Here is a 67,309-nt window from a genome sequence, read left to right as displayed (position 1 = left end):
TCCCTAGGGGGACTAGTACTCGGTAGGGGTTCAGAAGCGTCAGTATCACTTGAAGCAGACGACTCGGCTTCGTTGCTGCATTCCCTGACCTGTGCTTCTTCAGCCCTCTTGTTTGATATGGATGAAACCTCGCTACTCCCCTCGGTTCCATTCATAATGTCTACTTCAACAGTATTCAGTCCCGAGACATCAGACAAAGAATCCTCCACTCAATAGGTTTGGTCATGAAAGAAAAAGAAGTAAGAAATTAAAACGCACCTTACGAGTAGTCGGTATGGAAGAAAAGCTGAAGATCTTTGAACACTCTTCGGTTTGGAGCAATAATGTGCAGGTTTCAGTACAGAGCAAAAGAGCATAAAATAGATGCAGGGACCACCACATATTTATAGGGGATCTGCTGTCAGACAAACGAAAAGATGCCCCTCCTTTTTAACCGTCAGATCCCTTTTAGATCAACTGATAAGGTTGGGCACCCTTTCATTTCGTACACCCGCTGACGAAACTCTAAAAGCCAACATTCTAGAATATTCTTTTACAAATTATGTATTTTTATATTATGATTTTTTATCTACTATCTCGATTTGTATCATTATGTTACTAAACCAAATACCCTTTGGTGTACACTTGATACACATTCAAGTTTAAATACTACCATCACTCGTCCACTAAAAACCGAATACCCCCTCGGTATACTCAAAATCACTCTAACCGAATACCCCCTCGGTATAGTCAAAGACATCTTAACTGACTACCTATTGTAGCCTTAGCACTGATATTTGAAGCCCTCGCTTCATACCTCTTCGGGCTTGGGGAGTTAGTGTACTGGATAAAGATCAACTCGGTCCTACTTGTAGGAAAAAGAAACCAAGTACCTATTCGGCATAATAGGCCGGATACCCCTTGTCAGGATTAAAAGGTAATTAACCCAATTAAGGGTAATAATCAAGATATTATTTACTTTAAATAAAGGGCTAAAATAAAGACTGGCTCGACAGGCCCATTGGCCCATTACAATGCCTATATAAGAAAGGTAAAAGTACAGGTAAATGGTTAACTTTTCATTATTAAATAGCATTTATTGCTCATAACCGAATCCTGACTTTAGCATCAGAGTGTCTTTTACAGGTATCCTCCCACGTCAGCAACGGTTAGAGAAACGTCAGCACATCAGAGCAGAGACTTGAAGACCTGTGTTACCTTAACAGGAACAATATATATTTAGTAAAATATCTGAGAATTAATTTAATTAAAAATATGTAGTTATAATTATTTATAATTATACATTCGATTATCTTAGTATTTAAAAATTAATATAATTTAATATTATATTTTGATTTTATATTAATTAGCTTTCAATAAATATAACATTTTATATTAAAGACCGTCCACCTTTCATATATAATAATATATCTTAATATAAACACAATTAATTTTTAAATTTCATTTCTATTCACCTTCAAAATGATCACTTTTTATTTTATTATAAAGATATTAGATTAAATTAAAATTATACGCTTCTTAAATTTATTATGAACATCTTATTTGTCACCTTAAAAATATAAATAACATTACAAGAACTGAGATATCTAATATTCCTTTATTGTTAATAAATATAAGGGATTTAATGTCCATTAACTATTAGCAAATAAAAGAATTTTAACATTAGTTTGAAATAACTGTTTACAAATATACAAAATTTAATGTTGATTTTATATAATCGCCAACAAAGAAACAAATTTTAATGATAATTTGAGATAACTCAACAAAAATAAGAAATTTAAAGTTAATTTGAGATAATCGCCAATAAAAATAAAGAATGTAGCATTAGTTTGAGATAACCATAGTAAAAATAAAAAATAACCTTTTTACAACATATTTTTCCAAAATAGTATTTCTTTGTATCCCTTCAGCAGTTGTTGAGAAAGGAAGCGATTATTGTAAAAATTATTACTGAACATCATACAACATGTAACATTTATTGTACATCATATGAATCTTAGAATTTATCATTCTCACCAACATTATAATAGCAAGAGAGACTTACTTTTATTCATTAAATCCAATGAGAATAAATCTTCAATTCCCTATGCTCAATTTATCTCTTTGCCCTTTTGTTTCTTTCTTTCTTACACGCTCGATGGTTAATAGTGAGAGACTTTTTTGGCAGAGACAGAACCCCTTATATTTTTTTGTTCAACCTCCATCAAGTTGATTACCATAAGTTTTTAAAAGTAACTTCCCATAATAATCAATAGGTCCTTTTATTTTATTAAATCACATTTAGGCCCATAATAATATTTCACATGAGTCACATTATTTAATTAATTTATTTATTTTCTCAACATTCTCCCACTTGACTCATGTGATGCCATAATATTTCATGATTTAATAATTACATAAATCATAATGTGCATTAAAAGACCTTAAATAAATTGGTTCTGTCATTAATCATAATTAAAGATACAAAAATAATAAGAGTCATGGTGGTTACATGTCATTCAATCAACATATTCCCTTCCATGTACTACTATATTATCCTTCTCTTTAATATGACTTTAAAATGAGAAGTCCATAATGGATTCAAACATAAGGTCATTTTCATTAACAATAACATGATTTGTTTTCCACATCATAATTTTCATGCATATACATAAAGGTAGAAAACAAAAATTTTAGAAACTTGTACATTAATAAGCTTAGAGTGTCAAATAGGCATTAATAATAACACTAACATTCAAAACATAATGCCCATATTCTTTACATGTCCAGCAAATATCTTAGGCGGTAACCCTTTTTTTAAAGGGTCAGCTATCATAAGATCAATACTAACATGTTCTATTAACACTCTATGTTTCTGAACTTCTTCTTTAACGACAAAGTATTTCAATTCCATATGCTTAGCACCTTTGGAATACTTGTCATTTTTAGAAAAGAAGATAGCTGCAGATTTATCATAATAAATTTTCAGCGGCTTGGCAATATTATCACCTACTCCAAGTCCTGAAATAAAATTTCGCAACCAATTAGCCTAAACTGTGGCCTCAAAGCGTGCCACAAATTCAACCTCCATAGTGAATGCAGCAATGACTCACTGCTTCTCACTTTTTCATGAAATTGCTCCTCTGGCTAAAAGATACACATAACCAAATGTAGACTTTTTTGTATCCATACAACCAGGAAGGTCTGAATTTGTATATCCAATCACCTCAAGATGATCAGATCTCCTATAAGTAAGCATGTGATTTTTTGTCCCTTGCAAGTATCTTAAGACTTTCTTTGCAGCTTTCCAATAATCCAATCCTAGATTACTTTGATATCTACCAAGCATACCAACGACAAAGCTAATATCTGGCCTCGTACAAGTTTGAGCATACATCAAACTCCCAACAACAGATGCATAAGGGATATTTTCCATCTGTTTCTATTCCAGATCATTCTTTGGACGTTGTATGGAACTAAATTTATCTCCTTTTTGTATTGGAAAGGAAGATGCTGAACATTTATCCATTCTGAATCTCTCTAAAACTGTCCATATACTTTCTGAGACAAGCCTAACATTCCTTGTGATCTATCTTTCTAGTCCTATCACATAGCCTGCCTCACCCATATCTTTCATTTCAAAGTTGTTAGAGAGAAACTTCTTAGTCTCACTTAATAGACCAAGATCATTAGTTGCAACCAAGATATCATCAACATATAGAATCAGAAATATAAACTTGCTTCCACTGACCTTCAGATATTTACACCGATCAATAGTGTTTTCTTTAAATCCAAAAGACATAATAGTATCCTTGAACTTAAGATACCATTGCCGGGAAGTCTGTTTAAGTCCGTATATTGATTTCTTAAGTTTACACACCATGTGTTCCTTTCCTTCTTCAATGAACTCCACCGATTGGTCCATATAAACATCCTCTTCTAAATTCCCATTCAGAAAGGTAGTTTTAACATTTATTTGATGCAACTCCAAATCATAATGAGCTACTAGTGCCATGATAATTTTGAATCTTTCCTAAAAACTGGAGAAACAGTTTCCTTGTAGTCAATGCCATCCTTTTGAGTAAAACCTTTGGCAATAAGTCGAGCCTTGTAACGTTCGATATTGCCATGAGAGTCACGTTTAGTCTTAAAGACCCATTTACACCAAACTCTCTTGCTTCCTTTTGGCAATTCCACAAGGTCCCAAACACCATTTTGTGCCATTGATTTAAGCTCATCTTTCATGGCATCTAACCACTTATCAGAATTATCACCATTAATGGCATCTGAAAATGAAACTGGATCATTATCAATGCCTAAGTCATTTTCTGACTCTTGTAGATAAACCGCATAATCATTTAAAATAGCATATTTTCTTTCTCTTTGCGATCTTCTCAATGCTATTTCTTGTGATTGTTCTGTTGCAAGTTCATTATTGACCTTGAGATCATTAATTTGTTGTTCTTCTTGATTGTTGTGTGGTTCAACAACATGAGGAACAACAGTTCTTCAAGTAAAAACACTAGTTAAGGGAACTTGTACTCTAACTTCTTTAATCTTCACATTTCATGAAGCTTCACTCCCACTGGTTTCACCATTCTCAATGAACTGGACATTTCCTGTTTCAACAATTCTTGTACTATGGATAGGACAGTAAAATATACACCTTTTTGATTTTTCTAGATAACTAATAAAATATCCACTGATTGTTCTTGCATCCAGTTTCTTTTTTTGCGGATTGTATATTCTAACTTCTATCTGACAACTCCAAACAGACAAGTGTCTCAAACTGGGTTTTCTACTTGTCCACAGCTCAAAAGGTGTCTTTTGAACTGCCTTACTAGGAACCCTGTTCAACAAATACATGGTAGTTTTTAAGGCATACATCCACAACGATACAGGTAAAGATGAATTACTTAACATGCTCCTAACCATATCCATTAAAGTCCAATTACGCCTTTCTGGCACACAATTTTGTTATGGTGTACCTGACATTGTGTATTGAGCACAAATACCACGTTTCTTAAGGAACTTAGCAAATGGACCAGGATGTTTGTCCACTTTCATCATCTCTTCCATAATACTCACCACTTGTATCTGACCTAACAATTTTCACCTTTCTATCTAATTGCCTTTCCACTTCATTTATATAAATTTCTAAGGCATTCACTGCTTGAGACTTCTCATGTAGTAAGTAGACATATCCATAACGTGAAAAATCGTCAATAAAAGTGATAAAGTATTTTTCTTTATTGAAAGAATTTACATCAAAAGGTCCACATATATTAGTATGTATAATTTCAAGAAGCTGAGTGCTTCTTGTGGCTCCTTTCTTTATTTGCTTTGTTTGTTTGCCTTTAATACAATCCACACATATATTTAGATCAGTAAAATCTAAATCCATAAGGATTTCATTCTTCACTAATCTTTGCATCCTTTCTTTGGAAATGTGTCCCAAACGCTTATGCCACAAGTAAGCAGAACATTCATTCACTAAACTACGTTTAGTACTAATATTATGATGCAAGTCATAAGAGTTTTAGCATATAAATTGTCAAGATTCAATTTATATAAACCATCATAAAGTGTACCAGATTTAATCATACAAGTACGCTTAAACAAACTGAAACAACTATTCCCAAACCTAAAGGAGTATCTAGCAACATCAAATTTAGACAAAGAAACTAAATTCCTAGAAATACTAGGTACATAAAAAGTATCAAATAAGTCTAAATGAAATTCAGTGCAAAGGATTAAACGGTAAGTCCCGACAGCTTCCACTAGAACCTTCACTCTATTCTCCATGAAGACAAACTTCTCATTTTGGGCAATTCTTCTGGAAATGTCTAGACTTCCCACAAAAATGACATTTGTCATCTTTCTTTTGGATTTTAGTAGAGGACTCGCCAATCTTTAATGGTCCTTTTCCTTTTCCATGTTTCTTATCAGCTTTCTTTCCAGCTCCCTGATTATTCACATAATGAAGGGAGTGATTTCCTTGATTCTTAAGTCTGGTTTCCTCTTGAACTAACATATTGTGCAAGTCATGCACATTTCATGTGTCTTTCATGGTATTATAGTTCATTTGGAAAGGACCATACTCAGATGGTAATGAGTTCAAAATGAACTGCATAAGGAAACTCTCATCCACTGCCATTCTAAGAGATTTAAGTCTTGTTGTAATATTTGTCATTTCAATGACATGTTCATCCATAGTACGAGAACCATAAAACTTCATAGTGGTTAAAGTACTCATTAATGTCCCAGCAAGAGACCTATCAGCAGTTTGGGAGGCTCTTTCACATTTTTCATAAATTGTTTTGCATTATCAGTTTTAGGAAGAGCTGATTTGATGTTACTTGCTACCCTCATTCGCATAAACATCAGGCTAAGTTTGTTCAACCTTTTCCAAGCCTTAAAATAGGCTTTCTCTTCATTACTACTAGTAGCCATAATAGCAGTAGGTTTTTCAACTTGAAGAGCCAAATCAAGATCCAAAACACCTAAGTGAAATTGGACTTGTTTGCTCCAATAAGAGAAATTCAACCCATTAAAGACCGAAACAAACGTATCAAGCGAATGTAAAGATACAGGAACAGATATTGCAATTAACACATGCCTAACATTAACACTTTGAGTCATAAATTAAACATATAATACAAATTCAAACAACAAACAATTATTCTATGCATATCAATGATCTCCTTTGGGTGATACATTAATACACAAAAACATAATGATGCTAGTAATATTAACATTATTTGGTAAGATTTGTGCATTAATTAGAAAACACTTATTATCTTTGGATATATAAATAAAGCTAATAATGCATACTGACTGCCAACGCTTATACCCATTAATTATAAGAACAACTAATCAACCGTTGGGTGATTCATAAATATCTTATAATAATGGATTTCAATTAACCCATAAACAAATTATTTATAATTTAGCATCCATCCTTTAGGTAATTGAAATAAAGTTCATCACTAATTTGGAATTAAATAAAATTTCAGACTTGATCACTTTGGTAATTAACAAATCTATCACATATTTAATCCCAAAATTATAAGCATTCGTAAAACAATTCACATTTCTATACACAATTTGCATTACTTTCAGAACAATTCTATAAAAACATATAATGATGGAAATTGAAAATCGTGCCCAAAAGTTACACATTACGTAAGCAATTCTCTTTATCCATGTTCAGAAGAGAGTATATACATATATATAAAAAATAGGCATCTAAATCCAATTGGCCAATATATATATATATATATATATATGAAACAAGCATACAATTACACAATGTCAGACATGAACAATAATACTTCTATTCAACATGAAACAACAATGCGAGAGTCAATCATGTCGCAGCGAAAATTGTAATTCACAATGCCGAACACCAAATTGAAATTGACATTCATGAGCATAGCAAAAAATAGCGTATTATGGTTCTCACCAATTTCAATTTGAAATTGACATGATAGGAAGACATCCAACCACAGGGAAAGTATTTGGCATGCGATTTTATATGAATTTAATATTTCTAATTGAAACACATAACATGAATTCACTCAGCATGGGCAGATAGGGTTCATAAATTTGAGAAAATTCATTCATGGAGAATCACAAATTCAATAACCTGGCTCTGATACCACATGTAAAAATTATTACTGAACATCATACAACATGTAACATTTGTTGTACATCATACGGATCTTAGAATTTATCATTCCCACAAACATTATAATAGCAAGAGAGACTTACCTTTATCTATTAAAGCCAATGAGAATAAATCTTCAATTCCGTGTGCTCAATCTGCCTCTTTGTCCTTCTATTTCTTTCTTTTTCACACCTTGATAGTTAACAGTGAGAGACTTTTTTGGCAGAGACAGAATTCCTTATATTTTTTTTGTTCAACCTCCATCAAGTTGATTACCATAAGTTTTTAAAAGTAACTTTCCATAATAACTTATGCCCTTTTATTTTATTAAATCATATTTAGGCCCATAATAATATTTCATATGAATCATATTATTTAATTAATTAATTTATTTTCCCAACAATTATACCTTGTAAAAAGTTTAGTTCTGCACTTCCAAAAGATGTTATTGATAGAGTAATGGCTAGAGCCATTAGTAAGGCCAAAATAACATTATACGACTATTGTCTTAACATGAAGATCCTCATCTTAGATTTTGAAAATGTCACTTGTTGTAGAAGACAAGTCTCATGTTGACATTGAATTCGCCACTTCCATTGAGCTTGGATAGTAAGAAACAGATGATTTAACTGCTACCCACAAACATTATATTGAGGGAGTCTTCTGACCTCATATTTCCTGAACAGGCAATGCTCTCTTGCATGTTCAGTTTCTGACATTTTAATTTCAAAATCTAGTAGCGATTTAAAACCATCATTAAATAATTGCCGCAAGATTTAGTTAATATTTTTGACATTTGCATACAACTACTCCTAGTTAGTTTAGTATTGTCAATTTTAGTGTTAGATTCTTTTCTTTAACTACCAGAAAAAATTTAGAGGTAGAAATTAATATTTAATTTTTTATTGTGTATACTCATTATTCTACAAAACAGAAATTAATATTTAATTTAACATCGAGACTTATTCCCCGACAAACCACTTTCCTCTTCTGCAAGCAAACGAACCCATCTACATTCACCTTAAATCTGTTGCTCAATGGAAGGCTCCATGATATCGTAATATGAGCAAAATAGATCTAAATAGTGAATTATCAAAGGAGGAAAAATTAAAAATAATGTAGTTCACATGATTATCAACATTAGCAGCTAAAGGTATTGTTCTTTTCAGCTATTCTATTAAAAGTTCACGAATTTATATTATTTCAAAGCATTCAAATGACAACTCCAAACAAAATATTACAACAATTAATGCCATTCATCCAACTCTTATACATATTTGATTCAAGCCATTTACTAAGTCACACACTAAAGAGAGAACTCCACCAATCATGATGAATCAATAAAGACCAAAACTCTTTAGCCAAGTTACAATTTCTTACAACACAAGTTATAAATTCAATAGTTAAACTACATTTATCATAGAAATAAGAATTTGAAAAACATATTTTATGCCTTTCCTCTCCATACATAAGACATATACATGGGAGATAAGGGATTCCCTGTCGAACGCCCCTAAAAGGTAAAAAACGATCAAGATATTATTCATTATAATTAATACACACAACGCAAGTAGATAAGTATTGCTAGACTTAATTAGCATATTACTGCCTAAATCTAGCATTTTTAAATGTATCTTTTGCAAAATTTTAATTAATCCTATCATAACCTTTTTCAAGGTCTACTTGTATATTCATACAACTTTTACAATCTTCATTTTTTTAAAGAAATGTACAATTTCTTAGAGATAATAATATTATCAATATTTTGTTTACTCAAATTAAAATTATATTAATTTTTAAAAAATTGTTTAGTCTATTGACCAAAATCATCTTGTACATAACATTATAAAGAGATATTATTCTAAATTTACCAATATTTGTAAGAGTTTCAAGTTTAAAAATTAAGGTTAAAACAATTTGATTTACACTCCTAATCCTAGCAAGGTCAACAAACACATCTTTACTAATTTAAAGAGTTACTTAAATAAGTTTGAATTAATTTAGAATTATTCCTTCATTTCATTTCTTTTTATATTAAAAATATTGTAAAAAAATATTAAAATAAGTGTATTATAAAATATTAAATGAAAATGTGCTCATATTTATTGTCTTAAAAATATTTAAAAAATTAATAATTTGTTTATTTAATAATTAGGAGTAATTATTAAATAGTTTTCTTATTTTTAAAACAATAAATACATACACATTTTCATTAATACTTATTATATACTTTCTCTAGTTATTCTTTTACAAATAATATTTAACTAAATTATATAAATTAATAAAAATAGCCAAAATCAATTGATTTTCTTTATTTCTTATTTTTCTAATGAGTGCTTAAAGTCATACAATAAAAATATATATAAATTTTTTTATAAAAATTATAAATTATCATAAAATTTAATGTATTATTACATTTTTATAAAAAATTATTATATTTACTTTTTTTATTTTGGGCTTAAAAGTACAAGTTAAAAAATTATTTTAAAAATTATCATAACAGGATAATTTTATCCTATTATTGGCTCTATTTATTAAAGGAAAATAAAAAAAAATATAGAACATCTTATAAAAAAGTTACTAAAACTTTTTAGAAGGTCATTTATAGAAAGAAATAGAAGAAGTAAAATAATATAAAGATGATATATAAAAGGATAAGGCAAAACTTTTCTTTAATATATGTTTTGTAGAGTTTATAAAAATGCTTATAATTTTTATAAATTATTTTAATAAAATTTTTACTATATATTGTCAAAGTAATTTATAAACATTATAATGAAATTTGTAAAATAATTCTTTAGATAGAAAAATGATTAAATAAATGTGATTGAATAATGAAGAATAAATAGGAGCCGTTCAGCGTAGCGTGTAAGTTGCGTGCATTATTGGAACACAGACACTACACAACGCCAAATTTAAAGCAGTCAAAATGGGACCCACATCCACACTGGCACGCCCAACCGACGTAACATAAAAAAATGTTTAATTTATTAAATAATATATAAAAATATTTTAAAATTTTAAAAAAGTTAATTAAACCTTAAATAATTAAATATTATTTTAATATAAAATTATTAAATGTAACTATTTTAATGTAAAACATCAATTATTTAAATTTTATACAAATTAAAATAACTATTATTTACTAATATTTAATATTATCATTTTTTTAGACTACAGTTATATTATCATTTAATTATTTTAAATTTTTTATTTATGTAAAAATTTAAAATAATTTATTTATTAATATCTTTATTCATATATTATTTAGATAGTATTTAAGTAATTTAAGAGTAAAAAAGAGACCTATTAATAAAAGATAAATTAATTCATTTAAAATTAATTGAATAAATTTTTTTCTCTATAAAGGAATAGAAGTAATTCTTTAGAATCGTTACTTATAATTTTAAAAATAATTTGTTATTTTTTGTCGGCGAGCGAAATTAATTAGTTGTATTATGTTAAATCATTTACAAACATTAATTTTACTTTTATTTTTCCTTTTCGAAAATTATGCAAACAAACACGAAAAAGCATAGGATGTTCTTAATTATTAAATAATGATCACAACGATTGCAAACAAACCAATACTGTAACAATTTACTGTTCTCAGTCACCAACTCACTCGCTAGAAATCTCAGATGAAACAACAATTTGCTTTCTAAAACCTCACTTTCATGCTAGTTGTCACTGTTTTGTTTCTACACCCAACACAAACACAAACACAATATCCTCCATTCATCAAACTCGTTAACGTTTCACGGTGAGATCCAAGGTTTTCTCTTCCACACTTTCTCCCTCAATCAAACTCATTCCTCAAAATGCAATCCATAGACATTCTCAAAACGTCTTCATTTGTTAAAATCACCGCCCTCGCACTCTTCTCCCTCACCCTCTTCCTCTTCCTCTTCACCCGTTTCTCTCCCACCACTTACTCTTCCCTCACCTTCTTCTCCTCTAACGCCGCCGCACCCTCGCCGGAGCAACCACCACCTCCTCCTCCGGCGCCGAGAGTAAAAGTTTTCCGTCTACCTCCGTTACCGCCGGTTGAGCGGATGGGCGTGTTGGACGGAAACGGCGGGATGACGGAGGATTTCAGAATCGGGGATTTGGATCCCAATTTCGTCGAGGGTTCGTTGAATGGGAGCAGCGATGATTGGCGAGGGGAGAAGGAGGAGGGTGGTGTGAGGGTGAAGATGAAGAAGTTTAAGGTGTGTGATGTGAGAATGGTGGATTATGTACCGTGTTTGGATAATGTGGAAGCAATTGAGAAGTTGAATGGGAGTGACAGAGGGGAGAAGTACGAGAGGCATTGTCCAGAAGAAGGGAAGGGTTTGAATTGTTTGGTGCCTCCACCGCAAGGGTATCGGAGGCCCATTCTTTGGCCCAAGAGCAGAGACGAGGTACTTTTCGGATTCGGACTCTGTAAGTTTTGTCGTTTCATTGTTTCTGCTCTGCACGTGTTGTAAGAATGTTTCATTGTGGAAGGTTTTATTTATTTATTTGTATAGATGATGAAATGGACACTATACTCGTAGTGTTGGTGACTGCCTGACTGGTAATTGGACAAAACTTAAGGTGCAGTTTGTTTGTCGATTAAAATTTGAGTTCTATCTGATGTAACATTAAATATAAATATTTTATTAAAATCAAACTCAAATTTTGATTGGTAAACAGTAATGAGAAAACAGCACATAAGTTTTGTCCCTGGTAATTTTGGGGTGCTCTGCGGTGAAAAGTGAAACGGTTTTGTCATTGGCAAGCTTGACATGAATGGCCATCATTGGCCAAGCAGAACTCGTCAACACATTCTAGACGTGTTTTATTCGAGGAAAATGATAATAGTTAAGGGCACGGGTTAAGGAGAAGTGTTATCGATGCACCCCTACTGTGATTTTTAATAAAAGCGGTCAATTATTGATTGATTCCTTGACTAGTGCCTTTAGGAACTTGTTAGAAGGCCCTTCATTTAATGGAAAAATGCACGACTTGTTGAAATGTTTACTTAATAGCAATTACTTTATGTTCTATGAGAGGCTAAATGATCTGAGGATGACCAGCAACTCTGAGAAACTGGTGACAGGTGATAGAATTTAACAGTTGACAGATGCTGGATTTTTGTTTTGTTTTTTTTTCTTTTTTTATAATTTGAACTTTCTTGTTAAGATAATCTAGGAAAAAGAAAATTTCATCTGGATTCTTAAGCATTGAGTCATATCTTAATTAGATGGTGGATGTGGAATCTGATTTCGTGGTCAGTTTGCTGAATTTTGGTTCTAACAAACTCATGATGGAAATTTAAATTTTGTGTCATTTGACACTCATCAATTGGTTCAGATTCGGAAGAGAGGGTTTGCTAACTTACGCAATTACAGGTTTGGTTCAGTAATGTACCCCATACACGTCTGGTTGAGGATAAAGGTGGCCAAAATTGGATTTCAATAAAGAAGGATAAATTTGTTTTTCCCGGTGGTGGAACACAATTTATACACGGTGCAGATAAATATCTGGATCAGATTTTAGAGGTTAGTCTCTTATTTAATTTCATTCTGATCTCTGTTGCAAGATTCTAAGACAAGCTTTGAAATTGAATGCGCAGATGGTTCCTGACATTGCATTTGGTTACAACACCAGAGTTGCATTAGACATTGGCTGTGGAGTGGCAAGTTTTGGTGCATTTTTGATGCAACGTAATGTGACCACTCTTTCAATAGCACCAAAAGATGTTCATGAAAATCAGATTCAGTTTGCTCTTGAGCGTGGTGTGCCTGCCATGGTAGCAGTATTTGCTACACATCGTTTGTTGTTCCCAAGCCAGGCATTTGACCTGATCCACTGTTCAAGATGCAGAATTAATTGGACTCGTGATGGTACTTCCTTCCTCTCTGTTTAAACCTTTCATCCCCCATTTCAAGCATCTTAGAGGTAATTATTATTGAATTGTTTAGAGAGATGGATCTATGGGATGAGGATAGCCTTTGTCCCCTAGCTTTTCTGTAGTTTTTAAAACTTTATGTTAAAACATGTAGTACATTGTGACTAAGACAACTTTCTTTTTTATTTTTTAATCGGCAATTGATTATAGCAATTTACATAAGTAATTGAGCTACCTATGGGATGGACTGGTCATAGTGTAAAAAATATACTGGGTTAAATATATAAAGTAAAGAAACAAAAATTGAAAGGTGCTACAGCAGCAATGAAAGGTAAAAGTCATGCTCTGGTTGTGCTCTCCTTTCTCTGAAGGAAAACTAATTTAGAGTATTTGATGGTTGTCTAGCACTATGAATTTTTGTAATATATGAGATGAAAATATTGTTCTTTCAAGTTTCAAACTTTCTCTAGATTTCTTCATATTTTAACTCAAATGAATTTAAGAAACGGTAGATAAAAGTACAATCACAACTATGCTCAAAGGCTTTACTTCTTTGTACTGATATTGTGATTTCATGTCTTTAATGAAGATGGAATTTTGCTTCTTGAGGCCAACAGGCTTCTGAGGGCAGGTGGCTACTTTGTCTGGGCAGCGCAGCCTGTTTACAAACATGAAGAGAGCCTTCAAGAACAATGGAAAGGTAGGCCAATATTTGTATTTTCCAAAACAGTTATACATCTTTCAATGGTTTGATTGATACTATGTTAGGGGTGTACTATTTCCTCCTTTCATTCTTTTTCTCTGATAATACTCAACAGTCAACACCATATGTGGTATCAAATGGCCTAGATCTTCAAATATTGATATATTTAACTCTAAACACCTTGACCTCTATACTTGTTACTTAACAGAAATGGAGAACCTGACAGCTCGCCTTTGTTGGGAACTTGTACGGAAGGAGGGTTATATTGCTATATGGAAGAAACCTAAGAACAATAGCTGCTACCTGAGTCGTGAGTCTCGTGACATTGCTGTACATCCTCCATTATGCGACTCCAATGATGATCCAGATGATGTTTGGTATGACCCACTATATATTGTTTAATTCAGCTGTTATGTATCTTTCATTTCTGGTCTTCACGATTGCTTGAACTAGAATGCAATGGCTAATTAGAGTCAAAGATGTTAAAGATTGATTGTCATCCCAAGAAAATTTGCTGAAAGTTTTAGTGAGGAAATTGTTGCAGTTTTGGCCTTGTATATGGATTCATGATATTATAATTTGGCTTGTTAATTGGAATTTTATGTATTGCTGATGGATGCCTGGATTTTATCACCAATGCATTCTTTTTACTCCTTCCTAATTTGTCTTTCATTTTTATACCAGGCTAACATTCTTGCCTTAAAAAGAAAAGGAAAAAAAGCCTGCTTAATTTAATATTTAACAAAATTGCATAGAGATGACACTGGCTAGAAAGAATTATACACTGGAAGAGCAAGAACCAACTTGAAGAATCAATAATCAACTTGTAGACATACTGCACAAAATTTGACGCTTTGGAACATCTTGAGTGATTAACTTGATAAAGCTTTATGATTAGAATTATGTTAAGTAAACAAATATCAGAACTTGTGATAACAAGAAAACATTTTGCAGGTATGTTGGTCTCAAGGCATGCATTACTCAATTACCTAGTAATGGATATGGAGCAAAAGTTACTAAGTGGCCTTCACGCCTTCATCAACCACCAGACAGGCTCCAAAGCATCAAATTGGATGCCATTATATCCAGAGATGAAATCTACAAAGCCGAATCAAAATATTGGTATGAAATAATAGAAAGTTATGCTCGGGCTTTCCGTTGGCAGGAGTACAACCTGAGAAATGTAATGGACATGAGAGCAGGATTTGGAGGGTATGAGAGTATGTTATTTCGTGCTTTTTTTTTTTTCTGTTTTCAATTACATTTGTCAGTTATTAGATTTCTATAGAATGATTGTTTGACCATCCAGTGTATTAGGGTGTAACTTTCACTTCCATAACTGCAGGTTTGCTGCAGCATTGAATGATCTCCAGATTGACTGTTGGGTAATAAGTGTTGTTCCTGTCAGTGGATTCAATACCTTGCCTGTTATATATGACCGCGGGCTGATAGGAGTTATGCATGATTGGTAAGAGAAATTTGCCTGTATACTTCTCCAGCTGTTTCTAATCTGATTTGATGTGAATGGTATTTTCCTTCAGAATTCAGTTGTCATTGTAACAGCATAAATATTTAAGCTGATTGGGATGTAAAATTCAGAGAGCATTATTGATTTCTGGTGTAGGAAAATGATAGATATCCATTAGCTAGTTACAATCTGTAGTTAGTCAATTTGTTACAATTAGTAGAGGGTATTAATGTGGAGCAGCACTTTGAAGCCTGCAATCCTTGAGGAAGAGAAGACAAAAGTTGGACAGGTCTGTAAGGATGTGCTTTAGTTTGTTGGTTTGTGTGGAAAGAGGATCGTCCAAGTGCTTCATAGTGAGACTTTGTGAAGGCTTTGCTCAAGGAGTTTCAGCCAGAGTTTGATCTAGTCTGAATCTACCAATTTGGGTCTAAGATGAGGAGCAAGAAGATGAAGGGTTAAAGATCAAGAATCATAATTGCAATGAGGAAATAGAATCTTGGGAGCTAGAAAATAGAAAAAAAGTTGAAGGTTTGGAGAGAATAGACTTAGCAGCTCAAGAGCAAGAAACAGATAAAAAAAGCTACAAAATTGGGAGAAGCCCAAGAAAACCAACTCACAACATTCTGGATGAAGAATCAGAAAATAGAAGTGAAAATGAAGTTCTTGGGATCAAGAATCACAGTGATAGAGAGGCACAGGGACAGGTCTGTCTTTGGGTTGTAACGGGGTGAGGAAAATCGAGGGAAGACCCATGTTTAGCATGAAGGGAGAACCAAGGATTGATCTAGTGGTCATAATGGAGGTTTAGGGTATTGGTAGTACAATCTCAAGTTCTCAACCCACCACAGAAGCAAAATAAGGTGGAGGATCATGATAATCATTAGCTACAACCATGTGCAGTAATGCAGTTCACCGGAGAGCTATGGAGATCAGTATAATTAGAGTCTTTGATGTTCTGTTTAATGGCCATAAATATCATAGAATACAGACAGAACACTAAAGGAGGATGGGGTCCGTATGTTTGACCCAAGAGTGGCTGAGGCTATTTTCAGGTGACAAAGGAGTGGGATTTCAGACATGCTTTAAACAATGGGACCCCAGTGTGCTTCTTTTTTTTTTTTTATCTATCCCATTCACCTTGAGGACAAGGTGAAACTTCAAGAATGGAGTATTGATAGATATCCACTAGTTAGTAGTTAGTTACAATCTGTAGTTAGTTTGTTGCAAAAAGTGAAAGCATTACATGTATAAATAGAATAGAAGAAAGGAAAGGAGATATTAGAGATAATAGGGATAAATCCCAATTATAAAGCTAGATTGTTGCTGAGCTTCGAAGGTTTGCACCTCCCAATGCCAAGGCCACCATTCTCTGTCAATTCACAAGATATCCTTCTCCCTTAGTTCTCTCTTATTTATAGGCAACATACCTTATCTCTTCCATTATTCCCATTCAACTAACTAACCAAGGGATACCGCCTACCTATAATACTCCTCCCCTAAACATTCACCTTGTCCTCTGGATGAATATCATGTAGCTACTAAATACCAAGTTCCCCCAAGTGGTAATTGCTAAACTGTTGAGCAAATTCTTGGAGCTGCCTAAATAAATTCCACCATGGTCAATTATAAATCCCTTTAGACCCTCCTGCTGCCAACTCCTCCCAAAAGCTTCAACAAGACCAGGTTCTAGTCTCTGCAAAATTATCTTGCAGAGAATCCACATGACCTGCAACACACTGTCAGCGACAATATGAAATTTGTGAACCAGCTCATCATGAGTCCCAAGACATTTATTTTTCCTTCGATACACCACCTCCTCAAAGAGTTGGGTTTGGCCCATTGTGCCAAAGAGGCATGCCTTTCTATCTTGATCTTCCCCTTTTCCATTGCTTCTTGATGCAGTGGCCCTATTTGCTTGTGTCACCCTTTGTCTTCTGCACATAGGACTGGCGGCCTGGGGTTGGGTCTGATAGTTTTGGCCATAGATAATTGACCTTCCCGGTTGATGTTTTCGTACTCTTAGCTCTTGTCCCCTCGCTGACAACATTCCTATTCTGCTGTAGAACAACATTCCCATTCTGCTGTAGAACAACCTATTTAGCTGGAGTTATTTTGACCCCCACACGAGTAACCCTGTCTGACTGTTCCAGTGGGGGGCATTTATTCAAGATGTCTGAGTTCTTCAATTCCACTGCTGTTAATTTGTAGATTTATTTATTCTCCTTCTGAAATTGGATGCCAAATATTTCATCTATTTCTTTTTATTTTCTTACTTTTGAAAATAAGAAGGGAATTTATCCTTATGCTTGAAATTCTGACAGGTGCGAGCCATTTGATACATACCCAAGAACATATGATCTGCTGCATGCAGCGGGTCTCTTCTCTGTTGAAAAAAAGAGGTGTGTCATCACTCTATATTTCTTTATCGATTCCTACCACTATTAGTTTTTTTATAAATTATTTATGTCTCAGGCAAAAGTGTAATATCTCAGCAATTATGCTTGAGATGGATCGGATGCTAAGACCAGGTGGGCGAGTGTATATACGTGACACCGTTAATGTTGTTAGTGAACTAGAAGAAATTGCAACTGCAATGGGATGGACGAATTCCCTAAATGATGTAGGTGAGGGTCCCTATTCGAGTTGGAAGATATTAAGAAGTGAGAAGCGACTCTGAATTTGCTAAATTGTGTCAGTAACTAACACCATATATTGGCACATGCAACTGGCAAGTATACCTGAAATCTCATTGAGCGCCAGAAATGTGGCTAAAACTAACCCCATGCATTTTGTTCAAAATCCGGTTCTATACTTCATTACAATGTTAAATCGCTACTAACAGGTTTCCTCGTAAACACATTATTTTTTAGTTTTCTTTGTCTTATAATCAATCTCTAAAGCATTTACTAAAGGTGTTTAGTGAGATGATAATTTCATCTACTTGATTCTCGTGTTATGTAAATTTAAGTTATAGTGTACACTGGACCGAAATCCGGAAATTTGTTTATATGTAAGAAAGATTCGTCTGTTGTAATAATATTATCGATTCTAAATTCAGGTGAACTCTCAAGTATTACCGAGTTTTGGCACAACGGACTAAGGTATGACAGCAATATTTTAGTTAAGTAGTTTGGGATTTCACATCTAAATGTCATTATGGTAATTAAAAATGAACTAAAGAAGAACAGAATGAAGTCATATTAAATTTCGTTGAATCGATTAAAATTGAATATAATAAAGTTGAATTTGATGGAATTTATTCTATACCATTTTCTTTAATATCTCTTTTTATTTCCTTCTAATTCACTTTCCATCGGATTTCACTCATCGTAAAATTGACCCATAACCTAAAGAAAGGATATTAGCATACAGTTGGCAGGGAATAAGTAGGTTTCCTACATACCTTGAGATACTAGAAACTACTTTCAAATGCTAAAATTTGTTTCCAATTAAGAGTGTTGGAGCCTTGTGGTAACGCTCTATTGGTAATTCCAAGACATGTATCTATCTCAAAGTACTAGATTGGGGTATGCCAAAGTGGCTTACAAAAAGGTTTAGAAAGGACAGACTGATACCTAAAAGTGGTTTTTTGAAAGGGTTTAGCATCAGGATTAATTTTCTAAGTAGGTTTACAAAAGTGTAATCAATACTCCAAATGGACTCCCATCTTATTTAGAAATTATAAACAGGTTTTCTAGACATTTGCTTTAAGTTACCCATATCCGTTGCTAGGATCGAAGATGAATGCTCGTAGTATAGATATTTCTAATTTAACAATTTGTGTTAACATTTTACTAATCAGTGCTTATTGAAACTCGAAAGTTTTTATTATAAGGAGTTTTCTAACTTGTGCAAAGTTGTACAGGATAAATTTTAATAAATTTATAATTTAACTAATCTGTATTAATTATTTTATTATGATTTTCTTAAAAAATTATTTTTTATTCTCATTTTATTAGTTAAGTAGTGTATTTATTGAGGTTTATCTTGTGGAAGGTTGCACATGTTAAAAAATCCGTTGTTATAAATAGGATACATTAAAAATAGTAAGAAGAGATGCATTAATAATATTTAATTAAAAAAATTAATTTTTTTGTTAATCTTGTCAGTATCATAAGGGCAAATATTTGCTTTCTTGTTAATCTAATTCTTTAATTTTTAAATAATTTTTTTTCTTATCAATGTTTTTTTCCTAAGAAATTTGTTTTTCTTATTACTGTTTTTTTTTCTAAGACATTGAATGTCACCTATTCTTTTGAACATAACACTTTTCTAAATAACATATAAAACACTATATATTTTATGAATAAAATAATATAGAAAATATTATAATAAATCTGTTTGTATTTTTTATATAACTTAATGTAATAATATTTCTAAAATAAAAAACATAAAAAATATATTAAATTGTGTTTTTATTTTTTAAAGAATATATTATGATTAAATAAATAAATATGGGTTTTAAATAAACAAAATAATAATAAATAAATAAATAATGCCTCTTATGATGCAAAGGTAAATACGTTTTTTCATTTAATTTTTTTTTGCATTTAAATAAGAAGAGAAAATTAATCATTTCTATTTTTTATTTTTATCAATCAAAATAATATATTTTTATTATTTTACTATTTATTTCTTTTTACGTCTTTTGGTTTACCAGTCAAATAAAGTTTTTCACGGATGTATTTCGACTCTTATTTTTATGAAAAAAAGAAGAAATTAATGCTTTTTTTAGTAAAATTATAAAAAAAATTAAAATTATTAATGATGATTTTTGGTTTTTTTAAATATTTTATTATTATTTTAAAAATTACTATAGATGAATTTTGATTTTTAAATTTTTTTAATAATTTTAAAAAAATTACCATTTATGATTTTTATATTTTGTATATTGTTATTGATAATTTTTAAACTTTATTTTCATAATTTTTTAAAAATACCGTATTTCAATGTACATTATTTATAAATACTATACATAAAAATAATAATATGCCTATTTGAGCACAAACCCAAACCCGTACTCAACATTAAAAAAAAGAAAAAACGAAAAAAAGAAGAAAACAAATGACGCGAAAGAGGGTCAGTTGTATTTCAAAACGTTTCATTTCCAAAAATAAAAATAAAAAAATAAAATAAAACTCCAAGAGTCAAGAGAGAGAAGATAGATTGAAGCTTCTTCTGCTACTGCTGCAAGTTGCCAACAACTTCATCACAATCCCAGATTCTTTTCAATTCCCATTACTTATGCCACTTCCTCGAATCTCAGCAACTGTAAGCCGTTCTTCTTCTTCTTCCATTTACTTTCGCTATTTCTATTTCGTTTTCTCAGTAACTAACATCTTCTATTGTCAGAAAAAGAAAAATCAATGATAATAAGGCTTTACGATGCTTAGTTTTTAAGTGTATGTAGCACATTTTTTTGGCACTAAAGCGTCTTGTTGCTTTGTTCATGTTGGTTCATTTGAGTTTTATTTATTTATGTATTTATTTGTGCCTAAACTGAATGCAGCTTAGTGGTTGAAATTGTAGTCGTTTTATTGGTTTGTTTGGTTCTTGTGGGCACTGTGTGGAGTATTTTTAACATTTAGTATATTAATAACTTTGGTGTTTTCGGTTTTCAGCGTTTTTGCTTTGTGAAGTTGGTGAACGACAAGTCTCAGAAATTTTGGATCTGTTTGCAGCGAAACCCTAATTTTGTGTCTTTGGAAAGTGAGGTTTTCTTTTGATGGGAACTGAGGATGGGACTAGCAATGCTGGTCAGGACAGACCAGATCGGAGTTTGGACTTTGAAGCTGTGAATAATGGGGTGGCAATTGAAAGTGGAAGTGGTGGTGTTGAAGGTGAAGAAGTTTGGGTCTTGAAGAATGAAGTTATAAACAAAGGGGTGGTGATTGCTGATGGGAATGGTGTTGCTGTTTGGGTCTCAAAGAACAAAGTTATAAATGATGGTGTGACAATTGCTGATGGGAATGATATTGCTAAAGATGAAGGAATTCAAGGCTTGAAGAATGAAGCTGTAAATATTGGGGTGGCAGTTGCTAATCCAAATGGTATTGCTGAAGGTGGAGAACTTCAGGCCTTAAAAAATGAAGCTGTAAATAATGAGGTGATAATTGCAGATGGGAATGGTGTTGCTAACTGTGGAGAAGTTTGGAGCTCAAAAAATGAAGCTGTAAATAATGAGATGGTAATTACTGATGGGAATGGTGTTGCTAAAGGTGCAGAGGGACGGTGCTTGAAGAATAAAGCAGTAGATAATGGAGTGGCAATTGTACATGGGTTTGGTGTTGCTGAAGAGAACACTAGTGCAATTGAATGTTTTCGAACTTACAAGAGGCGCAAGCGTGTGAAGTCAAGTTCAGAAAACAAAATCCAGAAAGACAGTAGAGAATATGTGGAAGCTGAAAGCCATTTGTCTGACCAGGTTTTCTCTACTGCTTTTATGACATGTGTGCCTGTGGTGGTTCTCTATTGCTTCTTGTTACTTTGCACAAGAGATTTCACATGCTATGTATGACATTTTGTAGAATTGTTTTCTAGCTGCTAGATTTTTAGGTTTGTATAGGAACACATGAAGCTTAGGAAAGAGGCCAGTCAGCTTGTAAGATGCACATTTGCCTATACCTTGTAGTGATGGAATAATTTACAAAAGTGCTGAGATTAAAGGGTATGTTTGTTTTATATGGATTGAGTTGCACTTTGCAATTATTTATAACTGTTTTAGTCATATGAAGGAAAACATGTTGACTGTGGAGAGATATTGATATGAATCCAATAACAACTAGTGATCAAGGATTGATACAACTTAATTTGAATTCTTCAAGAGATTAATTTCAAATTCCAAGTGGGTTCATTACGAGAGCACAAGTTAAAAGGTCAAAGGAAGCTTTAATCCAAGTTCAGGAAATTTGAGCTAAAAATGAAGCTATGGAAGGAGATTTTAGCTATATTCATAATTAATTAAAATAAAGATTGGATCATACTTTATTTGGCATTATTATTTGTAAATTCCATTAGGATTTAATATTGATTCCATTAGGATTGTGATATATTATAATCTGCTTTAATTTATTTGAATCTGTTATTATTAAGATTTATTTCCTCTATTAGGATGGAGATTTTATTATGATATTAAGATTTATTTTAGATTACATTAAGATTTTTTATTACTACAATTTATTTTAAATTATTCGGATTTATTTTGTATTGCATGTTTTTTACAATGTTTTCTTAGAAATAAAAAGTTATTTTAATCAAAATGATGAAGTTAAGTTGAATAAAATTAAAGATTTTTCCTAATTGTGAGAGCTTGGCCTAGGTTCATAGCCAATAACTAATTTGATCTTATAAAAGCAACAAATGACCTATCACTCACATTCTCATCTCTTTTCTTATCAAAGTAATTTGCATTTTTAATATTTTTTTAACCTAGTGATCCATGTAGCCAACCTCACCTAGTGAGATAAGGCTTGGTTGTTGTTGTTGTAGGCTTGTACTTTAAATTTGGGCTTCTACCTAATGTTTTTTAATTGTCTGGACTTGTGCTACTTTTTCTTGATTTCGAGTCTATTATTCTTTTTGCTTGACCTTTTTTTTTGTAATTTGGGCATTTTAATTTTTACTAATTTATTTTTTGGATTTGAACTCTAATCATTGGAGTCAAAATTGCATGCTAACTCGTAGAATTGCACAATTCCACGATCTTCAACCACCATGCCATGCTAGCTCGCAAGCAAGATAAGAGATTTGTAGGATTGTGTGGGATTGCTGTGCAAGAACATAGCATCGGTAGGCATGCGCGATTCTGCCAAGTCCATTTTAACTTGTTTTTTTTTTATTTTTTATCCTGACCTGTTTTAGTGGTGGTGCATGGCGGAGCTGCCTTTGGCCGCCACAAATCTGCCGTAGTGGAGTGTTTTGCTGTGGCATCACAGCTATATTTGCGGCCTTTCGCAGCACAGTAGTGCCCCTAGTGTAAAAATGTTGACTTTCCCTATCTACCTTCAACACAAAGCAATTTTTAGGGTTTTTAAAGGTAACAAAGACTTTTTACCTTTTAAAAATAAGCTGACTTTCCCTTTTTGGAAACTTAAATGACCTTGCTTTAAATTTTTCCAAGGGTAAAAATAGTCTTACCAATTTTTAGAATAGTCTTACCATTTTTCTATCCCCTTACCTATTAGGCGCTCCCTTTTCTCATCTCCCCGTCTCTGTCTATGTTTTGCTTCCCTCATCTTTATATTCATACTATTTATATGTATACATTATACATACAATTTTACAGTCTTACAATCCATGTTTCGATCCTATGAGTTACAATCTTTGACCTCCTTTTCAATTAATCTCAATTTTAACTACCATAGCTCTAATACCATATTAGAATTTTGAATGTAAGCCTGATCCAAGAGTGGGAAAGAGTGACTGGGATTAAGCGCGAATGGCTTACTTATCTAAAATGCCTTAGGTAATTTAATTTAGACTTGAGGTCGTCTTGCTTAATGTCCTTTAAATTGTTAGTGACTCACCAATGTAGGACTTTATTATCTTAACATTTCTTGAGTGGTGCCAATATCTTTTTCTAAACTTGAATATCAAGATGATTTGTTTTTTTTTTTTGTTTCATATTATTATTAGATATTATCTGTCATCAGTTATTCATGGCTGTTTTTACTCTGGCTATATTTGGATGGATGGAGTGGAGTGGTTGGCTTTTTAGCTGCTTCCTTAGACATTTGTTCTAACCTAGGATATCAAGTTTCCGGTGTTTGGTTTCTTTGTTTCTTTCTTATAGTGATTCCTAAATCCACAATAGTGAGTATTTGTAGAAGATTTGTTAAGCTGAGTGATGCATAAGAAGAAACATAAAGCAGAATGCTAATGCTAATGTTACAGAGGAAGATATACCAAATGCTGCTGATGTTAATGTTGAGCTCTTAATTTGTAAATGCTTGTAGGATATAGGATTACTCTCACAGACACAATCTGAATTCAATACATATGCCAAATGTTTGTGTTAGGATCCAATGTCAAGATACGAGATTTGAGTTTCACATTGGAAGTATGAGATTCTAGTGTAAAGTTTACAAGGCCTTGGATTCTTCAACTATAATGACTAGCTTTTGTGGTATGGTTCTCTCAAGATTCTAATCAATTAGACTTGAAAAGTTTGAATTCTATTATATTCCAATACATTATAATTTACGTGATTATATACGATTCTAACCCTAATTTTTACATGAGAGAATATCGTATAATATCTTCTAATAATCTCAAAGATAATAACAAATAATTACAAAAGATAATAACAATACATAAGTACAATAAATCGTAATAATTATAAAATATTCTCAACCTTCTCTTTCAATTTGGTGAATTGATATCTATCATTCCAAGATTGTATGAAAGGTCTTGGAACTGCTTGGCTGCCAGTCCTTTGGTGAACATATCTATTAGTTGATCTCAAAAAGGGGGCATAAGTGGTAGCTATGAGACCACTATTCAGTTTTTGTTTAATGAAATGTTGATCCATATCTATATGGTTTATCCTATCACGTTGGACAGCATTAAGGGCTATGATGACAATGGACTTATTATATTGTCACACTAAAGTTTCATAGGAGTAGTGAGTAGGTTTACATCCCAGTTCTCTAGTCTCCTTGAGAAGATGTAGAACATATTTTCTCTCTGAGATAAATATCCCTTATTTTTTGAGTAGGTCACCTTAATTCTCAGGAAGTACTTTAGTTTTCCTAGATCCCTTTGTCTCAAACTAAGCAACTAGTTTCTCCTTTAACCCTATTTTTCAATTTTATCATCACCTGCAATGATCATATCATCCACATAAATTGGAAAGTGTTAGTTTACCATCTTGGGAGTGTTTTATGAACAGGGTATGATCACTCTGACTTTGCATGTATTCTAAGGACACCATAGCTTGAGTAAATCTCTCAAACCAAGCACAAGGAAACTGCTTAAGCCGATATAGAGTTTTCTTCAATTTTCACACCTTGTTTTCACCATCAATGGTGCCAAACCCTAGGGAAATATCCATATACACTCCCCCCTCTCAGTCTCCATGCAGGAAGACTTTTTTTTTACATCAAATTGGTACAAGTTCCAACCAAATCATGCTGCTAATGAAAGAATAGTTCTTATAGTATTCATTTTTGCCACTAGTGCAAATGTTTCTTCATAGGCCTTTTGCAACAAATCTGACCTTGTACCGATCAAGGCTGCCTTCTAATCAATATTTAATTGCATAGATCTGCTTGCAATTCTCTGTGTTTTTGTCCTTGGGTTGTTATAAATCTCTCAAGTGACATTCCTTTCGAATATGTTCATCTCTTCATTCATGGTTTGAACCTAATTTTCATCCTTTAAGGTGGTTTAATAGATATTGAGAAATTGAATACCTGACACAAGAATGTTTTTCATTTTGAAAAGCAATGGTCAAGTTATTTAGGTTAGAGTTACAATTGTTTAAAGAAACATCTAATAACTTAGGATCAGTGGTATTAGAACTTACTTTTGGTTTGATTGACTGAAGTTGCTGTGGGATCAAATCAGGTTTTTCTCTCCTCTAAGACGCCATGATAGGCGTGCTTGCTTTCGTTAGCTCTAAGTCACTTTCTTCTTTGCTTGAATCAGGAAGTAAGAGCCAATTCCTGCAAATGACTAAGGTTAAGAGGAAGAAACGCAAAGACTCATGAGGACTAATAGACTTAGCTTCCTGATGACTCTCCCTGTGAAGCTAAGGATGGGAGTAAAATGATTGTTCCATTAAAGGTGACATTCATAGAAACATAGAGCCAATGACTCGAAGAGTGATAACATTTATAACCCTTTTTATTTGGAGTATACTTTATGAAAATACACTTAAATGCACCAGGATCCAACTTACCATGATATTGACTATGAATGTGTACAAAGGTAATACAACCAAAGACACAAACCTAAAGACTGTTCATGATGGAAACAGAAGGATGAAAAGTAGAGTTCGATTGGATTAGACTTGAGCCAATCAAAATGTGACTAGGCAACCTGTTGAATAAATAGGCTGGCATTTTATATGGAGCCTTGGATTTATTCAGTGGAGCCAGCTTCTGTTGTACTTTAGTTGTAGGAGGGGGCTAATTAGCTTGTTTCATGATGGAATACTGTGATTCTCAATGATTTTACAAATAATGGTAATATAACATTCAAGATTTTAAGGAGAAAAAGATTCCAATTGTTTGTTTTAAGATGTTTAACACTAACTTGAGGAATGGGTTCAGGAGGGGGATAAATTATTTTCCTTTTTGTAATCATACATTATAAATAATTTGATAAGAGCCTTGGGAGAACCATTACAAAAGCTTGCTGTTACAGCTGGAGAGCTCAATGCCTTACAAACCTCACAGTATAATCTCATTCTTCTAATGTTGGACTCAAGTCCCATAATTAGCAATTGGATCCTAACATAATTTATTTTATTTCATGTAAGCAGTCATGCTGGTGGGGTTCAATTTTATCCAATCATTATTTTGTTTGAATTTGTTATTTTTGTTTTTAGTTACTAGTGTTTGAATTTGACTGAGGGGAAGAGATAAGATTTGGCTGTAATCTAGACTTAGGCTAAACAATATAGCATGTGATGATCCTTGCCTTGGCTCATTTCATATGACATCAAGCACACTAAATACTCTTGGTTTTTCCTACAAAGTTATATTTGAAAATTTCTTTTGATTGCAGGCGGTTAAGAAACTGTATGATTTAGCTGTAGGCAATACTTCAAAAGATTATTCTCATGGACATTGGGGGAATGTTGTACTAAAGCATTTATATCATTCATTAGGCAATGATAATGGTGGCATGGAGTGGTGCATAAGGGAAGCGCTCATCAGTCATCCTAAAACTAATTGTGCCACTATGATGATGGTTGGTACTACAGTTAAAACTACATATATCTTGCTCACATGATCAGTCCTAATTCACTTTTGTTCCTTCCATTTTATTGTACATCTTATTTTTCTGCAGGAAACTTCTAAAATTGACAAGGATGGTAAAGCATGCTCTTCTCAATTTGAGTGTTTGTCTCTTAGATTACAGAGTGAAGCTGATGGGCATGCAAATTTTATGCATAATGAATTTTCTAATGGGTCAGATGGTCGTGGTGCAACTGAGAAGTGTCAGCGTGTACTCTCCAATGTCTTAGCCTCTGAAAAGTTCAGTTCATTATGTAAAGCTCTACTTGAAAATTTCCAAGGAATGAAACCCGAAAGTGTATTTGATTTTAGTGCAATAAACTCAAGGATGAAAGGACAAGCTTATGAACAATCACCTACACTTTTCTTATCAGATGTTCAACAGGTAATGCATAATAATAGCTTCTCCACAGACAATTTTTACATGCCTATATGAATTTACTTAAGAAAGTTGGAAACATTTGGGGATTGTTTGGGAAGGGGGTTTTTGAGGGAAGGGGAGGACAAATTTCTATTTTAAATATATTTTAAATTAATAATTTTTCAAAATAGAAGATATAAAATGGTAGATTAACATAAAATTAATGTACTAATTATATATTTATTATCAATAATGATATAGAATTTAATTTGATTTAAAATTAAAAATATGTCCTTTTCTCTACTCCCTTCCCCTCCAAAAATCTTCTCCCAAACAATCCTTTAGATAACTGAATATGTGGTTTACCTGAGTATCATGATGATGGTATGATATAACCATTATTTATGAATTCCTTATTTTGGCTTGCTCTTTTTCTTCTGGTGAAAATCAGGTTCTTATTTTGGATATATTAATATATGAATAATCAATCAACAATCATGAATCATGATTATTTTTTGCATCCAATGTTTAAGTTTGATTGGCTCTTATCTTTCTCAAAGAGATTCTTTCATTCGAAATAGCACAGCAAAAACTGATTCATATATTGACATAATCATGTAAATAACTTTTATTTTTATGAAAAAACCCTATTTAACCTGGAGAAAGAGTTTCTTGGTTGTTTGCACTTTTTTAAAGACTGCCCTTTTTAAAAATAATTAGAGTGTAAAATTGAGAAAGTTAGTTTTTTTTAAAGGTTTAAATATGTTCAATATTTTTGTGAGATTTTGATTTTAGTTCCTCATAATTTTTGTTTTGGTTTTAGCTTTTTTTTTTTTTTTTAAATTCTGCACTTTTGGTGTCTGTCACTAAATTTAGTGAACAAAAAATTAACGTGGCACAAATATTTGACCTCTGGCAACCTTTTAGTTAGCCACATCAGCAATAGAGAATAAAATTGTTGAATTTAAAATAATCAGGAACTAAATCCAAAGGTAAAAAAAGCATTAGGACAGATGAAAATATTGCAAAAATGCAAAGACCTAAATCTTATGTAAGCCTTTTTGAAACTGTCTACTACAATGCTTGTTATTTACATAAACTGTTGAGTTGACCTGGTTAAGCATAGTACAAACCTAATTCAAGATTTTGTATTTGAGTGCTTTTTGATACCGTCCAAGTCCCCTCCACCTGTTTCTTTTTGGTCGAAAACTTTCCTGCCTAATGACATTATTGTTAATTTCATTCAAAACATAGTTTTCTTTTTTTTTTTTTTTTTTGAAGAACATTTTGCCTTCTGTTGCGTGCGTGCAGGCACTGTTGCACTGATGCTAGTATAATGATACAATCTATACACTGTACAGTACAATAAAGTGTAGAGATGCACCCATGATTTCATTTCCCAAATTTGTTACATCAGAATTGGATATATCAGACCATGCAGAACTAATTAATGAGAGGACCAATGATTTCATTTCCCAGATTTGTTACATCAGAATTGGATATATGCAGACCATGCAGAACTAATTAATGAGAGGAAATAGACCTAGCTAATTAAGGAAAAAATAGGATCCTAAAAATGTTGTCTGATACAGTATTTCCTAAATCAAATAAATTACGAAAAGTCCTATTAACTTGATTGCATCAGAACCATCCATAATCTTCATTGCCTAATGAGACTGTTCATAATCTTCAGTGTCATTTGAGGGTAATTCTTAGAGTGTGCTGGTTAATTTCTTGCCTCTGAGCAGAAAACAGAGGAATTTGATTCCTGATTCTTATTTTATATAATTTAGTCTTATTAATATTTAGGTTTGGAGAAATCTTCAAAATACTGGAAATCAGATTGTTGCTATAGCTAAGAGCCTCTCCAAAATGTCAAAAGCTTCCTTCTGTGAGCAGGTAAAGAAAATTCTTATAATTCTTTGCCAAAGCGCTTAAGTTCCATACTTTTTTCTTTGCTTCTGAATGTTATTCTCTTATTGCCATGTGTTATGTTTTTGCTTGTCTTTTGTAAGCCATTTCTTTTCCTTACTGTCAGATGGGAATTTCAGCACCAAGCCCATTTGAAGATGAAAAACAAGTGGTAAGAGTAAAACAATTTTCTTCTAATAGTTCATGTGCTGATCATGATCATGCATATATCGAGCTCCAGAAATTTCTTCTCTTATTACTGCATGTTTTTCTCTTAAGAGAACAATGAATGAAGAATGGGTTGTGATTGTATGACCAGAGTTTATCTCTTATTATGATAAGTGTAGTTAATTTTTCTTCGGGCATCTACGAATTTGTTGTAAGCAGGCCGGTGAGGGACTGATTTGATTTTTAAGACGTTTATATGTCTTCTAAGTATCTTTCTAGACTTTACAAGCTTTAACTATCAATGATGTACAGGATCTGTTTACACTAGAAAAGCTGTCTTTTATTTTGTTCGATTAGTACCAAATGCACTTTGTTTAACGTGAAATTTGCTTGAGATTTATTAAACTGGTTTTGAGAATTGTTTTCATGTTGTCATGTCAAACAACTCTAACCAGGAATCCAACTCTCACATGAAACTAGAGCGGACAGAAGAATGTGCTACATACAAAATTGGCATTTGTAGGCATTGTGGAGATAAAGCAGACTGGACAAACTGTTTAGTTTGTGATTCGTGTGAGGAGATGTATCATGTGTCCTGTATTGAGCCTGCTGTGAAAGAAATACCCCACAAAAGCTGGTTCTGTGCCAATTGTACTGCTAGTGGAATTGGATCTCGACATGAGAACTGTGTGGTGTGTGAACAGTTGAATGTCCCAAAGACCCTTAACAACATTTCTGGTGAAGAAAGCATCCCTATAAACGAGGACACACTGCATGAATTGGAAGAGAATTCAAATTGTACATATGATAGGGTTGAAGTTTCCGTAGGTGGGAAAAACTCATCTGACTGCAAAATTTGTAAAATGGAGGTGAATGGTGAAAAGATAAAAGTCTGTGGTCACCCTTTCTGCCCCAATCAATACTACCACGTAAGGTGTTTGTCAAGTAAGCAGCTTAAGTCATATGGTAGCTGTTGGTATTGCCCTTCTTGTTTATGTCAAGTTTGCCTCATCGATAAAGATGATGATAAGATTGTACTCTGTGATGGCTGTGATCATGCATACCATATCTACTGTATGAAACCTCCACGAAATTCTATTCCAAGGGGGAAATGGTTGTGCAGAAGATGTGATGCCGGGATCCAAGCAATACGTAAAGCAAGAAAGGCACATGAGTGTAACAAGTGGAAAGCTGGTGTGAATGATTCAAAGCCAAATGATAGTGCTGATAAGAAATGGAGCAACAAGCAAGCCCGGGAAGCAGACAAAGTTGGAGGAATGGACATGCTTTTAACTGCAGCAAATACTCTGAATTTTGAAGAGGACTTGAATGCAATCCAGATTGATTCAAAGAGAACATTAACGTGAGGATGTACATGCTAACTGTTAATAACTAATATTTCATATTTCCTGCATTTGTTTTAGATGGCTGATTTTCTTAGGTTGTAAAACACTGGTAGATTTTGCTGACGTTTGGATACATGGCTTTGGAAAGAAAGGATTATAAAGGTCAAAGAGCAAAGAGCATCAACAGAAACTGTGATAAGTGACATATGCTAGATTTTGCTGGCCAGATACTGTTGTAAACTTGTTATAGATTGATATGAAATTTAATTGGCTGTGTTGCTCCATGTGGAATATAAAAGTTGGATTGTCATTCTTTTAAGCCAATATTTCATTAAATTTGTATGATTGATGTCCAATTACTTGATAATCTAAAGGAATGATTTTTTTATCCATCTAAATTTCAATGTTTCAGTACCAACTTTGCCCAAGCCTTGATTTGCATTCCTGCTGTTGATCTTTTATCCATTCCATGAATGTCATAAACCAGAAAACTAAAAAGCAAGAAACTGTATATTCTTGAAAATGTATTACAGAAAAATGGAATTTACAATGCCCCAGAGTAAATGAACCTTTCCACAACTAACAATGGAAAAACTGAACCATTCTCCTCTTACCCTTTAAAGTATGAAATACAATGTTTAGAAAACACTAATATGAATCTATTACTCCTTGATGTTGCCTTCCTTTGATGTTGTTGAGTTTTTAATATTTTTTCCAACTCTTCTTTTAGCTCTTTCGATGATTGAAAGAAAGTTTCTTTCACCGTGAGACTCCAAAAACAGTGAAAGTAAGAATCTAAATAATAAAAAATATCATAACTTTTACTTGGTAACGGCTCATTTATTTATATACAAAGAGAGAAAATTTTTCTTATAATTATATTTATAATTATATTTCTAATGAATTTATATTTTATATTTAACTATCATCACGTTAAATCATTAATTAGAATTATATTATAAGTTAGATAGACCACTATATAAATTATTAAAATAATTTAATATTAATAACTATCCACTTTGGCACGATGAAATTCTCTAATGTATGGGGATTATTAGGGTACAACCCAATTCTAGTACTTGAGTTCAAAGATTTTTATTGGCCTTGACAATTACGCATATTTATGTACTTTTTACTAATTTTATTAATATTTATGCATATTATTTTTTATTCATTGCAATTATATTTTAAATTTAAAATATAAAAAATTTAAAAATAAACAAAAACAATTTATGTGTAAACATGGCCCATATAAATATGATAGCAAAAACTTTTGGATCACACTCTTTCTCAAGAATACTAACCCTTATGATGTCTTATGCTCTTGTCTTCTATTTGTTGGTCATTACTGGTTGAATCTCCAGGTCAATGTCTTGATTCGTTGTTTGGATGATCTCCATCTTGGTTGATGTTGTTATGCTTATTTTAGATACAAAATGTGCAATCATGGATTAATAAACTATAGAGATTAATCTTGCCGCAACAGTTATATTGGAAAAAAATAATAATATGATATGGCCTAAGAAAAGGGAAAAGAAGAAAAAAGTCAGAGATAGTGTTAAAATGCACTAAGCTGGTTAGGAAAACATCTAAGTCCAATTGATTGACATAATTCTCATTGTTAAAGTTGATTGTCAAGTTGTTTTCTATTTTACTGAAGGACACGTGCATAGTGATCCTTGAGGATGTAACTACCTACCTTGTTCTTTTAGGGGAAGTGTGATTTTGTAGAATAATCAGAATTGTTTTACAATCAATTGATTTTTTTTCTCTTAACTCACTTTTTTTGGATAAACCTTTTCCCACTCTCAAATTTGGAGAAAATTTCTTTTGATTGAAGTGTGACCTTATCATTGGTGCTTTCATTGCTATCTTATGCCTCCCAAAACGGACACGCTCTCAAATGACATCGTTACTTCTCTACATGCAAAATTGGACCAACTTTAGGTCTGCTTTATAGAATTGCATGACTCCTTGCAATCCACTATGGACTCTTACCATGCATTTCTGACCATGATGATTAACATATTCTTGGACAAGGTTGTTGCACTTTTTGATCAGAAAATGTTTCCCCTATCACCTCTTCCCCCCATTCGAGGCTTCCTTTTGTTCTCAAGCACCCCAAACTTCAGTGTGATATGGTTGTTTATTGTGGTGTGTAATGTTATGCTTATTTATCAAATTTGGATTGATTCCATTTGCAATTTTACTAAGTTTTTTCATTGATATTGGAATAAATAACATTGTAGAAGAGAAAATAATAAGACCATTGTAATATGCCAACATAATAACTTTCCAAAAACTAATGTGCAAATTTGTACATCCAAAATAATAGCCTTGCAAGTTATTATGTCATGGGACATACATCCAAAATAAGGACATAATGTTTTGTACATCCTGTGGGATAAAATACATCCAAAATAATGCTGAACTATGCAAAATAACATGCAAACTTTTTGTACAGAATGTGGCATTCGTACATCCAAAATAAAAAGGCCATATTAAAACTAAACTAAGCTAGTTGTATCAGGCATTGTAGCATAAATTAGGTTAGCAACCACAGGTTCAAACTGGCTTGCAGTGATGACTTATGATTGTGATCCATGTTCAGTTTGTGTTGAACCAACTTGTCTTCTCCTTGGTTTATCCCTTCTTCCTTTGGCTCTTTGTATCCCTGTTCTAGCTACTTGGTTTGATGGTTCTTATAGGAAAAAAATTTCAGGTAGGTTGTTAACCAATGACAAAGTTATTAATATAAATAACAAAAAAATTTTTGTTACTATTATAGTTAAATCATGATAGTAACAAGTCCTATTATGTCCAAACTGTAGAGACTTGCTACATTTATTTTAGGAATGTGACCTCCTTAGCCTTACTAGGTTTGGTTCTTCAATAGGATCCTTTCTCCTAAGCTTTTTGGACCTGTTTGGTCCCTTTTTGTATGAGCATGGGAAAATGACATTATCTTCAACCTATGGCCATTTGTTTTGACTATTAATTGGACTAATAACATGTTCATAGGATCTCATATATGCTTTTTCTTTTTATTATAATATTGATGAACATAATCCACTGGATTATCCCATTTATAGGATATTGCAGCACAAACATGTTTACATGTAATGCCAACTGAACTCCAAAAGATATATGAACAACTATGTATATGGAGGTTAACAACAAATTTATGTATAAATAAAGTGTGTGACTTCAAATTTTAGCTCCCCAGCCCATTTAGGAAACCAATTTGCACTATGTTCAACTTCTTTATCAAGCTTTTTCTTAAGTTTAGGCATGATATCCCTTTGCAATTTATTGCTTTTCTCTCATAGAGTAGAAAATCTTCCTATTAAGTACAACCTAATTCAATCTAACATACTTAGTATAGGTTTTTCTATAACTTGCAAAATCTCGCTATTGAAAGCCTCACATAAGTTATTCATGATTACATCACACTTAGGGTATGGACTAAAACAGTGTTTAGACTAACTTTCCTTGGAATTTGTAGGCAACCACTCGTAAGCCTTAAAATGTAGATCTTTGATTTGGCTCATTTCTCCTCCCAAACTTCCAGGTAGGTTGCTTTAGATGCCCCCATCATTAACTGTTTTAACATTGCACCCCTCCAAACTTCTTTTATAGGTTACTGTATAAGTGCCTAACATAGTATCTGTCTTCTACATCTATTAGCAGCTCCTTAAAAACCTGGACTAAACCCTACAAAATACAAAAACAGTGTTAGAATCTAGTCCTTCATTTATTAAATAATTTAAGATTTAGTCCCTATTACATATTGAACATATTATTTAAAAAAGGAAATAATGAAACTTGCCTTTTGTTGGTCAAATATGAAGACATGTATATTAGTTGATTGGTTCCCAATGTCATCTAATAGCAAATTCGAAAACCATCTCCAACTCTCCTTTATTTCTATTTCTACCACATCTACTGCAAGTGGAAAATATTAATCATTTGCATCCCTCGCTACTATAACAAGAAGTTGCCCACCATACTTGGTCTTTAAATGACATCCATCCACACTAATGAATGGTCTACAGCCAAAAAGAAAACATCTTTTACACCCATCCAAACACATGTAAAAGCTACCATACTTTGGTTGTAAAGTGGGTTCTGGTCTAACCAATTCTATCTTACAAGAATTTTCCTGGTTAACTTTCCTTAGTCTTGCACTATAACTCCACAACAGTGTATATTGTTTTGTTGGTTCCCCATCTATTGCTTCCATTGCCATTTTTTTTGCATTAAAAGTTGTCCATTTAAAACATAAGTATTTCTTAGCTCACTTTTGATGTCATTCAGTGTCATTTTGTTATTTATTCTCAGTTTATCCACAATAACCTTTGCAACCCATCTTGTATTGGCATTCTTATTGTCAAATACCCTTACACATGTATGTTTTGAAACATAGGTCTTTAACCTATAGAAACTTATTGTAACACCCTAAAATTAAAAATTTGTACAATATATATTTCATTCTTTATAACTTGAGATAGAATACGAATTTTGTGTATAATGGACTTCATTATAGCAAAATAATGAGTTTTCTATTTAAATAGACATATGTAGATGAAGATTTCAAATTTTTGCAATAGTAATAAAACAACAATAATAAATACTGTAAAGAATAAATAAACATCACAGCCAAAATTTAGTATTCTTCATGGGAAACCTGAATATCCATTCATATATCAATATAAAAATTTACAAACTGTTTGTCAAAATATATGGGACTTAAAATAATATTTTACATAACCAAAATGATTACAACACACACACACACACACACACACACACACACACACACACATATATATATATATATATATATATATATAAGTTCAAGTCCCAAAACAGTCTCCCCTATAACCAAATACTAAAGACCACTCCTAGTCATCAACCTCATGCCAACTCTCTATCTCGACAAAATCCTTCGAATCCATATCATCATTTGAACCCAAGTACCAATCGCCTGAATTAGTGATGACCTCTAAACCAGTGACACGCTCAAATGTCCATCTGGACGGTCTTCTGAGGTGGTAATGGTCGTGATAGGTAAAAAGATAGGTGAGTGCTACTGGAGTTTTAATTGTACCTCTATACATATAGATACATAGAGTCTAATGTATTCTACTCATAAGAAAATCAAAAGGAATACTACAAAAGAAATCAATTCTAACATAATAAAAGTCCTAGGTTCATCCTCTACAAGAACAACAAATTTAAAATAACAAAGTCTTTGATATTCATTAAATACATAATTTAGCATATTATGTACTAAACTATATGTCACACTTCAGAAGAGAAGTAAATTTGACTAGCAAGTGTACTAGTGTTGATGTAGCAAGTTATAAAAATGATAGAACTGTGTTAGAGTCCCACGTATCGATCTCAGGGAATAAAAGTATTCAATTACCACTTCACAAAGCCACAATTAGTTGAGCTTCACGAATTTCAAAGAGTATTTGGAATTAGAATTGACAAATATTGAAAGCAGAAGAAAAACAAAACAATGAATATGTAAATGTGTGATGAATAGATGTGAAAGAGAGCTAGGGAATTGTTTCACCAAAACTTCAATGTTGAATCAATAAGGATCTGAACTTTCAAGTAATTAGAAAGAATGACAATCAGTTTCACGTTTTATTATTTAGAGGTTAATTCCTTAACTCAGTGAACCTAACATTCAATCAAATCACTCTAATTCCTTAGATCTGGTTCAATTCAATGTTGGTTTAAGTAAGAGAAACCATAAGATTGCAGAATCAAGTTATCCTATCCCTAAGACATCTATAATCTTGGTAATTGATTCAGATCTAAAGGACAAATTCAATTTCCATTTACAAAAGTTCCTCTGTAATGAGTTAATCAAACTTCCATTCAATCACTATGTAAAGTACAAAATCAATCCATTCCAATACTTGAAATCCAGATCTAGAATCAATTCAACACGTTTGTTTTGAATCCACAATCCCTAATTATGAAGAAATTACACAGCCATTACAACAGAGAAAGAAAAAGAAAAAGAAGAGGAGAAGGAACGCAGAAGAGCCATCTTCAATCGATCTTCAATTTGATTCCTCTAGGTTGAAGCTCGATGTTCGTCCCCAATCTCTCTTTTAGACTCTCTCCACACCAAAGAACTAAGTAGAAATGAAAAATGAACAAAAGATTAAAAAATCTGAGCATTTCTGCAATTTATAGATTTTTCCGCCTCTGCGTGTTATCACTTTGCTTCACAAGAGTAACCACGCAGAGGCTTATATGGTGTTTTGGAAGATTGGAATGATCACTTTCATTCATAAAAGTGGCAACGCTAAAGGTCGAGTTATGCACGTGTTCACTTTCATGAGTAAAAGTGGCCACGCGCAAGTTGCCAAGTTGAAGTTTCTCTGGAATGTTCACTTTCGTTGGTAAGAGTGATATTGCGCTCTTTGTTGTGAATGAGTTCCTTTGGAACACTCACTTTCGCCAGAGAAAGTGATAACGCACATCATGAAATGTTTGGAACTTCTCTGGAACGCTCACTTTCACCAGCAAAAATGACAACGCATATTGTGTTCTTTTGAGAAACGCTCTGGAACACTCACTTTCATTGATAATAGTGACCACGCCCAGCTCAAACTCCATAAACCTTGTTCTTTGAGTCCAAACTTGCTACTTTTCTTCTATCTTTCCATTGACCTTCCATCTTCATGAACTTTACTTAGAATTTTCTACAAAAACATACTTGAATTATTAATTTCTACACAAAAAAATTCACAAATGCTAAAATAACTATTTATTTAAGGAAAATTTTCAATCATTCTATTTTTATGAGTTTTTCTGCTTTTTCTAACATATTTTCCTTATCAGATGGATTAAAACTACATTAAAATACTAGTAAAAATATAGATTCATCACTATATACCAATCTAACTCTTTCCTGAGGCTTCGTCATCTGATTTTCTTAAAAATATTTGTAAGGATAAGCTTTTATTCTATCATTTACAAAACATATATTACAAAATCATATCTTATAATATAAATACAATATATTTAGTTTCACACTAAATTTATTTTATAATCTTATTCACACATACACCATTCATAATTTATTATTCATTATCCATTTTCTCCTTTCAATATGCACTCCCAATACATTGTGATCATAAATATCGACGCCTTCAACATTTCTTGAGGTCTTACTTAACTAGAAAAATAGTCGCTGGTTAACCCATGCACACGGATACAATATGTACAATAATCTGACCCCTTAGCAAAGGCATAGTCAGAAGTCTAGTCAAGAAACGAGTGTGAGGCCATGTGACGCATTCGCTCTCTAAAAGAGTGTGTACACATACGCGAATGCTATTCACCACCCTACATTTCTCTCAAATTTTTATTGTCTCCGGACTTTATACCCCTAGTGTATCTTTGTAACTATTCATACTAGATTCAATCTATATTCGACTCTTAAAGTCATTCTCAGAGTTATCTTTTTTCCACTCATAAGATCGTGCTTAGTAAAGTACTTCTAGACTAATTTCATTTCAATCCATTCCACTTATACACTTATTAATTTAGTTACGACTATTAAATCCTTTCAGATCAATATCACTTCATCTAGACATATTTCATAAAATCACATCATAATCATTCAGCAAATTTAATCATATTTCACATTAAATACTCATCATATAATATATATATATATATACCAATCATTTAGTCTAAACAACCAATCAACCCAAACAATCAAACAAACATCTTTTCATTCATTATTCATACAATAGCTATCTTAACCACATATTCTCATAAAATGTTCATACAACAGTGCTCTAAGAGCACAAAATATATACTGTAGTATAATGATAAAATAGAGCCCTTTTTATCTCAAAGATGCTTTCACAAAGGGATATTGAAAAGGATCAAAGGTCAGTTATAGAAGTTCTCCTGAATTCGAAGAGATATCCATAAGAAACAAAAACATGAAAAAGGATCAAAGAAAACAACGTTTTATTTGGAGAAATTTACTTGGAGTCGTTTAGATTCAATGTCCAAGCTTGGATTTGAAGAGAAATCAGAGTTTCTAAGACTTTTATCTAGATAATAGAAGAGAGAGTTTAGAAAAAACTAAGGGAGGGACGTGAGTTTAGAATGAAATAAAATTTTCATGCTGAAAATCTCTTAAATACCCCCCAGCCCCGCTCGTTCTCGCCTGAACGACGGGTTTCTTGCCTGAGCGACATATGCAGATAGTGGTTTCGCCCATTATTTTTTGATATGCTCGCTTGAGTGAGCTCTATCTCGCTTGAGCGAGATAGCGTCTAGAGAGCATGATATTTCTCCTATGAATCCTCGCCTGAGCAACCTATCTCACCTGGGCGAGATCCCATTTTATCTGAGTGAGATTACTCTCCCCTGGGCGAGGTGACAATTGTGCTGAATTTATTCTATTTTGCTTGAGCGAGATAGCCCTGCAACATTGTATTCCTGCACGCTCAGTCTCGCCTAAGCGAGATTTACCTCGCCTAAGCAAGATCTCCTACATCAAAATTCTTCCAAAAATCCTTTATACTCTCTTCTAAATGCACTCTAATACTACTTAATATTAAACAAAACATAAATTACCGAAAAATGAAAAGAGGATGTTACACTTATGGTCCCAACTTTGCTAACAAATGCAATCTAGTCACAACTTGAACTATGACACCTAAACTTGTATCTGTTGTCATCATTCTTCATAAATGTAATTTGTCGACCATTCAAAATAAAGTGTTCCATAATTTCATTCTTAAATTGTTTTATTGAAGTGAATTCCATTCCCAAATGGAACTGAAAATCTTTCTACATGTTTTCAAGTTGAAATGCTTCATAGTGATGATTGTTACTATCTGAACCAACCTCACATTGCAACTGATCACTTAGATATTTTTCATCTGTGTTACTCTCAGGAGGCCTAAAATCTGGCACAAGCTCAGGTTCAGGCCTGTCCTTGTTTTCCTTATAATTAGGCCCAGATTTTCCCCTCCACATCACCCATCCCTTCTAATCCACCATCAACATCAGTCATCCCTCCAACTCCACCCTTTGCATAATCACCCTCTGCATCATGCCCCTTTACATCAAACCCTTCTCCATTAGACCCTTCTGTATTACCCATTTATTGAGTTCCACCTTTACAATAGGCATTGCAATAACTCCACCCTCTATATTACCCATGTTTTTAGCTCCACCCTCTATATTCGTCAATTTAAGTATTATACCACATTTTCTAACTATATGCTCCACATATAGGTGCACTTTACATTTCTCCTTCAAGGCATAATTAGCCATTTTCAAAGTCTGATCATCCCATGTAATTCCTCTTAAACCATAATCAAACTCAAAATAGGCATCTTCCACCATATCAAAAAGTCCCTTTTATACCCAAAGTCTCTCACAACGGACAACAACTCAAAGTATGACCACTTATCAATGTCAATGTTCCGCACCACATCAACTTCTCCTCCTACATATCTTACATTCAGTTCATCTAAAAATTTACCCCCATAGTGTATTACCAAGTTAAAAGTCATCTCTACAATTGCAATATAAGTAAAAAAATTTAACCCATTACATTTAACATACAAATAAAGTTAACGAAAACTTATTAAATAACTACCCCACCAACACGTTTAATATTGGAACAATAAAATAGGGTTTTCAATGACATGTTATCTTATTCCATGTTCCACACACTCTCCTTTGTGGGCACAACCTTCACAGCTTGTAAACAACCTTCCGATTTGGACGCAGATGCTAGCTGTATAACAGAAGCCTCTCATTCAATCAAACCCCATGCATGAAAGTGATATTCTTCAACATGAGTGTCCCTTTCTATTTAAACTAGGGGTTATTCATATGCTCAACATGTGTTTTCTTCAAAATTACTCAATTTTTCCACTCTAGCAACCATGGTTCCACTTAGGTAGTGATTTAGCGTCGAGATAGTCACGTGAAGTTTAACAGAGAGAGGGTTAACAGTAAGGTCTAAATCCTAATTTTCTAACTTTGCAGGGACTAAATTCTAATAAAAAATTTATAGGAACTTATCACAAAATGACCAACATTTATAGGAACCAAAAGCATAATTAAACCAACATTAAATTAAGAATGCTAATTTTGCAGTAATTACATTGAGATTAAGTTTGATAATTGAGAAGCATTGTAATTTGAATCCAATGAAAAATTTTAGGTTAGATTTGTTAATTAGTGAACTGATCAATTACTTGAATTTTATCTAATTCAATTTTTAATTTTGTTCGATCAAATCAAATTGAAAATTCCCCTGATTTTGAACATAATGCATGAAAGTGTTTATATTCAACCAATATCTAATGATCCTTAGGAACACGGCCTAGGTTAGGTTAAATTAGTTACTGCATTTAATTTCTCATTATTTTGATTGATTACAACATCGTTCAATCCTTATGTTGCAGTCTTTGAGTCTCCTCTATCCCTTCCTCTAACTTTTGTGCCTTTCCATTATATTCCACCATAACCATCTTATGCTTCCGCCACACCACCTCATTTGCACCTTCTACAGGCATATTACTGTCACCAGCTCCTCTCTGTATCGCCAATGTCTGCTACTTCGACTTCTGACTCACTTCCAGTGCCACTCACCATCTCTCCTCTAGGCTTGGCTCTTGAGACTAAACTTCTCATTGCTCTTTGTAAAGTTATACGCTCTACTCATAATCCCTTTCCTCATTATGTTTCTATGAGTTATCATCAATTGTCCTCTTCTTATTATACTTGTTTGTCTTCCTTGTCCTTTGTTTCTATTCCTCAATCCACAGGTGATACTCTTTCATATCTCAATTAGAAACAAGCGATGATTTATGAAATGTGTGTTCTTCATAATAATGGTACTTAGAACTTTGTTCCTCTTCCTCTTAGGAAGTCTCTTGTTGGTTGCAGGTGGATATATACGGTCAAGGTTGGTCTTGATAATAAGATCAATCACCTTAAGGCCAATTTGGTGGCCAAAGATTATACATAGATATTTGGTTTGGACTACAATGACCTTTTCTCCCTAGTAGCCAAAATGATATTTGTCTGGCTACTCATATGTATGACTGTTATTTGACATTAGCCTTTTTTTCAACTTGGTACTTCCTTCTTGATGATCTTGAAAAAGAAGTTTATATGGAGTAACTTCTTGGATATGTTGCTCAAGGGGAGAGTTGATAAGTGTAAACCACCCATCACCAGGGTGTACACTTGCAAACAACAAGCAAGAGAAGCAACAATCCTGGACCACCACCAGCAAGGCCCACAACACCAAAAGGATACAAATCGCCAAACAGTCACAACCATTCTGAATAATTATGTTGATTAGGAATGGATGTTAGATGCAGTATATATAGAAGTAAACCAGATTAGGAAAGGCGCGCTGGAAATTAGGAAGAATCTGAATTGTGGAGAGACAGGCTCTCAAAAACCTGTGTTGTAAAATATCTCAGATTTTCTATTTAAATTTTTGCTTTAACTTTTCAATTCTGTTCCATTTTTTCTGTCCCTTATCAATTTGGTATCAAAGCACCAATTAGGTGTTTTGCTTCCAACAATGGTGACAATTCAATCTAATTCTAACAATTCAGACACAATGGAGAAAATTTTGGAAATATTGATGGCAGACCAACAAAATCGAGATGCAGAATGACAACAACTTGAACTAGGTTTTGCGTGCCGAGAAGCCAAGGTGGAAAATTTGTCCAAGCATTCAGAAGATGACACACCCAAAGGTTCCGTCAATGGAGAAGAGACACCCAAGGACCACACCAAAGAAGGAAAAACAGAACAATGTAGAAAATTGGAAATCCTAATATATGATGGAGAATCCGATGCTTATAGTTGGATAAATAAATTGGAACGCTTCTTTCAAATGAGAGATATCCTAGAAAAAGAAAAAATTCAGGCAGTTATGGTGGCACTAGATGGAAAGGCGTTATCTTGGTTCCAATGGTGGGAGACTTGCAATTCTGATATCGGATAGGGAGATCTCAAACTTGCCATTCTTGAAAGGTTCCAAACTTCAACCACTCTCAACCTATTTGCTGCCCTCTTTGCACTTAAACAAGAAGAAAATATGGGATATTATGTTGAGCAATTCGAAAGGTTTGCAGGTATGCAAAAAATGTTGGTGAAGAACATTTAAAGGACATTTTTGTGAATGGATTAAAGGAAGGCATTGGGGCAAAATTAAACACCATGAACCCCCCACTTTATCAATCATGGTTAAGAAGGCATTAATGATCGACCAAAAAGATAGAAGAATTTGGAAAGTGGGACTGAATGTTATTTCAAACTCAAATCCAAAATTCAACACCTCTTACTCAAGTCCATCCTATACAAAGACAATTATTTATGATATTAGTCGAAAAGGTGGAGGAAAAATTAATGACCCTTCTAATTCTTTTGTTGGCAGTACATTTGTGAATAAACCAGATAACAACAACCGACCCAAAGGATTTCAACGATTAACCGAAGCAGAACTTTAAGAGAAGAGGAAGAAAGGAGAATGTTTTCGCTGTGAAGAAAAATGGAGCACCTCTCATGTATGCAAAAATAAATAACTTCAGATAATGTTAGTAACAGATAAAGATGGCATTAAAGACTACAAAGAGGAACCCGAACCAGAAATTGGTGAAACGCCCTAACTATCCATGAATAGTATCATGGGGTTTACTTCCCGCTGATCCTTGAAGGTTTGGGGAAATATTTATGACCATAAAGTTGTAGAATTGATAGATTGCGGCTTCACCCACAACTTCATTTCCAAGGAACTAGTAGAAAAATTACAATTAAAGTGGATGACACTTGTTACAAAATTAAATGTAAGGGAGTATGCAAAGAAGTTCCCTTGAAAGTGCAAGAAGTACAGGTGCAACAACAATTCTTCTTGTTTGGCCTCAGAGGTGTGGATGTTGTTTTAGGTATGGAATGGTTAGCAAGCCTGGGAGAAATTAGAGCCAACTTTGAACAACTAACACTAGCCCTCAAGATTGATGGCAGAAAGGTGATTTTAAAGTGAGAACCAGAACTTTCAAAGAAAGACACCTCACTGAATTCTATGTTGAAAGCTTTGCAATAGGGAGAAGGGTTTCTTATCAACTATCATCACATTCAAACAGAGATAGATTGGAAGGATTTAATTCCATCAGAATTAAAAGATGTCCTACATGATTTCCCCTCCATTTTTTAACCCCCAGGAGAACTTCCTCCTCAATGATGTCAGGATCATGCCATTCACCTCAAAGAAGCAGCCCAAATACCGAATATCAAACCATATAGGTATCCTCACTATTAGAAAATAGAAACTGAAAAATTGGTTGCTGAAATGTTAAAAGCAGGAATCATTTGTCCATCTACGAGTCCTTATTCCAGTCCTGTCATACTAGTCAGAAAAAAAGACAGCAATTGGCGATTTTGTATAGATTACAAGGCCTTGAAAAAAATTACCATTCCCGATAAATTTTCCATCCCCGTAATTAAGGAGTTGTTGGACGAGATAGGAGGGGCTAGAGTCTTTTCAAAACTGGCTTTAAGATCCGGATACCACCAAATCAGAATGAAGGAAGATGACATTGCAAAAACCGCTTTCCGCACATGTGAAGGTCACTATGAATTTTTGGTACTTCCGTTAGGACTTACTAATGCACCTCCTTCGTTTCAATCATTAATGAATGAAGTTTTAAGGCCAGTACTCTAGAAATACATTTTAGCATTCTTCGATGATATACTAATACACAGCCCTTCCATGGAAGAACACAAGTAACACCTGCAAAATGTATTGACATTATTGCAACAAAGTGAATTGAAGATCAATGACAAGAAGTGCTCATTTGGCCAAGAAAACTTGGAATATCTAGGAAATACTATTTCTGCTAAAGGAGTATCCGCGTATCCTAAGAAGTTGGAAGCAATGACGCTATGGCCTACACCCAAGAATGTCACCAGCTTAAGAGACTCTTAGGCCTGACCAATTATTACAGGAGGTTCGTTCATAATTATGGAAGAATAGCAAGGCCATTGACTAACCTGTTATAGAAAAATGCCTTCCAATGGAATCTAGAGGCACAAAATGCCTTCGAACAACTTAAGCAAGCAATGATCAGATTGCCTACATTAGTAGTACCTGACTTTTCAAAGCCTTTTGTGATTGAAACTGATGCTTGTGTAATCGAATTAGGGGCTATTCTAATGCAAAAAGGAAGACCCATAGCCTTTTGGCGCACTACCATATCCGAAAGCAACTAGAGAAAATCAGTGTATGATTGCGAGTTGCTGGCAGTCGTGAAAGCAGTCCAGAAATGGCGACACTACTTGTTGAGAAACCATTTTATTATTAAAACTGAACAAAAAAGTTTGAAATTTTTGACAAATCAGAATATTGTCGGCGAGGAACAATACAAATGGATTTCCAAATTGGCAAGATATGATTTTGAAATTTAGTACAAGCCAGGAAAGGAAAACTTTGCCGCCGATCCGTTGTCTAGGAGAAGTTCCTATCGTGCCATGACAATCTTACAAATACAGGAGTTTGAAGAATGGGCTAAAGGGACCAAACAAGATGATAAGTTACAGAAAATCATGCAAGACTTGATGATCGATACAGCATCTCATACTGGCTATACTTTGCGGGATCAGAAGTTATTTTACAAGGAGAAATTGGTGTTGTCCAAATCTTCCTCGCAAATTTTAATCATTTTAAAAGAATTTCATTCATCCTTGATAGGAGGATAACGTCCAACACATCTTCATCAATTCTTGTTCCTTGTTTCTAGATTTGGTACTTTTCTTTTATTTTTCTCTCTTAATCCTCAACCTTATGATCTCAACTCAGAGTTTCCTACAAAATAGGTTTTAGTTAGTACTTTTTACATAGAAAATTCACAAAATCTAAACAATTAAACTATTTAGAAATAAATTGAACATTCTATTATTTTTATGAGTTTTTCAACTCTTTCCATCATATTTTTCATATCAAATGTATTAAAAACTAAAGTAAAATACTAGTAAAATCTGCATTTATCACTACCCCAAACTTAGATTTTTTGCTTGTCCTCAAGCAAACCAAAACACATCAAGGGGGATTCAATGCATCATCAAAACAACAATGAAAATCTTTTTACACAGACTTTATTTTCTGTTTGTACAGATTTCTTCATTCCACATCATTCCTTCCAATTATCCTTTCAACAAATCATTCATGCATTCAGTCACAATGAAAGTCACACAAAGAATTCTTTTTATCCAAAATCTTACAAATTTGAGTTAATGAACAGCAAAGCTACATGTGAAACATCAATGAAAGATATCATTACCACTCACAACAAAGTGTTTCTCTCTCACTCATAAGTGTTTAAGGTGAGTGCTTACCCTCAAGATCATCAATTTTACCTCACCCTACCATATGTTTGCCCATATTCTCAATTTCCTTTGCTTAATACAGTCAATCACACATCTAGAGGACTTTTTTCAGGTTATAATAGGGCTAAGGTTAAGGTAAGTATTGAACAAAATGGGAAACAATACATGCAAATCCAAAAGAAAAGAGACATTTTGAGTGAATGAACTTAAAACTAGCATGGAACTGCATTATTTTTCAATAATTCCCTCAATTATGAAGCAAACAGAATTTTTTTTCAGATCACAACAATGTTCATTCATGCAACAGTATTTCTAATTTTCTTTTCATATAGCAATTTTTTTTTTCTGCAGCACTTTGCTGCATATCTTTCTTTTGAACTCAACTTTTTCTGCAACACTTTGCTTTTTTCTGCAGCATTTTACTGTATATCTTTCTTTTGAACTCACAACTTTTTCTATTTATTTCTTTCCTTTTGAAACCAAAATTTAGATAGCTTTGCTATTCTCCACCCCAAATTAGAACATTACTTGTCCTCAAGCAAATAAAATCTGAATGCCACCCCAAACTTAGTTTTAAACTCATCCTTGATTAGACTCAATATGCCTCTTTTTCTTTGGATCGTAAAATTGGTTTTTCATCAAGGCTTGTAATGAGGGAAAATCAAGAAAGGGATATTAAGCTCAAAGGGGTGAACTAGGACATTCAAGCACAAAGGGAGGTTCATTTAGGCTATCTAGGCACAATCAAAGAAGGCCTCCATCATATATGTGAGAACTGTAAAATTGCATATTCAATCAAGAAACAAAGTAAGTTCTAAAGGGTGTAGCAAAATTATGATCAATCACACATGAAAGAATATATTCTGCAAAGCTCAAATTCTTACAATTGGAATAAAGGTGATAATATCAATCAATCATGCTTACAATTCACCTCACAAATCCATATGCACCAATGATAAGAATTTTTTTTATTTTTCAAAATGAAGTGTGACAATCACATGAAAAAGTACACAAACAGAATGTTTACTCAAAATTCAGAAATAGAGAAATGAAGGAAGAATTTGAATTATTCATCACAAAATGGAACAAGGAACGTAATACACAAACAATTATGAATATATACATTATATATTTTTATTTTTTTTTATTTTAGTTTAGCAGGAAATCTGACACAATTCAACACATGAATCAAGAAGTGAACCACTAGGAATTCAATTTATCAAGAATTGAAGGCATTCCTCTATGAAAATTCCATGAGTTCATCAATCTCCATCAAATTCAGAAATTATGTTCCCTATAATCTCTTACATTCTTAACCAATTGCCCAGTTTTAATAATTAATTTCAGACATCATGCACTTAAGAAGAACAATGAACATTTCTCTAACTACCCAACTTAAGAATTTTAAAATCAGAAATGCAAGGTTGGATAGAGATTTACCTGAACTGAAGGTGCAGATGCAATGTAGAAGTGATGCAATTGATTTTATGTCCAGAAAGATTTGAAATTAAATGCTCAATGTTAAGGGAAGAAAATTAGAAAGTAGCAGGAAAATGATGATGAAGAATTTATGTGGTTATGCTAAAGTATGTAACTACTCTTGGCAAGAAGAATGGATGTCACAGCAATGATAACAATCTTTGCAGACCCTTTAAGCTTGTGCTTAACCTCATTTTTAGGCTCAAAGTGGAAGTTCCAGCAAAATACCAGTTTCACTGTCAAAAGCAATTGTAAAGGAACCAGAAACTTAGATCATGCAGAAAAATAAAACTAGAAACTAGAAATTGAAAAAAAATGAAAGGGAAAGAAGTGTGAGTTGTCTCTCACAAAGTCCTCTTTTAATGTCACTAGCTTGACGCCTATTGATCTTTGGTTCTAAGAGATAATTTTGATGATAACGGTTTTTGCTCTATCTTTAACCGTTTCCCTTTTTTCTCACCAACTTACAGCTCTTCATTTAATTCAGAACTTGAGAAAAATAAAAGTGGAGGGACTTCCAGCAGTTTGGTATACTCAACAGGTTTCTTTCCCTCTTCTTCATCAACTTGATATCTAATTACAGCAAGGACTTCTCTTATAACAGAATCATCCTTTTGTTTTTCCTGCTTGGAATTCTGCAATTCTGGTTTAGTGCAATTACTGTCCTCTAAATTTTCTTTTCTTAAAAGAGTGAATTTCCCTCTTTGCAAGTTGTCTTGAGCTTTTTCTTCAGCATTCTTTATAGCTATCTTCTTCTCCTCATCTTTTAGATTAGAAACCTCTGCTCCACTTCTTAATATGACAGCATGGCATTGCTTCCTTGGATTTACAATAGCATTGCTAGAAAATCTATCCTCATCCCTATGTGCCAACTGCTGTAAAATTTGTTCTATTTGAGTCTCCAACTTCTTTATAGATTCCTCTTGATTTTTGAAGTTGGACTGTGTAACTTCTATAAATTGTAGCAGTGCTTCCTCCATTTCATTCATCCTCTTAGACAAAGGTTTTGAAAATTGTGGCTCTATTGGAGGTTGAGATGAAGAAGTTTGACAATATGACCACGAAGGCTAAAAATAGGCATAGGACAATGGTGCTACTGCAATATCACTTTTTGATGTAGGACTTTGTTGATTCCATTAATAATGTGGTTGACTTCTATTGGCTAGATATTGAAAATCACCAAAGTAATTAATATGTTCTTGATGCTCTGGTGTAAATACATCACATGCTCCATTCATATGATTTCCTCCACAAAAATCACATATCAAGTTGCTTGTTTTTACAGTTCCAGCTTGAAAAGTATTGATTTGTTGAGTCAAGGCTGCAAGTTGTTCAAAAAGTAATTGATTTTTCATTTGATTTTGGTTGATCAAAGTCTCAAGTGTCTTTGCTTCAAATTCTCCCTTACTTGGAACATGCCTCTCACTGAAACTCTGATACATGCTGTTTGCCATCATTTCAATTAATTGTTGAGCTATTTCTACAGTTTTAGTATTCAATGAACCTCCTGTTGCTGCATCTACCATAGTTTTTGTGACAACATTCATCCCATTGTAGAAAGTTTGGATTTGCATCCACTCTGGAATGCAATGATGAGAACATCTTCTCAGCAGATCCTTATATCTTTCCCATGCATCATAAAGATATTCACCATCTTGTTGAACAAAAGAGGTGATTTCACTTCGCAGCTTGACAGATTTTGATGGTGGAAAGTACTTAATTAGAAATTTGTTCACTAAGTCAATCCAACTAGTGATGCTTCTTTGTGGTTGAGCTTGAAGCCAATATTTAGCCTTGTCCTTAAGAGAAAAGGGAAATAATCTTAAGCGGATAGCATCTTCACTTACACCATTGATACGAATGGTGTCACATAGCTGCAGAAAAAAATAGAGATGCAGATTAGGATCATCTAAAACATTTCCAAAGAACTGATCTTGCTGTATCAATTTTATTAATGCAGGTTTGATCTCAAAATTGTTGGCTTTAATTGTTGGTCTAACAATACTTGAATTATAACCCTGCATAGTTGAAATGGCATAATCTCCCAAAGTCCTTGTCCTACTGTTTTCAACCATATTGTTCTCCTTTGGTAATGTTTGGGTCACACTTGGTTCTTCAAAAGTGGATGTTATCTTCTGCACTTTCTTTTACAACTTCCTTGCCTTTAGTTCACCCTTCAATTGCTTAAGAGCCTTGTTTGTATCTAGATCAAACAATAGAGCAGCTTTATTTTTGGTTTTTCCTTGTATACAAAAAGAAAGTAAACAAAATATAAACGAAACTAGAAAATTATGAAGAAGTAAAAATGAATTATGCACAAAATTATTGCAAAACATTGCAGAAAACTACAACTAAATTCAGAAACAACAATGCAATTATGCCAAAAAAAAAAATTAGACAATTATGCAGAAAGTACAAAATAGAATCATGCAAATTTCAATAGAAAATGATACAGAAATTATGCAGAAAACATAGAAAATTATGCAGAATGAAAATTACAATTATGCAGAGAAATGAAAAATGAAATTATGCAGAAAAATGCAAAAGAATACAAAAAATTTATGCAACAAACATAGTGCAAAAATTATGCAGAAAACTACTAAGAATGCAAAAAAAAAAAATTATGCAGAAAAATTGTAAAGCCATGTAGAAAAATGCAAAATGAACTTATGCAGAAAATAGAAGAAAATAGTGCAGAAAACTACACAAAATGCAGGAAAAAAATCATGTAGAAAAATTTGAAAGCAAAACAACAAAAATAAATGCTCAATCTAGCTACCTCTCTGCTACTAATGATATTGAAACACAAATTCCCTGGCAACGGCGCCAAAAACTTGTTACAATTTCTAAACACTAGCAAGTGCACTAAGAATTGCAGCAAGTAATGAGTAATTTTAAGATCAGAGTATCATCTCCACAGGGAATAAGGAATTCAAGTATCACTTCACAAAACAATAACTAGTTGAGCCATACGAATTTGGAAGAGTTATAACATGTAGAAAGTAAGAAACAAGAACAATTAAAAGGTAAGAAACTTGCAGCAAAAACAGAGTACGAATTTGATGTTGAGATTAGAAATGGATGAATGATAGTTAGGAATTTATTTCACTAGAATATCAATATTAATTCAACTAAGTCTCTGAACATTCAAGCAATTGATTAATTGACATTCGATTTCACTTATTAATAGTCAAAGGTTAATCCCTTAACTCATTGACCCTAACGATCAACTAAACCACCCTAATCCCTTAGGTGAAGTTCAATTTCAAGTTGCATTAAGATTCAGAACCATAGGATTGCAGAATTAGGTTCCTTATCCCTAAGAAACCCCTAATTCTGGTTGTTAATTCAGATTAGAGAAGCAAATCCAATTCTTATTGGTAAAAGTTTCTCTTTGATTAATCAACCAAATTTTCATTCAAAGATTACGTGAACAACAGAATTAACCACTCAATTAATCCAAAAACTCAAAGTTTAGAGTCAAGAATCAAATCAATACATCAATTTAAGATCCATAAACTCCTAACTATGAAGAATTAAGCAAACATGATAGCGAAGAAAGAGAAAGAAGATGAAGAAGAGGAAGAACATAGAAGAGTCATCTTCAATCGATTCCACAATCCGATTCCTCTTCTTGGATCTCGATGTTCGTCCCCAATCTTCTCTCTGACTCTCTTTGAACGAAGAAAAGAAGTAAAAAACAAAAAATGAGCAAAAGACCCCAAAAATCTGAGCGTTTCTAGTATTTATAGAAATTTCTGATTCTGTGCGTTATCACTCTTACTGATAAGAGTGACAACGCAGGACGTCAAGTACTGCACGTGTTCACTTTCGCCAGCAAGAGTGACCACACGCTAGTTGCCTTAGAACACTTCTTTCTAGAACATCCACTTTTGCCAGAAAGAGTAACCACGCAGAGCTTTGCTGAGATTGAAGTCCTCTGGAACGCTCACTTTCACCAGCAAAAGTGATAATACACACTGGAACGTCCACTTTCACCAGCGAAAGTGGTAACGCGCTACTCGCTGTGATTGAGTTTATCTGGAACATTCACTTTCACCAGCGAAAGTGACAACGCACAGGCTGCTTAATTCTTCATAGTTAGGAGTTTATGGATCTTAAATTGATGTATTGATTTGATTCTTGACTCTAAACTTTGAGTTTTTGGATTAATTGAGTGATTAATTCTGTTGTTCACATAATTTTTGAATGGAAATTTGGTTGATTAATCAAAGTGGAGCCTTTACCAATGAGAATTGGATTTGCTTCTCTGATCTGAATTAACTACCAGAATTAGGGGTTTCTTAGGGATAAGGAACCTAATTCTGCAATCCTATGGTTCTGAATCTTAATGCAACTTGAAATTGAACTTCACCTAAGGGATTAGGGTGGTTTAGTTGATCGTTAGGGTCAATGAGTTAAGGGATTGACCTTTGACTATTAATAAGTGAAACCGATTGTCAATTAACCAATTGCTTGAATGTTCAGAGGCTTAGTTGAATTAATATTGATATTCTAGTGAAATAAATTCCTAACTATCATTCATCTATTTCTAATCTCAACATCAAATTCGTACTCTGTTTTTGCTGCAAGTTTCTTACCTTTTAATTGTTCTTGTTTCTTACTTTCTACATGTTATAACTCTTCCAAATTCGTATGGCTCAACTAGTTATTGTTTTGTGAAGTGATACTTGAATTCCTTATTCCCTGTAGAGACGATACTCTGATCTTAAAATTACTCATTACTTGCTACAATTCCTAGTACACTTGCTAGTGTTTAGAAATTGTAACAAGTTTTTGTTCTTAATCCTCAACCTTATTTCTGTGCGTTGTCACTTTCGCTAGTGAAAGTGATAATGCCCAACACATCTTCATCAATTCTTGTTCCTTGTTTCCAGATTTGCTACTTTTCTTCTATCTTTCTCCCTTAATCCTCAACCTTATGATCTCAACTCAAAGTTTCCTACAAAATAGGTTCTAATTAGTACTTTTTACATAGAAAATTCAAAAAATCTAAACAATTAAACTATTTAGAAATAAATTGAACATTCTATTATTTTTATGAGTTTTTCAACTCTTTCCATCATGTTTTTCATATCAAATGTATTAAAAACTAAGGTAAAATACTAGTAAAATCTGCATTTATCAGAGGACATTCTGGAATTTTCAGGACTTACAAAAGAATAACAAATCTAGTTTATTGAGAAGGGACGAAAATTGACATCAAGAATTTTGTTGTTACTTGTGAAGTCTGTCATAGAAACAAAAGCGACAACTTGTCTTTAGTAGGATTGCTATAGCCATTACCAATTCCTACTAAAGTGTGGGCAGATATTTCTATGGATTTTATTGGAGGACTGCCCAAATCTATAGGGAAGAATACAATTCTGGTGGTGGTTGACCGACTCACTAAATATGCCCACTTCATACCATTAGGACATCCCTACACTGCTACCGAAGTTGCTACAGTCTTTTTATAGGAAATTGTAAGATTACATGGATTCCCATCTTCCATTAGATCGTGACCCTTTGTTTTTAAGCAATTTCTAGAAAGCCCTTTTTAACAGAAACACAGCTAAAGTTCAGTTCAGCATACCATTTCCAAACTGACGGATAGACAGAAGTGGTCAACCAATGCTTAAAAGTTTATTTACGATGCTTAACTGGTACAAAGCCTAAGAAATGGGTCTCTTGTCTTCTAGCAGAATTTCTGGTTTAACACCAATTATAACGCTTCAAGCAAAATGTCCCTTTCAAAGCTTTGTATGGACAAGATCCCCCCCATATTCTTAAGGGATTCACCATCCCTTCTTGTCTTGAAGAAGTCAATAAACTTACAATTGCTTGGGATGAATTATTGGCTACTCTAAGAGAGAATTTACTAAAGTCTCAAGATGTCATGCGCGCAAATGCCAACAAACTTCCTCGAGATGTGGAATATGCAGTCGGTGGTTGGGTGTTCTTGAAGATGCAACATTACAAGAGAAGGTCCTTAGCTAAAAAGATTAATGAAAAACTCTCCCCTTGGTTTTATGGTCCTTTCTAGGTGTTAAACAAGGTGGGTGTTGTTGCTTACAAATTGAATCTTCCATCTCATAGTAAAATTCATCCAGCCTTTCATATCTCTCTCCTCAAGAAGGCCATTGGTGATTCTTTCCAATCCCAACCTTTACCACCTATGTTATCTGGGGATCAAGAATTATAGGTTTATCTAGACTCTGTTTTAGACATTTGTGAATTACAACTGGGCAACATGAAAGTCTTAATTCAGTGGTAGAATCTCCCTACAAGTGAAAATAGTTGGGAATCTGTGGCTAAATTACAAGAGGTTTTTCTAGATTATCACCTTGTGGACAAGGTGAGTCTTTTAGGCAAGGGTAATGATAAGCGTAAACCACCCATCACGAGGGTTTACACTCGCAAACAATAAGCAAGAAAAGCAATAGTCCTGGACCACCACTAGCAAGGTGCACATGGCGCACAACACCCAAGGGGTGCAAACCACCAAACAGTCACAACTATTCTGAATAATTATATCGGTTAGGAATGGATGTTAGATGCAGTATAAATAGAAGTAAACCAAATTAGGAAAGGCGTGCTGGAAATTAGGAAGAATCTGAATTGTGGAGAGACAGGCTCTCGAAAACCTGTGTTGTAAAATATCTTAGATTTTCTATATAAATTTCTATTTCAACTTTTCAATTCTGTTTCATTTTTCTGTCCCTTATCAGGAGTCTTCAGGATTTGTTTGTCATCTCCATTAATCCCTTTAAGATCTCAAATAATCTCCAAGGGCATGGTTTGGCAGATTCAACATTGTGGTTCAACAATCTGGCCTAACTCAAAGTGAAGCTGATCACTCTATTTTTTATCATCATTCAACCTCAAGTTGTATTTACTTAACTGTGTATGTAGATGACATTGTCATTACAAGAAGTGATCATCATGATATTGAAAAGATAAAGCAACACCTTTGTTAGCACTTTTAAACAAATGATCTTGGTAGACTTCGATACTTTTTGGGGATTAAGATGGTACAATCCAAGAATGATGTGATTTTCCAAAGGAAGTATGACAATGATATTGTGGAGGAAACATGATTAATGAGGGGGGGAGGCAAACCTGTTAATACTCCTATGGATCTTAATACCAAATTTCTGCCAAGTTAAGGGGACTCACTTTCAGATCTAGAAAGATATAGAAGAGTTGTTAGAAAATTAAACTATCATATAGTTACTCGTCTAGACATCTCTTTTGCAATCAATGTAGTGAGTCAATTCCTCAACTCTCCTTGTGATGGACATTGGATGCATTAATCCACATTTTGAAAAATATTAAAGGAGCTCAGGAAAAGGTCTCTTATATGAAAGCAAATGACATACTCAAGTTATGGAGTATTCAGATGCAAATTGGGCAAGATCACCTAGTAATAAGAGATCTACATCTGGCTATTGCATCCTTATTGGTGGAAATCTAGTTTCCCATAAATGCAAAAAGCAGAGTATAGTTGCAAGATCTAGTACAGAAGCAGAGTATTGAGCCATAACTTTAGCCTCTTATGAACTTATATGGCTTAAACAACTACTCAAAGAATTGAGATTTGCAGAAGTTAAAGAGATGACACTTATTTGTGATAATAAGGCAGCTTTACATATTACATCAAATCCAGTTTTTCATAAGATAACTAAACACATTGAGATAGATTATCACTTCAATAGAGAGAATAGTTTATCTAGAGACATCACTACTGCTTTGTAAATTCTCATGATCAACTGACAGATGTCTATACCAAGTCTTTAAGAGGTCCTCAAATTAGTTATATATGCAACAAACTTGGTGCATATGATTTATATGGTCCTATTTGAGAGTGAGTAATGGAATTATATAATTATAGTAATATTATAAATAGAAAAATTAGTATCTTTGTAATTATAGTAACTTCTTATTTTTTATAAATAATTCCTATTATAAATATATGTTCTGGTGTGTAGTAAAAGCACATTCATCCAATGTTTCTTGTTCTCTTCTATCAACAAGAGAAATTAATAGGGATGGACTTCAAGACAATACAAGAAGAAAACTAAGAATGTGGTTGCTAATGTCTTGCTAGTTTGCTTCCTATTTTTAAGGTTGATTCTGATTTGCTGCATAAAGTGAAACAACCATGGGAGAATGACCAAAAAATTATGAAAATTATTGATACCATGAAATTGTCCAAATAGCCTATAAGAAGTACACTTGGGACCAAGAGGTGTTGAAGAGGAAAGGCAAGGTGATTGTAGGCAGTGATCAAACAATGACAAAGAGAAACCTCACTTACTTTCATTCATTCAAGGATTCACATGACATATAAAAGGTGGAAAGAGGTGCTCCATTGCAAAGGCTTACAGAGAGCAGCAAAGGAATTCATAGTGTTGCACTGTGTGTCAGATTTAAACCCCAATTGTCTTTCCTAGTTGCCACATGGACTGCTGCAACCTCTACTAATTCTAGAGCAGACTTGGCAATCCATTACCATGGATTTTATTGTGGGATTGCCTAAATCCCATGGAATGATAGTTATTTTGGTAGTTGTTGATAGATTCACAAAATATGCACATTTCATTCCATTCTCACAACCATTGAGTGCTGCCAAGGTAGCTTAATCCTTTATGGACTGTGTAGTCAAACTAATTGATTACATGGCTAGCTTGCTTAAATAATTTCAGGGTTCAGACAAAGACCACAGTTCATGAGTGCATTATGGAAAGAGTTGTTCAAGGCGCATGGAATTGATTTGTTAAAATCCACAACTTTCCATCCTCAAACTAATGGCCAATCTGAAACTTTGAATAAGGCTTTGAAAAGCTACCTTCCATGTTCTACTGGAGATATGCCGTCTAAGTGGGTGCATTTCCTTCCGTTGGTTGAATATTGATAAAATACCAAGTTCAACTTAGCCATACAACTAACCCAATTTGAGGCTTTATATGGGTATACACCAACCAGAACTAGCCCCTTGATCATTAGTGATTCCATTGTATAAGCTTTAGATTACATTATAAAGACTAGACAGCAAATCATCCATCTATTGAAGCACAATTTGATTAAGGCACAATTCTGTGAAATTATGTGCAGATTAGAGGAGAAAAGAGGAGTCCGAGTGTGGTGAACGGGTTTACTGGAAGTTACAACCCTTCAACCAGCATTCAGTACCTAATGTTGCATAAAAGAAACTAAATGCTAAGTATTTTAGACCTTTCTCAATTATAGAAAGAATAGGAGATTTGGTATATAAGCTGGATCTACCTCTAGAGACAAGGATCAACAATGTGTTTCATGTCTCTCTACTGAAGAAACATCATGGTAATCATCCAGTGGCGGCCATGTTACCTAGGGCTTTGTACATCCCCAACCTTTAGCTATCCTAGACACATGAATGAAGACGAGAAGAAATAGGGCCATCATCGAAGTTCTGGTTTAGTGGGAGCATACTAGTCCAGAAGATTCAGTTTAACATGATCTTTCTTTCTTTCTTTTTTTAAGTGCAAATTCCCAATTCTAATATTGGGTAACCCTTTTAAGTACAGAACATTGGACGGCCGTGAGGGCAAGCCTTGTTTAAAGAGGGGTAGCCTATTCTGTTTGCTTTAGATATGAAATACGTATAATCACGGATTGATAAACTGTAGAGATTAATGTTGGAGCGGCGATTAGGTAGTTATATTGGGATAGAAAATCAATATATAAACAGGGAATGTATTGAAAAATTATTCATTTAGTTGTCTTACATTGTTGTTTGTTGTAAGAATACTACTCGGAATACCCAGAACGTACTTCTTGTTGTGCTCTCTTAATATCGGTCATAACAAATGTCGTTGCTCACTTTCTGTGCTTCTGCCTATTATGCTTGTGGTTTTGCCCCTAGTTTCTCCCTCAACAGTCATCACCTAACACCTAGGTTTTGAACTAAACCTGTACTTGTTTTTTTATTTTACTTTTGATAAAGAACTGTATTGTATACTATGAATGTGATGTCGTGTTATGATGTTTCTTCATAAAAAAATATGACATTGAGATTATAAGATTAGCAGTGTACTCTTGATGTTTCTTCGTAAACTTTTATTCTCTGAGTTATGATTAGAAATAAAAACAGGTCAAGTCGTCTGACAAAGACTTGTGACCTAGCCTAGTTTAGGGCTAATCTAACCTTTTTAATAAACAAACCAGTCTCAGACTTTTTTATGAGTCTGTTTAAGCAAATAAGTCAGGCCTGAACTGTTTATAAAGCTTGTTAAACTTGGCCTGTATAAATATATATATATATATATATATATATATATATATATATATTATATAATTTAAAATAAAGCTATCAAATATATATTTAAATAATAAAATTACTTAATAATATATTTTTTATATTCTTAATTCTGTTATTATTAAATTAATATATTATGTTATAATTTTATTTATTTATAATTATAATAAACAGAAATTATATTCTATTAAAAATTAAAAATACTTAGACATGATTATACTTTTTAAATAATAAATTTATTTAATAATAAATTATTATATTTAAACAATTTAAAAAATAATTAAGCCTTTGAACAAGAATAAGACGTAATCAAAACTAAACAAAATAAAATTTAAAAATAAAATAATAAAATTATATTAACATATTTTTTATACTCTTATTTTTATTATTATTAATTTAATTATAATATTAATATATTATATTATAATTCTTTTTATTTATAATAAATATAAATTGTTTAAATCTGAATTATATTTTATTTGAAAGTAAAATTTTATTAAAAAATGATAATAAAATAAAATAAAAAACTTATTATAATATATATTAATATATATATATATATATATATATATATATATAATCATAGCAAATAATATAAATAATATAATTATAAATAAATTATATAATAATATATATTTTTATAACGTACACATGTTTTAATTAAATTATTAATTAATTCATTAATTTATATATAATATATAAGTATGTGTTTTAATTTATTGTATCAGTAATATTTTCTATATTACATTAATATTATAGTGTAGTTAATTTTACATTTATTTGTTAATTTAAAATAACAAATTAATGAAACCAATAAAATTAAATATTTTATAATTATTTTTTTAATTTAATAGTTATTAATGTTTTCATTATATATATATATATATATATATATATATATATATATATATATATAGTACTAAGTTTAAATTTTTATATTAAATTTTATCACATATTTTTTAATTAAGATAAAAATTTAGAAATATAAGCTATTTTAATTTAAATATAAATTTTAATAATTCTTTCTATGCTTATATGTTATTTTTCTGCATCTATAAATTTTATAATATAAGTATTTATTATATACAATTTTTATAATGATGATATTTATTTACTTTTTAAAATATAATAATTTTTTTAGCTGATTCAATAAATTTTGTAAGTGTTATTTTTTGTAATCATTTTTTTAATTTAATAGTTATTATTATTGTCATTATATATATATATATATATATATATATTGCATTAGGTTTAAATTTATTTTTTTAAAACATAATAATTTTTTTAATTGATTCAACAAACTGTGTTAATGTTATTTTTTTTATCAATTTTATGTATTTACTATAATTTTATTTGTTGAATATAAGATGTCTTTAAATAAACAAAATATGTTTCTAAAATAAAACTAAAATATTTACTATTTATATAATTTTAAAAAATAAATCAAGAAAAATATAAATATAAATTTTATTAATATAAAATATTTATAATTAATACTGAAATAATATTTTAAAAATTATTTATAAAATTATATAAATATTATTATAATTATTTAATAATTATTAAGAATATAGATAGAAATTAAAAAAATATATAAACTAATTTGATAATAAAATATTTATATTTTTATTAATATTAATTTTTTTTTTATAACAGACTTTGTTAATAAGTTTCAGGCCAGGTCAGGTCACTTAAACAGATTAAGTCAGATCTAAAATAAAGCCTTTAATTGGTAACAGGCCAGGTTCAGGCTTAATAATTATGTTACAGGTTAAACCTGTTTAGAGTAAAGTCTAATTTGACCTGTTTCCATCCGTAGTTATGATGATCCATTCAGCCATTTTTGCATTTGAAAATTTTGTGTAAATTTTTTTTTGCAATTTTTTATTCTCATTTTTAATTTGAGAGAATTGTGACGTACTATTTTTCACTGACTTTTGTTTTCTTTGCTTACTCTATATTTGCATTCTGGATTTTAGAAGATTGCCTTCAAAACGAGTGCTTCATATAGTAGCTGCAATTAATGCCCCATTCTATAATTACTTTATGTAACATTTTCTTGAACCAGCGCATTTTAGGAAGTAGGAACTAGTATTCTCCAGCATAAGATCATTCTGCAATTATTGATCCATTGGATCTGCAAGAAAGTATCGTTATTACACACAAACATAACTATTATGTCACCTCTATATCCAATTGAACTGTTGTGGGCATTGAGTTGAAATTTCCTATCTCAACATAAACTTATATGAACAAATATTACATAAGAAATATTTGGATGACTTTGTCCGTTGTGTACCTTCACGATTTTTCATCCTTATCGCCAACCACATAACGATTTTGAGTGGCACTCAGTCCTGATGAATGAAGTTGCTTTCTCTTCTTTACTAGATGTAATGCAGTTTTCCTATCATCTTGAGCTTCCTCATACTCAGGCTGCACAAAACAGTAAATTTTGATTAGTATCCAACTGAAAATGGATAAAAAGATGCACCCTTGGGCTTAAGCTTCAGAAGAAAACATGCATACAACAAGTGGCAAGAACCCAACTTCCCACAAAAAATCCATAGGCCCAAAATTAAAATCTGGTGAACGTTCTCATTTAATTCTGCTCATTAAAATATAGAACTCTTAATCAACAAGTGATTAAGTTGCTCTAATTACAACTGATCCTAAGTGCTTGTTTAACTACTACTACTTCATGTTTGATTTGTAAAATTATTTATCACTGTTTATCCAATTATATCGGAATGTCAAATTATAACCAGTCAAACTTCTGGTTATTGATGTCATAAATATAAATACAAGCTCAATGCTGGATGGAAAATTTGAGTAACATCTAACCCAACTACCAAGCACCATGAGGACTAACCTTGAGAGCTAAAGCTCTGTCAAAGCTTTCAATAGCATTATCCGGTTCACCAAAATTCAGCTGTGCTCTGCCAAGTGTGACCCATGCCTGGAAGGATCAAGATTGAACAAAACTCATCATTTTGTAGACTATAAAATGAATTCGCACTGATTTAGCTGGCTCGATCATTGGTAATCTAAAATTAAACCATGGCATACTATTCTAATTTAGACTAACACTTTTTAAGTCCCAAAAATACAGTTTGCAAAGGATTTGGTATAAAAATATAAGAATAGTGAGTCAGTGACTATATACGAATCTAACATGGACATAACATAAAAGCCAACACAGCATCAAAGAAAGAAAATTGACAAAGCATTTGGAAATTCAAGTTAGAGCATTATGTCTTAAGCACACAAAACATCTAACAAGGTTATGGATCTTACAACTTGGGTTTGCAATGCGCATTTGGTCATCCTTTTTAACACTTTTAAGCATTACATTACAGGAACAAACGTGAATCAGGTTTAAATGAAAATGATACCGAGTTTCAAATATGTATTCATACTTTTGAGATATACTGAACAAAACAGAGCTAGCAGCCAATGATTGCTTCGAGTTGCAACTTGGAGGAATGTTTGGAGATCAAAATGAGGACATCCAATTTTATGATTGAAATAGATCAAAAAGACACAGGTCACTGTTTCTCTCTATAATTAAGAAAATTCTTAAGAGGAACTTCCAAATACCACTTGTCCATTGTTAAACTGATTATATATTTGCTTTGCCATATTTATTAATTGAAAATTGAAACTACTCAACAAAATTGGAGTAAAAAAATGACTTTTAAAATTATCATGAATAGGAAGGAATAATACCAAAAATGTTAATGATAAATTTTACATGGCATATACAAATAATGCAGTATCATACCTCAGCCCATGATGGTTGCAATTCAGTAGCTCCTGTCAAGTAGAGACAATAAATTATCATATTTCAAGCACTAAACCATCTCCGATTAAAATTATATAGCAAACATTGCCGGCTAAACCCCAAACAATAAATTTAGGAATTGAAACAGAATATACCTACTTTGCCAGAACTAAATATATAACAACAAATTGATGAATATAACTCGTATAGAAAAGAGAGACAATTTTAAATTTTTCATTGACAACAAGGGACATACTACAGTATATTCCAATTACAACCCAAAAAAGACTTCATTTGTTATACTTAGTTTAGTATATTAAAAGTTCATTCAGTGTAGATTAAATAAACATTATTAAGAAGCATGTAGTGCATTGACACACGAGTTGCAGCCTTTAAAGCATTCCAAGCATCTCCAATTTCAAGTAAAACTTGGGCCTTTTGTTCATGCAAAACTGGAACATCAGGTGCCAACGCAAGAGCAGCTTCCCATTTACCAAGTGCTTCCCGATATTTCCCATCCTACAAGAAAGAACACAGGAACACACCAAATTCTAAAAAATCTAGGACAAGAACATAGCTTATACACATATGTATAATTGAAAAATTAAGGAAAAGGATTCATAATTAATAAATCACATATATAAGCTTCAAATTCAATGTTACAACATCTTGTTATATGTCATAATTTTCAAATTGAAATGAAAATGTTGGGGGAAATGAGATTGATACATGACAAAAGCACCTATCTTAAAGACTTAAAAATAGACCCTAGTTCTGTGTCTTATTTTCTTTGAGTTTTACATGGATGTGTCATGCCATGTTGTAGGAAAAATACAAAAAATTGATGTGCCTTGGACATGTGTCGACAGTGTGTCTAACACATGACATGCAGACATGCCCCCAAAATGGACTGTCCAAGCTATAAAGGATAAAGGACACACCAACACATTGTGTGCCACTTTATAATCATATAACTAATTGTACCCATGATGTTCATTTTGAAAAATAAAATGTAAAGATTCACTAGGAATAGACCACAGAGTTAAAAATGAAATGTTGAATCCACACTGACAGAAGTTAATCTGACACCAAACATGGAGGTACGGGCAAGATATTTAAGAATTAAGAGAGAACATTCAAATCATATCACAGAAAAAAATTGAAAGAACAACTGCACTAGCAAGCCTTTAATACCAAAATTTCATTTGTCTAGATGAACCCTGAAAAGGAAACAACTTAAGGACCTTATAATGAATTCATTTATGTATCTCCTTATTAGATATTAAATTCCACAAGCCGAAAGAAATTTTATAGGTAGAGACTTAAACAATCATGTTAGTTGTGAGGTAAGACAATTTACAAAGGTTATGAGGTGGTTTTGATTTTGAAGAGTTAAATGAGGAAGGACAATCTATTTTTTATTTCTTAACGGCATATGACTTCAAGATTATGAAGGAGCATCTTATCACTTAAAATAGTGGGGTCTCAAGGTCACAAATTGACTTCTTTTTGGTAATGAATCTAGATAAAAGAATTTGCAACGATTGCAAAGTGATTCCAGGAGAGCCTTACCAAACAACATAGGACTTTGTTCTTGATGTTGTTTTAAGAGTGGTAAACGAAGAATTTTACAAGTTATAGACCGAAGAATCAAGTGGTAACTACGTAAAGGTGATAAACAGTTAGATTTTAAGAAGCAATTGGCAAAAAATGGTAATTGAGAAGCATAAGGTAGTGCTAACCTCATTTGGAACTAGATGTCTAAGAAGTTCAGAAAACTTGCTAAGACAATTTTGGGTGAATCTCTAAGACAATAAAAGCATCTAAAGTCATCCATAAGTAAGTTAACCTATATCATATATCTAAACTTTCAGTGCTCAATTTTCAGGTGAAAAAAGAAGGAAAGAACACCGCCTTTCTGTTAAATTACAAATAATTTGGGTGATCCTAATTTCTTTCATAATTCTATGTTCCCTAGTTGAGGTTTCCTTTGCCCCAAAAAATAAATGAATAATAAAAGAACCTAAGAGGAACCGTGTGTTTATGTGATGGTAATAATGATACATACCATAGCAAGCTTGTCTCCTTGAGCTTGGAATTCAGTAGCAAGTTGTGTTGTGTGGGATTGGTCAGAATTGGGAGTGTCGTTGTTGGGGTGTTGTTGATGGTGCTCAAATGGATGGTCAGTGAAGTGTGACAACGTAGGTAAACAACGCTTCTTCTTGTTATTGTCGTTCTTCCATGTCACCTTCATTTCCACCCTCAACTCTTGTCTCTGTTCAACCCAAATCACCTAATTTTTCCTCTTCACCTCTGTTCTTCTTCTCTCCACAGTTTGGATTGGGCCTTCGTCTTTGTCGCTATTCCAACTTAATTAGCCTCTTGGCTATGTAACCTTGCAAATAGCTCAAGTAATCAGAGCTAGCAGATTATAAGATGATCATATTCGAATTTGAGTCTTAAAATTTTCACTTCCCCTCTCTGGCCAAACCACGTGGTACGGCCTATGTTAGTGTTATGATTTGGGCTAGCGCGTTGGAAAAGATATTGTCTTGTACGTTGCCCATGTTGTTGGGCTTCCTTCTACGCAGGGCTCAGTAGCTAGGGAGTTGCTTCTTTTTTTTTTCCTTCTTTTTTTACGTTCTATAAAAAGAATTATAATTTTTTTAAAACATCCTTCACCATGATAAAATAAATTTCTTTATTTTTTATTATTTTTAATTTAGTGCAAAAAATTATTAATAATTCTGAAAATTAATTTCCAGGAGTATCTAAAACTAGTTCTAAAAATTAATTTCTAAAAGTGTAAAATTTTAATTTTGAAATCTTATTTTCAGAAATACTCCTAATTATAAGGAACAACTGCCATTTTTTTGTCATAATTATTAAAAATTCAGACTCATTTTTAAATATACTAATTGCTAAATTTATTTTTGTACCTTTAGTTTATTATAAAATTATATTAACTAAAAAAACTCATCTATTTCTCATATAACTTACTTAGTTTAATATGACGAACATTTTTCAAATAACATTAATATTTATACTATATAACTATTTCTTGTTAATTTTGATGAAATAGTTTTTTTTTTAATTGGACTCGAAGTAGTAGTAAATAATTTCAAAAATTAAATTCTAAAGTATGAAAAACTAATCTTGGAAATTAATTTTTAGAAGTGAAAAATCTTAATTTTAGAAAGTTATTTCCAAAAATAGTTAATGATTTCATAAATTTATTTTCAAAAGTGTAAAATTTTAATTTCAAAAAATTATTTTTAGAAACATAAAATCTTGATTCTGGAAAAATTTATTTTTGAAAATTACTTTCCAAAAGTGTGAAAACATAAATTTGGAATTAATTTAATTTTAAAAATTTATGTAATTTTCTAGAATAAAAAAGATTAATAATTTTATAAATAATTTTTGAAAGTGTGAAAGTTTAATTTTAAAAATTAATTTTTAAAATATAAAATTTTATTTTTAAAAATTTGACGATGTTGACAAATCGACGAAAGCCGACATAAATGTTATTTTTATCAGTAAATTAAGTTTTTTATAATACATTTAATGGAATTGACGCACTTGAAGGTAACAATATTTAAAATATAATTGAAGAAGATAATGATTGAAAAACAATGAAGTTCAAGAAATAGAGATGAAAAATAAAAATAAAAAAAATATTAAAAAATATTAAAAAATTAGAGAAATTAATAATTTTTTAAATTTATTTAATAATTTAAATTTTTGTTAGAGATATTTTAGAAAAAAAATAATTAAAAAATTATGGTGGTGTAAAAATATTGAGGTGCAAAACGTAATCTTCTAATAGTTATTGTGTAGCTTCAGCATGTACTAGTCTTTGTCTAATAATATCGACGACTAAATACAAAAAATGTAAATTATTTTTTTATTTGTATCAGCATCGTTATTAAAATTTAGTTTCATGAAGCACATTTTATTTTTTTTTAAATTTTAAAGTAACTTACGAATTTAGGTTTTATAGTGAAACAGTGTAAGTATAAAATGGTAATTACTGACTGAATATAATTTTAAATTTATTATGAAAATACTGTAAGTCGTACATAGTATATACGGCTTCTTTTTAATTTTTTATATATTATATTTACAAAATACAACTCTTATTATATATATTTTTTAAAATAAAATAAAGTTTCACAAGAGATATATAATTTTTATATTTTCTTTATTTATTTGAAAATATAATGGTATATATAACATAAGACTTCTATTATAATTAAATTTATTTACTTTAATATTTATAATTGAATTATTACAATAATTTAATTAGATTTTAAATTTGATAAATGTTCATTTAATATAATGGATCGAGATAAATGGATCCGACTAGGTAGAAGGAATATTATCTTTTTTCATACGCAGACTATTATTAGACGAAAGAGGAATAAAGTGCATGGTTTGCATTCAAGATATGAATGGCAGGCCTCGACATACTTTATCTGTTGAAGCAAAACATTCTCTCCTAGCACCAGTCCTGAAGGAGGAGGTATATCAGGCCCTTATAGGCATGAAGTCGTACACGGCACCTAGTCCAGATGGGTTTCAACCCATTTTCTTCAAAATATTTTGGCAGGAAATTGGGGATGATGTGTGGAAGTTTGTGGCTAATGATTTTGTAACGTAAGTTTTGGAATCGAGTTCTACGGATACACTTATGGTTTAATTTTGAAGATTGGTATTCCCAATTCATTTAAAGAGTTTTGTCTAATAAATCCTTGCAATGTTATTTATAAATTGGTCTCTAAGGTGCCAGTCAACATAATCCAACCGTTCTTAAATAATATTGTTAGCCCATTACAGAGTAGTTTTATTCTGGGAAGGAGCTTGAAGGATAATGCCATTATTTT

General features: G+C 32.4%; 4 protein-coding genes and 1 non-coding gene across 8 annotated transcripts; 3 read left to right on the top strand and 2 right to left on the bottom strand.

Annotated features, from left to right (window-relative positions):
• Positions 1–11,283: 11,283 nt before the first annotated feature.
• Positions 11,284–18,780, top strand: LOC113845844 (probable methyltransferase PMT10). Of its 3 annotated transcripts, none has more exons than XM_027473490.1 (9): positions 11,284–12,051; positions 13,024–13,173; positions 13,248–13,518; positions 14,113–14,223; positions 14,435–14,603; positions 15,181–15,438; positions 15,572–15,694; positions 18,016–18,093; positions 18,167–18,780. In XM_027473490.1, exons 1-9 carry the CDS (start codon positions 11,470–11,472, stop codon positions 18,369–18,371), a joined length of 1,947 nt encoding a protein of 648 aa, XP_027329291.1. In that variant the 5' UTR covers positions 11,284–11,469; the 3' UTR covers positions 18,372–18,780. The 3 variants fall into 3 exon arrangements, 2 of the variants coding, with proteins under 2 accessions (XP_027329291.1, XP_027329292.1); XM_027473491.1 differs by having other exon boundaries at positions 18,016–18,097; positions 18,174–18,724; XR_003501584.1 differs by lacking the exon at positions 18,167–18,780 and having other exon boundaries at positions 15,181–15,446.
• A 2,048-nt stretch (positions 18,781–20,828) lies between these two features.
• LOC113847890 (PHD finger protein EHD3-like) lies at positions 20,829–31,836 on the top strand. 2 transcript variants are annotated; one of them, XM_027477206.1, is made up of 9 exons: positions 20,829–20,965; positions 21,316–21,800; positions 21,879–22,118; positions 27,425–27,610; positions 27,710–28,042; positions 29,828–29,917; positions 30,057–30,101; positions 30,553–31,460; positions 31,557–31,811. In XM_027477206.1, exons 2-9 carry the CDS (start codon positions 21,420–21,422, stop codon positions 31,564–31,566), a joined length of 2,193 nt encoding a protein of 730 aa, XP_027333007.1. In that variant the 5' UTR covers positions 20,829–20,965; positions 21,316–21,419; the 3' UTR covers positions 31,567–31,811. The 2 variants fall into 2 exon arrangements, with proteins under 2 accessions (XP_027333007.1, XP_027333006.1); XM_027477205.1 differs by having other exon boundaries at positions 21,316–22,118; positions 31,557–31,836.
• A 16,605-nt stretch (positions 31,837–48,441) lies between these two features.
• Positions 48,442–50,414, bottom strand: LOC113874281. The gene is made up of 3 exons (XM_027512517.1): positions 49,560–50,414; positions 48,830–49,406; positions 48,442–48,575 (listed from the first exon to the last, which is right to left on the bottom strand). Exons 1-3 carry the CDS (start codon positions 50,412–50,414, stop codon positions 48,442–48,444), a joined length of 1,566 nt encoding a protein of 521 aa, XP_027368318.1.
• Positions 49,924–50,030, top strand: LOC113848726. Its single transcript, XR_003501986.1, has one exon. It is a non-coding gene; the product is annotated as a small nucleolar RNA R71 (small nucleolar RNA).
• Positions 50,415–60,717: 10,303 nt separating the features above from the next.
• On the bottom strand, positions 60,718–64,896 carry LOC113847892 (tetratricopeptide repeat protein 33). The gene is made up of 5 exons (XM_027477211.1): positions 64,492–64,896; positions 62,804–62,942; positions 62,424–62,455; positions 61,512–61,598; positions 60,718–61,075 (listed from the first exon to the last, which is right to left on the bottom strand). The coding sequence occupies exons 1-5, from the start codon at positions 64,675–64,677 to the stop codon at positions 60,941–60,943; spliced, it is 579 nt and encodes a 192-aa protein (XP_027333012.1). The 5' UTR covers positions 64,678–64,896; the 3' UTR covers positions 60,718–60,940.
• Positions 64,897–67,309: the final 2,413 nt, after the last annotated feature.

Source organism: Abrus precatorius, unplaced genomic scaffold (assembly GCF_003935025.1).
Source record: "Abrus precatorius isolate BTA unplaced genomic scaffold, Abrus_2018 Scaffold8, whole genome shotgun sequence".
NCBI lineage: Eukaryota > Viridiplantae > Streptophyta > Magnoliopsida > Fabales > Fabaceae > Abrus > Abrus precatorius.
The sequence above is the reverse complement of the archived record's forward strand: the minus strand, read 5'-3'. Positions and strand labels throughout refer to the sequence as shown.

What these genes read in the sequence shown, in the direction of transcription:
- LOC113845844 (XM_027473490.1), top strand. Translation starts at nt 11,470, where the DNA reads ATGCAATCCATAGACATTCTCAAAACGTCTTCATTTGTTAAAATCACC. An exon ending in GGCCCAAGAGCAGAGACGAG is followed by an intron (nt 12,052 to 13,023) that starts GTACTTTTCGGA and finishes ACGCAATTACAG; the next exon opens with GTTTGGTTCAGTAATGTACC. An exon ending in CCTTCAAGAACAATGGAAAG is followed by an intron (nt 14,224 to 14,434) that starts GTAGGCCAATAT and finishes GTTACTTAACAG; the next exon opens with AAATGGAGAACCTGACAGCT.
- LOC113847890 (XM_027477205.1), top strand. Translation starts at nt 21,420, where the DNA reads ATGGGAACTGAGGATGGGACTAGCAATGCTGGTCAGGACAGACCAGAT. An exon ending in TCTTATCAGATGTTCAACAG is followed by an intron (nt 28,043 to 29,827) that starts GTAATGCATAAT and finishes ATTAATATTTAG; the next exon opens with GTTTGGAGAAATCTTCAAAA. An exon ending in AAGCTTCCTTCTGTGAGCAG is followed by an intron (nt 29,918 to 30,056) that starts GTAAAGAAAATT and finishes CCTTACTGTCAG; the next exon opens with ATGGGAATTTCAGCACCAAG.
- LOC113874281 (XM_027512517.1), bottom strand. Translation starts at nt 50,414, where the DNA reads ATGGTTGAAAACAGTAGGACAAGGACTTTGGGAGATTATGCCATTTCA. An exon ending in ATATGAATGGAGCATGTGAT is followed by an intron (nt 49,407 to 49,559) that starts GTATTTACACCA and finishes GCCTATTTTTAG; the next exon opens with CCTTCGTGGTCATATTGTCA. An exon ending in TCCACTTTTATTTTTCTCAA is followed by an intron (nt 48,576 to 48,829) that starts GTTCTGAATTAA and finishes TGCTTTTGACAG; the next exon opens with TGAAACTGGTATTTTGCTGG.
- LOC113847892 (XM_027477211.1), bottom strand. Translation starts at nt 64,677, where the DNA reads ATGAAGGTGACATGGAAGAACGACAATAACAAGAAGAAGCGTTGTTTA. An exon ending in TGCTTTAAAGGCTGCAACTC is followed by an intron (nt 62,456 to 62,803) that starts GTGTGTCAATGC and finishes TCTACTTGACAG; the next exon opens with GAGCTACTGAATTGCAACCA. An exon ending in TGCAACCATCATGGGCTGAG is followed by an intron (nt 61,599 to 62,423) that starts GTATGATACTGC and finishes TGATCCTTCCAG; the next exon opens with GCATGGGTCACACTTGGCAG.